The following is a 72,089-nucleotide window of genomic DNA, read 5'->3' as shown; positions in this document are numbered from 1 at the left end:
GAAACATACAATTTAAAAAAAGCATGAAGATCTACTCCTAAACCCACCCTTAAACCTAACGGGCGTAAGCAGATCATGCAAAAACAAATTCATACCAGTTCATCAAAATGTAAAATTGTTACAAATTACCATGAGAGTGTATTAAATATGTGTCTTGTAAATAATCAGTGCATATTAAAAAATATTCATATTCAGAGTAATAACTTTCACCGACTGCAGCACTGTACAGCACTTTTTCTTATTAAATATCTTATTTCACCACATCGTGCCATAACGTGGAATTAAAAAGGGTTGCAAATACCATTTTATCAGACATTAATAGAGAAACTATTAGTTCCTACTGGAGGTGTATGAAATGTGTGGTTTTTTTTTTTTTTTTTTTTATTGCAAATTTGAATATTTGAAATTAAACTAAAATTTCCAAAAATTGCACATATATTCTCACTTGAGATGGTTAATTTTCTTTTTTCGGCTATATACGTATGCGCATGAAAACATGTTCCAAATAAATTCCTATATGCGCATCATAAAAGTGATCTAAAGCCTGAAAGAGCTCCAAACACCAGCAGGAAACAGGAAACGACACGAGTATAAGCATACATATTTACCTCTAGATGCACGCATACACACGTTACTCATTGACAATTCTGTTTCCCTGCCTGTCAAGGACTGCGATACTCTACTCCATTGATCCTATTTGCAACATTTGCAACAAACTAATGTTTGTGTGTACGATATATATACGATGTACATACGTACACACACAACAACAACAAAACATACAATGCAAAGAGAACACACTACATTGCACTTAATCCTTACATCGCAAGAAGAAAGCCAGAACGCCCTCACCGTAATGAACTCAACACGTCTGTGAACTCATCACAGCCAGTGCACTAAAAATGTGCCAGAACAACAAAACGGCCAGCAAAATGTGCTGCGCAAACATGTAAAATTATTCAGTTTGAAATGCAAATGTTTGAGAGATATCTGTGAGTATGTGTAATAAATAGAACTCTATTTTGAGACAACATAAAAGAAACTGAGACCAAGCACTGTGCCGCATAAGAATTCTGTAAAATAGTAATAGAGAGGAATCCAGAGACACTTTAATGAGAGGATAGACTGAAAAATGGGAAAAGTGTAGATACTCAAGACTTGCAAAGAGGCAATAAAACTTTGGCCAAACACTTGCACATAAAAATTCAGCTCTTTAATGAAAAGAGTCGGAGTTAAGTAGAATTGATACATGTAGAAAATCCTCAGACCTCATTTACACCTCATACTAATACTCTCCTGTGTTATCCGATCACAACAGCGCTAACGGTAACACTTTACAATATGGTTCATTAGTTAAACATTAATTAGTTAATATTAAACATTAGTTAATATCCAGCAATGCCATGCATTTCAGTAGCTTTGTTCTTTATTATCTGTCATTTTTAACACACTTAAAAATATGATTTGATGTTAATTGAGGAACACATTCTTTGGAGGTGGAGAACTTGTATGAATTCATATGTCATTCATACATTTTTATACAATCTGCTTATGCCCCACTGAGGGTTTGGTTTAGGGGTGGTCCTTCGTGCTTTTTTGAGTGGTGCATCCAAACAATTACACCAACCTTGCGTCCTCGGTCCTGGTGTCTTACACTTACGTCTGAGTGCGCATCCAAAATATCACTCCCCAATTCTCTCAAACTCCTCCACCCAGACAGCCCTAACCAAAAATAAAATCACACATAATATAAATAAGGTAATAAAATGAAATACAACAAAGTAATCCAAATGAGTTTAGTAACGAAGCACCCCTATCTGAATGGAAGAGTCAGAGAGCCTTAGTTTGTGATTTACATTAGCAGCAACCCCCAGCTTCCTAGTGTCTTTCCACCCCTACTAGAGTGGAGCATCCAAACACACCGTCTTCCTCTGATGGCTTTCAGTGTCTTTCCACCCTTACAGGGTTGGAGCATCCAAACTCACCTGTAGTCATACAGATGTACAATAACACCAACCTGCATCCTCGGTCCTGGTGCGGTGCGTGTCCACTGATGCAGAGCGAGCGGAGCAGCTATGGAAGCTGAGATTCACGCTGGCGCTCACCTTCCATAGGAATTAATTGAAAAAGCTTTTTCTGCTCCGCTTGCTCCTCGCCATCGCCTCGTCTGAGTGCGCATCCAAAATATCACTCCCCAGTTCTCTCAAACTCTTCCACCCAGACAGCCCTAATCAAAAATAAAATCATAGACACCACAAGTTTGTGACAAAACTGATCTAATTTATCCCAGCATGATTTGAGAATAGTCCAAAGAATGTTCAAAGAAAACCAAGGAAATCTGTATTTTAGAGTGTGGTGTATCACAGCTAAAAAAATAAATAAATAAAAAAATAACAGAAAGACACTGAAAGGTACCAGGAACTGGGTTTTAAATTTCACTTTTAATAAGAACTGCTCATAGATTGCACACTCTGCACATATTTTAATATTTTCCTTGTGAACTGCCCAGCCAAAATAGCTTTTGCTCAGTAATTTAACAAAGTAATTCCATACACACTTGAGGCTATGAAGAGAGTGAAACAAAATTAAGTGAGGTTTATTGGAGCTTGCATATTCCTCAGTGTTTGATGGATGTCACTGTTATAGATGAGAAACTTGTTATGATAGATGGTTCAAGAGAATCCAGGCTTCGTTTGAGCTGAGGAACATAATTGAGGAGGGTAGAGAAACTCTCTCTGACAAAGTCGACAATGACAGTATTCAAACTCCGAAACCAAGCGTTACGCAATTTAAAGCCAATCTAAGTTTTCCAAATTATTCATGGAAAAAGTTTCAGATATATTTTTTGTTGAGTGTGTTCATCTATCAGGCCCCATGTCCTCAGCAAATAGCTTTCTTAAATAATAAGATGTAGAGGTTAAGTTTGAATAAACTAAAGTTACTAGGAAAAATGGGCCAGGTTGTGTAAGTGGGACAAATAATGTAGTCTTTGGGACAAATAAAAAAAAAGCTGAATTTGCAGGAGGGCCTGGGGTCAGCATGAGGTGAGGGTCAGAGTGATGACTGAGAGGTGTTGCACACACTGAAAAAGAGGTAAGGAGAGAGACAGAGAGAGACAAAATAGGGCATTTCATTGCTCCGTAATTAGAACCTGTGGTTCAGTCGGGCTGACAACCAGGGGCTAAAACGTCAGGACTTATGCACTGCATTATGGGTACGACCTGCAGGGTCTCGTTGAATAAATGTGTGTGCGTAACAGTGACTTTCCGAGTATGACAGCATGTTTTAAGACCTCATTAAACAGGAAGTGAGCCATGCACCGTTTGAAGTCTGATTTTGCATTCCATCAAAGACAAGTAATGGACCTTCCTAACCCTAAGTCACAGCCCCTTGGCTGTCAATCAAACCTAGCACTGGGGGCAGCCAGATGAACAGTTATTAATGGCCAGATTAATTATGGATCTGCTGCCTAATTATGAGAAGGACTGCGGAAACAAGGTCTTAACTTACTCTCTCGGTCTCTAATGAGAGCATTTCCATTTTAGTCAGCCACATATAAAGGAAAAAGAATATGAACATCCTCTAAGGCTTTCAACATACATGCCAAAAGTTCAATTAATAATTTAGTTTTATTTATGTCTACATTTTTTTTTTTATTTCCACCTCTCTGCATTTCTTCCTGTTTTCTCTTTATCTTCCTTTCTGCCCTGCTCTTTATTGACTTTTTCCTTGACTCAATAATATTGAGTAGGATCCAAAAGGTTTTTTTGTTTGTTTGTTTGTTTTTGTTTTTATGCTGGCATAAAAAACATCTCAGGTTTCTTATGTAATCCGGTTCCCCAAGAAGGCAACAAGATGTTCCATCATAGCGTTAACACTATGGGAATGCTTCCACGTGAGCCAGTGTCTGAAGCATGTGTCTGCAAACGCCAATCTGATTGGCCAAGCGTATGGACATTGTGACATAGCGTATAAATATTTAGAAATAGCATCTGTAATTCAATGCAAAATATGCTGCTTAGTGACCGCATTACCTCTATTGTGACAACCAAAGCATAAAAGAAGTTGAGAAGATCCACGCCACTGGCCTGAACGGTGGACATATATTCTTAGAGCACGGACCAGACATAACAGGTGGAGGCTTTCTTGCTCCAATGTCTCATTAGGTGGAGGAAAGAAAGCTTGCAAAGCAGCCACAGAAGTAACTTTTGGAATATAGTACAGTCTAGGGTGCAGTATAATGCTGACATCACCTGCCACAAAGTCTAGGCAGGAGGAGGCTACTGACAGGGTCTGAAGGTCTCCCTACTCTCTTGAGTGACGTTGATGCTAATAATAGAGGCACTTTGAGAGTCAACATATTTTTGAGAGCAACTCTAAGGGCTCATATGGGGCTTCTGTCAAGGCTACTAGGACCAATGCTAGGTTGGAACTTGCAACTGGAAGATAGGCCTCAGCCATCTGGCGCCGTGTAAGAACCGAGACACCAAGGGGTGCCTCTCAATTTAGCTCTGTCCAAAGGCATGTGTCTAGCGGAAATAGGTGGGCACATATCTTTAAGGTAGCCAGAGCCAGCCCTGCTGAGAGACATTCTTGGAGGAACTTTAGCACTGGACCAACTGGGAAGTTAACTGGGTTCATCTCATGTTGTTCACAACATGTTACAAAGAGTTGCTATTTCGGGGCATACAACTTCCTAGTAGAAGGAACTCTAGAATTGAGGATTGTCTCAATGACCTCAGCCGAAAGACCAAAATATATGAGCTAGTTCCCCTCAGGGGAACCCCCAGAGCCAAAGCTTCCAGATCTCCTGCCGGGGATGAAATACCATCCCCTGCACTTAAGAGAGAAGATCTCTCTCTGGATCGGGATCTCCCAGGTGATGCCGTCCAGGAGAGACACTAGGTCAGCAAACCAAACTCGGACTGGCCAGAACGGAGCCACTAGAAGGAGATGAACTCGGTAATGGCAAACCCTTACTAGAACTGCTGGGAGCAGAGCTATCGGAGGAAAGGCGTACAAACACAGCCTCAGCCACGCCTGTGTAAGGACCATCCACTGGCCTAAAGACAAAATCCAATGGCGTGGGTGAAGGTATTCTGCGTTTGTCTTTTCTTGCGCTTCTGTAAGTAATCACTTGGTTTATTAAAATGGTTTCTAATTTAATTCTGATGCCCTTGTCCATTTAATCTGACTCCAATCTCAAGTGATTAATAAATGTAAACTGTGATTCTGTTTAAAAGCTGATCAAAATATTAGTTGTGCTCTGATCTATATTTTTGACTGTTCTGGGTATCCCATACTTTCAGTTATTTGTTCATTAGGCACCTTATGTCGTACTAAGTCTCACTTCAGCCGGGTCGAGGATACAAATACAAAATCATTTTCATCTTAGACAGAGGGTGCATGGTTAATTAATAGCTTTAAGTAAGCAGACAAATGCTTGCTTGTAACAAAAACCTTAACCCTAACCCTTAGTCACGTTCATACAACTTGCTAAGTCAGTGAAGGACAGTAATCAAAAGGTCCCAGATGATGTGCCCCATGCTCCATTCATTCATGGGCCTTCAGTTTGATCTATACTGGACACAATATTTGCGGTAACACCAGACTCCACTTTAATCTACTAGAAATAAGAAGAATCCAGAATAAATCAAATCATAACATTTATTTGCCAGGCAAAGTCATACATGTCAATTAAAAGAACATAAGGATGAATTGAAATTGGTTATACAACTGATCAGCGTAAAACATAAAGTACAGTTTGAGAATAAAGTTTTCCAAAATAATTTAAAGAGTCAGCATACCTGGCAATAGAGAAACACACTTCGATCCTGTGGGAAGTTCTGATTACAGAATATTCCTTGAGCAGTTTGCCAATTCTCTTTAAATACTCAAATCAGGACAAAGAACCATAATTTCAAAGTAATAAAAACTTCACAGAACTTTCGCTGGGACATCTAAAGTGATCTAAAAGTCACCTCTAATCTGGGGTAGGAGTAACAACATCTATCAAAGACCTTATCAGGGGTGCAACCCACATAAACAGAATTCTTCTAAATTTTAAATCTTTATTTGAGACTTTCAAAATGATACCAAAACATGAAAGAATTAAAATAATGAATTCTCAAGATATAATGAATGCAGAATATAAGCATAGTAACAAACTTCTGGCATTCAGAGTCAACTTTCATTGATCTGGGCCATCTGCCCCAGGAGGGAAGAGAGGCTTATATGGATGAGTGAAGAGGCCTCTGAGAAAATGGCTTTCTTTCTGATCTTTTCTTTTGCAAATTTTATTGCATGGTGTCTGCATGGTCTTAGAGTTCCTAAGTTTCAACCTCATGGGAAGATCAGAGTGGGCTTACACCTGTACCATCGCGAGCCAGAGGAAACAGCGTGTCGTCTCCTTGGAGGCAAACAGAACCGACTTTCGGTTTGAAGCTGCTTTTGATTTTCACAGATGACTGATTTGTGCTGATTTCGGACCAAAAGCCTGTTATTAGGCCTATTTAATTTTAGCTATATTTTTAATAATACTAATAATTTGTCATTGTATTGTTATTAGTGTTATTAATGTCATATTAAATGTTTTGTTAAACAAAATGCTTATAAACATTGAGGGGTCTGTAGTGAGTATACTGTGATTTTTCCTTTTTTCCCTCCCAGCCTCATACTCCTGTCCCAGAGCGACACCCCATAAGCACCACCACACTCACTAATGCATAGTATGCATCTGATCTAAGCTACATAATTGAGAGCATTCTGAAACAATGCTTATGTGTGTGTTATCAACATATTCAACTTATTATAAGCAACACAAGACTTTAACAGCCAATGGCATTTACAGCTGGAGAGACTGGACTGATTTTCTACTGTTTATTGTCAATCACCATCTAACTGAGCCAGTTAAGATCTACATTTAGCCTTAGATATTATATGAATATGGTCCCTGGATCATAGGTTTTATCAGCTGGCAATTTTCAATGCACATTTAAGAGTGCAAGTTGCAACTATTAATAATGGAAAGATGACGCTTATCAGTATGTTACAATATCACCCTTGAACTCTTTTGCACCATTTCCTGCCAGTCTGTCATCATAGTTATGCATTTCGATTCACAAGCTTGCAATTCGAGTCAATATCAGTTATTTTTATATACTGTATATCAGGTAGGCTACAGTACATGGCAAATTTTCCCAAGAAAAAAAATCTCTCAACTAATGCTCAACTAATTTTTGTGTGTGTCCCTTTAAATGCAAATGAGCTGCTGCTCTCTGCCCGCTTTCCAAAAGAGGGCGGAGCTTTAACAGCTTGCGCTTCGGGTGCTCAACAACAATAAAGCTGGAGACTCTCAAACACAGCTAAAATGATGATTGTGTTCAGCCTTACATTGTTCAAAATGGAGTTGGACACTGATGGAGAGACTCAGGAAGAAGTTACAACTTTTAGAATGCAACTGGATGTTTCTGAATGGTTAGTGGATGAATTTTGATGTAGTTGCTGTGGAGTTGATTCAATTCATTGACTAGCATGTGCCGCCCTGTTAATCTTTTGTGCAAAACCCATATGGAAGCACACTATACATAGCATACCTGTTTGATAAACAGAGCCATACACGCCAAGCTAACGTTTATGATTGCTATCAAATGCTCTGAATGGTCTAATATTTTTTCCAAAATATCAACACTTTTTTAGCAATCGAGTTTGCAGGGTCAACATGCAGGCTATCCAAGCTAACGAGACTCTAAATAGTGGTCTGTGCTCATCTGTGCAGCCAGCGACAGAACAGTTAGCATGCTTTGCTCGAACTTTTGCCATGGCCTTAGAACAGGTACATCGTTTTCGATTGCGATTATAACACTTAAACATGGAAAAATTCAGATTTTCATGATATGTCCCCTTTAATGACAGTATATTTATTGAACAAAAATAAATTATTTTATCAAAATAAACCGAAAATATTACTTTAAACTTTGCTAAAGTGATTGTTTTGAACAAGTATTAATGTAGACATTATTAAAAACATTATTTTAGCTAAAATATTTGTATCAATACTTTTTGTGCCTTTTACCCATGTGTGGGGTAAAAGGCCCACCTCATACATTTATACGATTTTTAAACAAACAAACCACTTTTATTTTTTTATTTTTTTTACACAAAATCTGTTGCTCCATCAATGTTTAAAAACATTTTTTTTTTCTGCAGTCATACACTATGGGAGTAAAGAGAACTTTTCTAAGGGTGTGCCTTTAGCCTCGTTGTACCCTATAACTCTCTCACGCAAATCAACTGTAGATTTTTCTGAGCGTGGGGGAGATGGAAAGGACATTGATAAAGACAGACAGCTTTTACTTTTTTGTGTCTCTTTTTTATCTCCATCTCTGTCTCTTGACAGAGACATACTATCACTTTTCCAAAGCTGAGCACACAACTCTGTTAGTGTTTCTAGAGAGCAATCTAGGGTGTCATTGCACTGTATGAGCAGTAAAAGCCAGCTGACATTATTTTCCTCTGTACAGCTGTAAACCTTGAGGTATATGTGTGTTGTACAAGAATCTCTTTCAGCATTTCTGGCCTTTACTGGGGCTTTGTGATAGGAAAGCAGCTGAACCCTAGTAAGACATGCCAGTGCACCAACACGGCACTCAAGGTTTTCTGCTAGCGTACTGTGATGCCACACGTGCAAGGGTACGTGTACATGTAGGAGACAACGAACAAGCATTTAGAAGAAAGTGACAGGCTAACACACACATGATGCTTATTTGTTTTGTCAAAATCCATTAAATTATTAAAGAAGAAAAAAAAAAAAAAAACATTACAAATGCAGTTCAAACCAGGGTTATTTATAAAAATAAAAAAAAACTACTTGAAATAAAATATGTAAATAATAATAAAAAAAAAAAAAAAAAAAAAAAAAAAAATGTTAGCTAATGGTTTGATCTCTCCAGGTATCAAATATTAACCAACTCAATCTTTATTATGACATTTATCTCATGGTGTTGTTACCCACTAATTCACATATTCAGTGTCTTGAATACACCTCTTCTAATATGAGCACGTTTTTAATTTTAGAATGAAACATTTATTTTGATATTTTGGGGGGCATAAAGTAAAAAATTTCAGTGCAATACAACTGCCCTCTTATAAAGAAGAAAAAAAAAGTCTGTTAAATAATTAGATTGGCATAATCTGCTTCACTGCTTATTAATATTGCATGTGGTGCAAAACATGCACAACAAAACAGTAAATATCATAGGTTTGTGAATATCAGAATATTTATTTCTTGATAATGGTATAAAAGAGTGCATTTCTAAGAACTTTGCGCATGTCTTAAACTATTTTTTTAGAGATGGATGGATGTATGGATTGATGGATGTATATGTGCATGATTGTGAATGCATGCTTGCTTTGCACTGAATTCCTCAAAGCCCATCTAATATCATTAGAATATCATGACCCTTGAAAGGGATTATGCATTTGTGTATTTCAAGGACAGTCAGTCAATAAGTCATACATATGATGCAAACAGGTGCTGCTGACCATTGGCTTTTTCTGTCCTACGAGAGTTCATGCATCACTTCCCCCCGGCAATGTGCAAGTATCAATAATTTATGCTTGGGCAGAGAAGTTGTGTGTGTGTTTGTCTGTCTATCTCTCCATATCTCTGTGTTATGTACATTTCACCTTTTCAAATTGCAAGATCCTTATTGCTGATTTTCTTTGAACACCGTATATTAAACCCTCCCCATCAGCTATTTTCCACTGCCGATGTTTGTTTTTCTCACAGTAAGCAAAGCAAGCTAACATCAGCATATCTGTTTGTCCTTTTTGTTCTGCTGTGTTTTTGACCTCCACCAGGGACCTTTTCTCTTTCAGTGGACAATCAGAGTGTCTCACTAGACAGACAGTACTGGGAAATGCATTACTTTATTATAAATTCCTTCTGGTTCTCGAATCTGATTGGCTGACAACTGTGCGATATTTTAGTGATAACAGCACTCTTACCGTTTCACAGTTTGTATCACTCCGCTTGAAGCCACTGTCATGGCGGACATGAATACTACACTTGTCGTACCACAAACTGTAGTTTTAAGAGTTATTTTAGGTGAGAATGTAGTTGTTTAGACCTGATATATGTGACTCATATTTAATCATAGCGCCTATTTTACAACTTGTTTAGGCATTTTCAGAGATGCGAGCTCCAGGCCATCAGCGGCCGTTCAGTGCTCGTGTACGGACCGAGAACAGCTTCATCTCAGCCAGTGCTTCGGGGATTTGCTGCTGTGTCTTATAGTGGTTAAACATGAGATATAATTAATTTTGGGTACATAAAACGGGCAATCTTTGGTCTTATTAATCTATTACTTGTTCCAGAGCAAATTTAAATTGTGCTACGTTTAATTTAATCATTTAATATTAAGGCTATTTTTAACTTACATCATCTGTAGTATAGCATATTGGCTACAACTAGACGGGAAATATCAGATGAAGACTCTTTGCCGCTCTTCAAATACATAAAACATTAGCCTTTATAGACATAGTGTTTCTTGAGCAAAGAAAATGCTGTACTTTTTTTTTTAAACATCAGATCATTATTTACCTTTGCATTGGAAACAAGCAGAGATCTCCAAACTGCGTGTGGCACTTCATTCACGATAGAGGTGGGGCGGATTTATGAGGTTTGACTGACAGTTTGAGGATCCAATGGAGTTACGAGGTTTTGTCACAAGCTATTTAAAATCATTTTCATTCCTTAAATATTTGTAAAACCCACATACGGGCGTAAAGGGTGACAAATAGCATGAGGAAAATGAGGAAATATAGAGATACAAGGTTTCCACCGGACACCTGACGATATATTCTTAACTGTGTAGCATTTATTTTATTTTATTTATTTTTTGGCATTTGGTAATTATCCACGGCACGCTTGACAACCTGTCATGGGCACAGTGGTTGGGAAACACTGCTGTAGAGCACTGCTTTTGTACATTTGGCTGAATTGTACAATTGTGTTTATTTCCTATTGTCATTTATAATGGCTAGTGTTGTTCATTTAAATATTCTAATTCAATAAATATTATTTTATATAAATATGTTGTATTTGGTATTGAGAAAGGGTCCATTAGTGCGTAATATGGATTGAGTGAAAGTGCATTAATACGCAATTAGATGGCGACAAAACTTTACGAGTGAATGAGACTAATTCAATGAGTCAGTCGCAAGAGACTTTTAAATTGAAAGGGACCTTTGCAAAGAAACAAGGACATTGTTTTAGCACTGTTATGGAAAATTCGGGAGTGTTTTAAAGACAAAAGAGGGTTTTAAAGACATTCCGTTGTTATTTCTTATTCATTTACACACTTTTACACACAAACTGTTGTATAAACGCAATATCACACTCGTAGCCGTGCAATATGGCTGTATATCAGCACGCTGTGATTACCTAAGGACGAATCACAGCTGTGCTGATATACAGCCATATCGCACGGCTACGAGTGTGATATTGCTCATATATAACATAAAATATATTCATATTCTGGAATGCAAGAGATTAGAGGTTGCTCATCAATGCACTGAAACAAAATGGGCATAATATGAATAGCAATTAATTTATTAACAGTCAGTTTTGGATTGCATCCTCTTTTACCAAGGGATGTGAATTTGGAGCAGTTCTCCATTTTGGCAATAAGTGGGTGAGTGTAGGAATCACTTCAGTCAGGGTGTGTGTGTGCTCGTGTGTGTGTGCGCGTGCGCGTGCGCGTGTGTTTGTGAGCAGCCTGTGAGCCTGAGCTTTGAACAGAAGCAGATTTCAAAGGGATCTTATCTGCCAGTTTGTCTGTGTGAAGCTACATGCCAAACTTTTTCTGAATGTGCGATTGCATTTTCCTGCAGTGCTATCATCAGGCAAGTTTTCCAGGTAAATGTCAGCTAATAAGCATTCGCTTTGTCATGGTCTGGATGTGGACCAAATGTGAAGGTCATTTGGAGAAACGTCAGATTTATTGATGCTCTGTGATGCACAGCAAGACGTGTTTTTCTTTATTTATTTTGGAGGGAATGTTTAGAGGTTTCCTGAAAGTGTGATAATCCCAGTTGTAACAGTCACATACTGTATTTGAACAACCAACTTTCCCTCAGATATGCTGCTGTTAACTAAGCAGGCTTGAACTGTGATGGCAGAATGGAGATGGACACTACCCATAACTTATCCCTAAAATCAGAGGGAAATGATAGGTGAATAACACTGATGTAGAAGCACCTAACCCTGGTTGTAAGCCTAAACTTGATATTAACTGTAAACCCATCCCCCAAATCTGATTGCTGATTGGAATTGGAAATTGGAATGTTGTTCCAGGATCAACAAGGATGTTTATCCAGTAACATGTTTTACTTGGTGAAATCACGTTCACCCTAAACCAAGCAACAACTACTGAAATGAATGCCAATGGTTTGCTATCTCCAGGTATAGCAAATTAGAATATTATAAATTATCTCTCTCTCTTTCTCTCTCCCTATATATATATATATATATATATATATATATATATATATATATATATATATATATATATATGTGTAAGCAATAAGGTACTCGAGGCTGTGCTGTATCGTGAATAAGTCACGGCTAAAGGGGTTACAACGCATACAGCTCGAGTACCTTATTGCTTTTATAAAACAGTTACCACACAATACAAATATTAAAGCCTAAAATATGTATCAATGTAACTTTCATGAAGTAAACTTTTATTAAAAGCCTTCTTTCCACCATAGAAAATAGTCCCTGACCGTGAACAGCAACAGAAGTTACATTATTACACCATTAGATAGTGGCAAAGACTGTCTTTATGAGTATGTCAGTCAGTAGCGAAGACTTTTACATTGAAAAGACTGAAGTGTTGTGAACACGGAACAAGGCGCAGCTGACAAATGCTTTGACTAGCGCTGTCAGTCACGGGAAAACCCCTTAACTGTTAAAAGGACAAGATAATACATCGGACATTTAAACAGATTTTTTATTATGAACATAGGACTGACCTGAAGGAAAATGCTAAATCTGAATGCAGGTAATAAACTCGCTCAATCGATCTCTTTCTCACAATACTCTTCTACATAATACAGTAAGCTTCAATGAACAATATCAACTGAGGACAAACAGTTTACGTTGCTAAGAGTGGTTGCTAAGGGTGTTGTGTAGTGATACACAGAACCATTGGGTAAAGCGGTCATAGCTGTGTTTTATCATGAATAAAACACAGCTATTGACCAATCAGAATAAAGGACAGGAACTAACCGTTTATATATCATGATCAATATATTTAAAAAAAAAAAAAAAAAAAAGAGAAAGAATGGTTCACAAGCTTTAAGACATGTTAGAAAGTGTTGCAGTTAACCTTAAAATTTGAAGGGATGTATTCTATTTGAATATATTAGGATCCTTCGATATTAACTCAATTTTTACTATGACATTTGTCTCATGGTGTTGTTGTTATCCATGATGTAACACATACTGTAATTAATTAGTGTAAAAAATAAAATAGTTGTTTTTGAGTAATAATCTTTAACAGGGTAAGTTCAAATTATATGTTCCCAGCAGTGACATAATGCATGATGTCCACACCAAGTTAAATATTGACATAATTACATCACATCCCGAAATTGCACATGGTGGACCTCTATTATTGTGTTTAAAAACCATAGCCCGATCACAGTAGCATCTGCCAGTTAATGCAGAATAGTATGTACTGTATTTTTTATTTATTACATTTATTGCATATTACAGCTGATACATCCAATATTAAAAACTAATTCCATGAAATAACTTGTTGAAATAGATTTGATGTATAATATTCCTTAAAACTTTCTCTAGCATATTATGCATTCCAGAAATCATATTCTTATATTACATTATTCTCATTGCATTGTTTTATTACATTATTTTAAAGGGCCTATTTTATACATGACTGTAGGCATAATAAGCATAAAAACACATAAAGGTCAAGTTTAAAATCATTTAAGGACATAAAAATAAGAACATTTTAATTTAAAATAGATTTAAATGAAGAATAAGGAATTAAATAAAATAAATTATATTATAATGTAATATGTTAGTAAACTGACATTGTTTTTAGAATATTAAAATATTCTTTCATTTAAACCATTCTTATTCAATATACAAGTATAATAAATCAAAATACGGTGGAAAAAAAACAACATGTTCCATAAAACACTTTACAAAGGCATTAGCCAGTTTCAGATTTCTTGCTTTGAGTCAGAGTGACGTGTATCAGCCCTCTTACTCATCTGTAAAAAGTTAAATGCCTAATTCAATTCTGCTCAGCATGCAGGCTATTAGAACTGTGATGGGAATAATTTAACATGCTCTCTTCTATCCCAACATTACTCCTTTTAGCTCTTGTCAAGCACACACAGCACACACTCAAAGAGAAAGACACTTGATCTGTTTTCTCTAGTCTAATGTCTACTTCTGGTTCTAACCCTTTAGCTCTGTCATGACATAATTTATCAGTCAGTACATTATGTTTGGACATGGTAAATAGCTATGATGTGTTCTCAGGCTTTTAATGTTGTATATTACATTCAGAGAAGGTAATTTCAGGCCAAAGAGGTGTTGATTGGAGGCAGACCAATATGACTTTACACGTTGGACACAAAAGTAAAGTTGTAGATGTGTGTTTTACTTTAAGATGTTATACAGATGTTAAGATGTTATATATTTTACTTTAAAGACCCCCTGTGGTGAAAATCATGTTTTTAATGTTGTTTATATTTCTATGTGGTGTTTTTAATATTCTTTAAGACAAACCATGTGCAAATTCCAAAAATCCAACACCATTGCTGAGTATTTTCTCCTTAAAACTGCAGTGAAAAAAAAATTGTGACGTCACAAACTGTAACCAAACATGTCAATGTGGCCAGGTTATCCCAGTATATTTTTCTGTTGATATGAAAAATCATGTAGATTTAGCAATATGGCAGGTGTATGATGTATATTACGATGTTATGATGAACTATATGCCTTTCTCCACTGATGTTCTGAGTTGTTCAAAGCATTTGTAAGGATACTGATTGTTAGAAGGCAGCTGTCTGACTCTGACATGGCGAACGGGAACATGGTTTGTGTAACATTAGCAACAAGTGGGCGACCGCACAGGGCATCGCGCCAAAAAGTGACAGCTGACTTGATGAAGTAAAGCCAATAGTTAAAGTTTTTGTCCTTCGAAATACTATAATACTATAAAACATAGCTAAAACTGAGACTATGTGTATCGTGATGCTGTATTATTCTGCTTGTTAAAACTGTATTATGCAATATATGAAGCAAAACTTTTTTTTCTTAAATCCAAAACACAAACAACAAACTGTTCATCACTACAGCAACAGTAGACCTCTGTTACTATAGCGACATCAGATCTCTGAGCAGGCTTTAGCGAGTGGAGGCGGGGCTAATTTGCATATTCATTGATCTGCGTATATTAAATGAGGCAAAAGTGTAGAGTTACATTCAAGCTATTTTAAGGCATGAAGAAAAATTTTTCACAGGAAAAAAAATGTTTAAATATGTCATTTTGGTGATCAAAGATGAGTTTTAAGGGATAAAATAATTGACTACAGGGGGATGTTATACAGTATATAGTCATGAAGGAAGAAGTTTCTGTAATGCTGAGCAGACTCAGAAACAGGGAAGAGCTGGATCCAAATGCAGTTAAAGGAGTTTATTAATAAAATGACAAAAATGCACACAGCTGAGCACAAAAACCAAAACAGAATAAATCCAGAGGAAACAAAGAGTAAATCCACAGGGAACAGAACAGAGCAAATCCACAAGAAAACAGAACTCAGTCATAACCAACATACAGCCATATAAGACAAGACCTGACAAAGAACACAGGAAAACACTTGGGTTTAAATACACAAGATAACGAGGGGCTGGCAAAGGACAGGTGAAGGTGATGTGTAGTCATGGAAACTAATAAGGGTTGCTGTGGCAATAGACAAGGTAGGAAATACAACAATGTAAACAGGAACTGAACACAGGAATAGAATACAGAAACAATGGGAACAGAAAAACACTTTATACAACACAAAAAACACAACCCTATGGGGAAAACAGACTGGAATCATGACAGAGTTCCCCCCCCAATTCCAGAAGCTCCTCAAACAAACATACACACTAACTCCATGAGTGAGGTAGAGTGGAGACAGATCAGGGGGAGGGATGGAGAGCCAGACCAGTATGGTATAATTGGAGACTGAGGAGGATCAGAGAGACCACGGTGGAGCAGAAGACCACCACAGCGGAGCAGGAAGAACTGAAGACCTCCACTGCTGTGCAGGTGGAGCAGAAGACCACCATGGCAAAGCAGGTGGAACTGGAGACCACCATGGTGGAGCACAAGACCACCACAGCGGAGCTGGTAGAACTGGAGACCTCAACTGCTGAGCAGGTGGAGCAGAAGACTACCACGGTGGAGCAGGTGGAACTGGAGACCACCACGGTGGAACAGGCGGAACTGGAGACCACCACGGCTGAGCAGGCAGAGCTAGAGACCACCCGGCTGAGCAGGCAAAGCTGGAAACCACCAAAGTTGAGCAGGCAAAGCTGGAGATCACCACGGCAGATTAGACAGAACAGCCTCCGTGGCCATAACAGGAAGCACAGAGGATTCAGGGAATGCATCCTTAACGGTACAGAATTTGCATATAGTTCAGGGACGACCTCCATGGTCGTGTCAGGGCAGACAGAAAGTTCAGGGGCGACCTCTGTGGTCATGTCAGGGATAGATAGAGAGTTCACATTCAGCCTCCTTGGCCATGACAGGGCAGACAGAAAGTTCATAGATGACCTCCTTGGCTGTGACAGAGCAGACTGAGCATTCAGGGATAGCCTCCTTGGCTGAGATAGGGCAGGCAGAGAGTTCAGAGATGGATGACACCACCTAGGGAGGAGCTGTAGACGTGTGTGTGCAGCCCAAACACATAAGATGGTGACCACTGGACTCGAGACCACTCTCCTGGAAAGAGGGGCCATAGATGTACCCCTTGGGATAGAAATATTTTATGTCAACATGAAATGTACAGAAAATGCAGACTAAGGATGCTTAGATCAAAAACCATGTAGACTTACCCAAAAAGTGCTTAACACACTAAAAGTCATATGATTAGCTTAGATCATTACAAACCAATAACCAGAACAAATCACAGTGAAGAAGACATTGATTTTTACTCAACTGTAAGACTTAAATGTGCATGTATCTTTCTATTCACTGAAACTCACTCGTTTGTTGTGACCAGTGACCTCCCGGCTGTAAATAAAACTTCATTCCTGCAAAGAGCAACTTGGAAGTCATGTCAGGTATATGCTGCGCAGCTGAGGAATAGAAGTACTAAAGATTCTACTCTCAAAAGACCACAGCAGAGACAGTGATAGTGCTGGAAGACTATAGAGTCGCCTTCGGGATGATGCTGTAATACTCTGAGTTAGTATTAATGATCCTGTGTTGGACCAGTGTACACCTGAGAAGGACATGAGAGTGTATAGATGCTAAAGACCTGTGTGTTCATGTGTGATTGAGGTAATAATAGTAGCTTCTTGATGGGACGCCGTCACCTTACTTCGGGAGGGGAATTACCTTGAAGTATTGAAAATGTATTTGAAGTATTTGAAAAGGGAATTACCTCAGGATACTGAAGTATTATATTGTATTATATTCAGGACAGAAATTATCCCAAAGATACTATAGAACTGTATTGGTATTATATTATAGTATAGTATTGTATTGAATTATATTTGGGATGGGAATTACCCCGAAGGTACTGTAGTACTGTACTGGTACTGTAGTACTGTACTATTTTATACTGACAACTGGAGGTTGTTCAAATTGTCAGTGATGGAGTCAGATTAGTATTCAAAATTTCCAGGACACCCTCAAAGAGAGAGAGAGGCAGGCTTCTACAGCAAGTACTTTATTGTGTCCAAGAAGGATGAGGGGGCTCCATCCAATTTTTACATCTGAGGGGCCTGAAACATACTTTTCAGTAGGGTTGTGCCGATAGACGATAGTATTGTGTATTGACGATAGACATATCGTGGATGGCTGACGCCTTTGATGCCTCGGTTGTTTCCTGGTGCTGGATGACAGTCACGATCGTTGCCTCATGTGTCTGGGCGTCAAGCATGCTGAGGTTGCTTTGGATGAGTCATGTACCCAATGAGGGAAGATGACCATCACAATGTTGCGGTCAATACCTCAAACGAGGTGGAGTCCCCTTACCTCTACCCCAATCTAACTCCTCTTCGTGTAATCGGAAGAGGGCTACTTTGGTGAATAGCCATGGTGACCTGAGGATCACAGTGAGGGATAACCCGCCGAGTACATCTCCGTGGGCCCACCACTACTCGCAAACTGTGGAGCTTCCAGGTGAGCACACTGGTCCTTCCCATGGGGAACCAGTTGTTTCAATCGATCCATTGGAGGGTGAGCTTGAGTCCTCCAGGGATGAAAGCTAGGCTGCGTTTGCCCCCTTCAGGGAGAGTAGCATTGCCCGAGTCAGGACTCCACCATGTCCCGAGCCCTCAAGGCTGGACAGTTGGTTTCTCGGGTTGGCCCGTGCTGGTTCTCAGTGCTTTGCATTTGAAGGGCGGGCATATCAGTACAAACTCTTCCCCTTCAGGCTGTCCCTGTCACCTCGCGTCTTTACGAAGGTCGCGGAGGCAGCCCTTGTTACCCTGAGAGAACATGGCTCATACTCGCTCAGTCAATTGTGCGAACACAGGAACATTGTGCTCAGACATCTCAGCCAGTTGGGGCTTCGGGTCAACTGGGAAAAGAGCAAACTCTCCCCTGTGCAGAGGATCTTTTTTTTCGGTTCGGAGCTGGATTCGGTCAACCAGAGAGCACGCCTCACAGAGGAATGTGTTCACTCAATGTTGAACTGATTGAATTCACTCGAGCAGGACAGCAGCCCCACTGAATTATTTATTATTAAAATCCTGTCAATAAAGACGCTGCTTCTGACTGCACTGGCTTCCATCAAGAGAGTAGGGGACCTGCACGCATTTTTGGTCGATGAATCGTGTTTGGAATTTGGGCTGGCTAACTCTCACGTGATCCTATATTTCTCAACTGGACAAATTACCTGATCACCCTTTGGCCAGCTGTTGGTTCCGTCACTGAACCACCCCTCCACCGGGGTGGGGCTCGCGGAGAGAGATTCCCTCGGGATCTGGGGAGCGGGATAGGTTTGGAGGAAGAAGGAGAGGGAGAAAACACAGGGGAAGGGAGAGAGAGAGAGAGAGAGAGACAGATGGCAGGGATTCACCGAACCCGGAGCACGCCACCATCTTGTTCTCTGCCAGTTGGATGGCCTGTTTCAACGACGTCAGGCAGTGGCACTGGACCCACTGCGTGGTCTTCTTTGGCAGCCGCGCCACAAACTGTTCCAGTACCATCTTGTCAATGATTTCCTCGACGTCGCTTCCTTCGGCCATCAGCCATCTGTGGCAGGTATCACAGAGTTGTTGCGCCATCATGAAGGATCGGCCACTTTCTCCGAGGTCCAGCGACCTGAAGCACTGGCGGTGTTGTTCTGGTCTCAGGCCGACCCGCTGTAGGATGGCGCGTTTCAGGTCTTGGTAGACCAGGAGGTTCTGGACTGGCAGTTGTTGTGCAGCCACCTGTGCCTCTCCGGACAGCAGGGGGATGACCCGCACTGGCCACTCTGCTTGGGGCCACCCACATGCCTATGTGGACCCCTCAAACAGGTCTATGAACACCTCTGGTTTGTAGTGAGGACCCATCTTGTTGAGAGGCATGTGAGTGGGCTGGGGCAGATGGAGTTCCCGTAGCCCGAACCTCCCGGTCGATCCAGCTCTGGAACAGCTCGTAGTCTTCCAGCTGGCCTTGGATGAGGGCTTGGAAACGTCGTTTCTGGTCGTCCCTCATGCCCAGCAGTGCCTGATGATGTTCCTGGTGAAGACCCGTGAGCGATTGGATGACCTCCGCAAACGGTGAACCTGGCGGGGACTGCATGACGGCGGTGCCGTCCTTCTTCCTTCCCGGGTTTCGGCACCAGTGTGGTAAGGTTCAAAGTGTGGAAGGAAAAAGACAGGGTCGGCGTGACTGGGAGTCGTAATTTATTCACACTTTTCTTAGATACAAACAAGAGGTTGTGCTGACTGCGCTTCCAACAACTCAGCATATAACTCAGAATATCACTCAGCATATAACTTCAGTTCCAGCGATCAGTCTCCCAGCTTGGTAAGAGCTCCCAGTCAGTCTTTCCCTGCAGTTCCCTTTTTTCTGATGGCTTTTATCCAGTCTCTCCACACCAATTACTGAAACGAGACACAGGTGTTTGTCATTTGCACTTGACCTACTTACACACCGCTTGTCTCCTGCCTCTCTCTCCCTTTGCAGACCTCGCTGAACCATGCCCCCTTCGCCACACATTTGTAAATGAGACATTCTCACTCAGAGACTGTGTGGGAGAGATTGAAACTGAAAACAAAATATTTGTAATAATCTCTTTTTTTTTCTTTAATTACAATCCAAATGACAATGTACTCAAAATTATGCATGAAAAACTGACTTCGGTCAGCAGATCTCATGTGCGCTTAAAGTCTGCCATTTGGGGTGTGGCATTTATTCTTGATTGCAAACAATATGTCGTAAATGTAATACTTATTAACCAATTTAATATTAACCCGCCGAAAGTATTGTTTTAGTGATCATTTTAAAAGTTTCCCTGTGTTTTCAGTTTCAAATTCCATTCTGTTAGTCTTTTGTAATATACCAACAATTAACTAACAAAAGCTAGGTCATACAAAAATATTCTCAAAATATATATGTAATTATAATATCCACAAACAGTAGAGTATGGCTCTAGCAAAGGCAAAGTCATGGGTAAAGCTGTGTATAGGGAAAGCAAGAACTGATAAAATGTGTGCCCTGAATGCAGTATAAGTTTCTTTGGATAAAAGCCTCTGCCAAATGCATAAATATAATGTCACATGAGAAGAAGACTGTACTCATAATAATTGTCTATAAATCCCTCAGTGTATTTCACTATGTTAAAAGGATGTGACCCATTGTGTTTCACTAAACGTTGGAGAGAATCCTCACGCTCATTCGCCACCGCCTCTGTAGACACGCTAGTAGCGCACTGTTTGGTGATGTGAAAATTTGAGCAAAAATAAGATAAAAAGACAATGGAAAACACTTATTATGATTTCAATGACAACGGGTGTATCAGATAACAGCCAAGAAGAAGAAAAGAAACAGCCAAAGAAAACAGAAAGAAAAGATATGCATAAACATCAATACGGCATACACAAGGTGGAAAGATTTGATGACGTAGAAAATCCTGAGCAGTGATGCCCAAGTTGCTTCTTTTTTGTTGGACAGGTAAGGGAATTAACTATTGCACAGACTGCTCTCTAAAACCTACTAGTATCATTGTAATTTTAATTTACATAAAACTCATGCTGATCAATAGGTGATAGTGCAGCGTCTAACACCATTGTAGTAACAGTACTTTAAGTGCACAAAGAACAGCAATGCTAAAGCTTCAAAAAACAACTATTAAATGCACCTTTAATAACATGATTTACATCAATTTTGCACAAACATCAACAAGTATCAGCAATCAATTTGATGAATTCTGATATTTTGTGGTATTAGTTATTTTAACTTTAACTCTTTATTTCCATCCTGAACTGTACTGTACAGTTAATTTTCTTGTTATTGTGAAAATAATAATAATAGTAAGTTAAATATATACCTTATAATAAGGAACCTTGTAATAGATATCATTTAAGTGCCTGAGCTTAGCCAGAGCACTTTTCTCAAAGTCTGCTATACCCTTCTTATAGATAGATTGATTTACAACACAAGCATTCCTTTTGTCCAAGTTAGAGCTCTAAATGAACTGCCCAATAGAAATTACTCCTATATCTATGGAAGCTTGTTTCTGCCACTGAATAAAAATAAAAAAAGGTAATTGCCACTTTTTATTTCACAATTCTGACCTTTTTTCTCGCAATTGCGAGTTTACATCTTGCAATTCTGACTTTTTTCTCAGAATTGCGTGATATAAACTTGCAATTTCGAGTTATAAAGTCAGAATTGTGAGATATAATCTCACAATTGCGAATTATAAAATCAGAATTGTGTGATATAAAGTCACAATTGCATGGTTTAAAGTCAAAATTGTGAGATATATATAGTCACAATTGCAAGTTATAGTAAGAACTGTGAGTTATAAAGTCAGAGAATTATGTGATATAAACTCGTGTGTTATAAAGTCTTTATAGAGGAAAAAAGACTTCTCAGAATTGTACTTTAGAACTCGCAATTGCGAGTTTATATCTCACGATTCTGAGAAAAGTCAGATATAAACTCGCAATTGCAAGTAAAAGTCAGAATTGCGAGAAAAAAGTTTTATATCTAGAGTTTATATCTCGCAAGTCTGACTTTATTCCTTGCAATTGTGAGTTTATAATGTGCAATTGTAAGTTTATTACTTGCAATTCTGACATTATAACACAATGACTATGTCTCACAATTGTGAGTTCATATCTTGCAATTCTGACATTATAACTCGGAATTGTGAGTTTATGTCTCGCAATTCTGAGAAAATAAGTTTTTTTATTTATTGGCAGAGACAAGCTTCGATATATATCTCTCAACGGTAACACTTTAGTATAGGGAACACACAAACTATTTACTACGACTTTTCCCTCAATAATCTCCTAATTTACTGCTTATAACTAGTTAGTAAGGTAGTTGTTAAGTTTAGGTATTGGGTAGGATTAAGAATGTAGAATAAGGTCATGCAGAATAAGGCATTAATATGTGCTTAATAAGTACTAATAAACAACCAATAAACTAGTAATATGCATGCTAATAAGCAACTAGTTAAAAGACCCTAAAATAAAGTATTACCCTCTCAACATGTAAATTTAGTAATGCAAATGTACATGTAAAGTGGTACCCTAACACAGCAAGCCTGAATATGCTAAAACTTGACAGGAAAAAGGCATGCAATTCTCTTTTTCCTTAATCAAAGCCTCTTAGGGTGACTTACATTCCATATGCCAAGTTCTGCATGTCAAAGTCAGGGGTAAATTTGTCAGCACCCCAGGGCAGTTAGCAGTTTAATAGCAGCCTGTAGTGAAGAGATGGGGAAAGGAGTGTATGGCAAGCCGTTTTGACTTTTATTCATTCTCAGGATATGAATTCTTGATATCAAGAATTGAATCGTTGATATCAGGAATTACATTTCCACTAGTAACAATGTTAATTCTTGATACACATCTGTAATTGTATTTTCACTAGTGAAATGTCACCATAGGCTGCCATTAAAATTCAATTGTTGATATCATGAATTGATTTCTTACTAGTTGAAATTCCAGTTTCACATATCAGAAATCCAATTTTTACTAATAAAAATTTAATTTTTGATATCATTAATTACTTTGTTACTAGTGCAAATATCTATTCTTGATATCAACAATTGAATTAGTAACAATGTTAATTTTTGATATCAATAATTTGATTGTCACTAGTGACAATGTTAGTTTCCGATATCATGAATGTGAATGTTACTAGTAAGAAAGCCATTTTAGATATCTGAAATTATATTGATATCAGAAATACATTTTCAGATATCAAAAATAAACATTTTTACTAGTAGCAATTCAATTGTTGATACCAAGAAGTGACATTTCAACTAGTGCCAAATTAATTCTTCACATTTTTACTAGTAACAGTGTAATTATTGATATCAAAAATTATTATTTTTACTAGTAAGAATTGTATTTCTGATATTTGAAATTGGAATTTCAACTAGTAAGAAACCAATTCTTGATATCAACAATTGAATTTGAATGGCAGCCTATGGTGACATTTCACTAGTGAAAATACAATTACAGATATCAAGAATTCTAGTTTTTACTAGTGGAAATGTAATACCTGATATCAAGAACTGAATTGTTGATATCAAGAATTAATATTGTTACTAGTGGAAATGTAATACCTGATGTCAAGAACTGAATTGTTGATATCAAGAATTAATATTGTTACTAGTGGAAATGTAATACCTGATATCAAGAAATGAATTGTTGATATCAAAAATTCATATCCTGAGAATGAATAAAAGTCAAAACGGCTTGCCATAGGAGTGTGAATGGCAGATACTCTGTGTCCGTGTGTTCTGGCCTGAGGGGTTAGAGGATCAGCCTCAGGGTTTCGCTGTGGGGTACCATCACTACATACAGCATTAAGTGCTCAAATATTATCTGCAGAGACACGTACAGTACCACCCAAAGTCACAAGGTGTAGGGGAAACATTCTTAGAGTGTCTGTGCGCATTCAGACATTACCAGAGGTGAAGGTCCTGCTTATTTCCAAAGTTAAGGTATGCCTTTGAACAAGACAGACATTTACAAATAGTTGACTAAGACCTGGTTCTTCCAGGACCCTGGAACATAAAAGATAATTGTTGTAAATAGTTTAATATTTAAATATTTAACTACATTCTTTAACATGAACTAAAAAGAACAATGCTTCTACAGCATTTATTAATCATAAGTTCTTTTCAGACTGGACTAGTTTTCTAAATGACCTTTGAGTTACATTAGGATATGGTTTCATTTTCCTCTGCGGGGCTTGATAACAGAGCTCTTTGGAATGTAGTACAAATGTGTCAGTCGTTGCCTTGGTAACACAAGAGTTTACAGATAATATAAGATATAAATTGTAACCTCATTATGGAGGATAATCAGATATTTATCTTAATTTTATTTGAACTTGCGTTAACTTTGCTCAAATAGCACGCTTGGCCTGGTACAGAGAAACTGGCAGCAAGGCAACAGACAAGTGATGAATCCTGAGAGGTGACCTCACTACACGCATTCTACCACGCGGTTCAGCGCGGTTAGCTAACCATGCTAAGAATTCCGGCAAGAGAAGCATATCTTGCAAAAAGAAAAGAGAGGCGATGAAACTTGATTAGTAGTTATTGTACAATGTTCCATTCCAGTTGCTATGCATTTAATGTTTTAAACATTTTGATTAATGCATTTTAATTTAAAATTCTCAACTGACTTAAGCTGATGATTCTTTTTTTTTTATCAATATAAAATATGAAGTTGTTATTCAATCACAATCGATTACAGTGTATCTAACCAGTCTATTGCACTGTAGCCTATTCCAGATACTATGTTCCAATTGTAATGTCATGTGATTTATTCTGTTTTAGATCAATTTACTACTTTTAATTCAATAGACTGTTGACTAAAACGCTTGTATTTTGTATTTTATTTTTTATATGTAACTGAAATTTTAAAAAAAATCCAGTATTCAGCATATTGTGAATATTTATTGTATTGAATGCATTTGCAGAAATGCATTTTCTGTCTTTTAAAAGTAAAATTAGATGCTACTAAATATCTAAATACTAGAATGCAAAAATTATAAATTAATATGAATAAAATACACAACCACAAAATAATAATGTGTTAGGCACTGCAGACGCTCTAAGGGTTACTTTGATAAGATTTCACTTATAAATAAAATAAGGAGTATATTTACAATTGTTTGGCTGTACAACCTTAAATTTTTTTGTAAAAAAATATTGAAACTTGTTTAAACACATTGAGTCCAGACTCAAAAATATGTATTACATCCATTTTGAAAAGATTTTTAAAAATACCTTTGTCATTGACAGGTTTTACATTTTGCACATGAATGTCATGGTGTATTAAGCCAGATTTAAAAACAAGTTTTAATATTCTCTTCCCATCTTTCCTCACCACATGGAAAATGCTGTATCTGAGTTTGTCCTCGCATCCTCAGTAAGCCGAAACTGGTGAGGTGATGTGTAGATGGAGCTCACGCTGGTTATGGAAATCCCTAATTAAATGTTATTAGCTACGAGCTGTGAATGCAGGAGCACATGTATTTAATATCTGTCATCGCAACCATGATGAGATTTCTCTAGAGATCTTCGCAAGACGAGATGACTGCTCACATTCAGAACACACAAGGAGAAAAATGCAGTGCACTGAAACTCTGCTGCAATAGTGTGAGAAATAAATCTCATAGAAAACCACTTTAACATATTTATCAGTTTTGCTAAACTCTTACTTACAAAAGGCCATTTAAGGCTTCACAACAACAAAGACCAATGTTATTGATCTTTAGCTATAAATAATTACCAAGTGACTGGGCACAATAGTCTCTTTCTGCTTACTCAAGGCCTCATTAAAATCAGCAGCTGGCTAAGGTGAGACAAGAACACTTGCACACACATCAGGATAAAATTGCTAATGTGAGCAAATAAAAAAAAAGAAACTCAAAAGAAATACATGCACAAAAGAAAGACATGGTATTGTACAGAAGAAGTTGCTGGAACTGAACTGTAAGTGTGCTAGCATAACAAATAATTTATCTGAAAGTACCCTTGAGTTTCATTACAAAATTATTTAAGTTATGATCACTAGATAGCACATATACAGACCTATAATGCTGCCGTTCAATTACCCATGTGCATTTAAATTATGTGCAACAAAGCTAAATGAGTGGACAAAATAATAATTCAAACATTATCGATAATCATTAGTCTTCAAGCAGAGAAAAGGGAATATGTGCACTATTATAATACTGGTCTAATGTCTTTTTGTGCTATGATACATGATAATCTTGTAAAATGGGGTCCTATTTCCTTATTATTATTATCTCTATTATATTAATTATTGCCATTGTAATAGCGTAACACATCATTGGATGGTTATTCAAAGTGTACTAGTCATACTTCACTGTTTCAAATTGCAAGGAATCAGATCCTTCACATCAGCTGTTTTTAGAAGGCACTGTTGCTGTCTGTCTATTATCAGTTGTATAAAGGGCACCACAATGAAAGATAAATCTTAGCTAGATATAAGATACAACATGTGACTAAAATTGACCAAAATGATGATGTTAGTTCTGTTTTGAAAATAACTCCTGTGTTCTATCACAGGAGGAGGCATCTTTTTACTCATTCTTGATCTACATATCATGAAAAATCTCAGTGGAAGACAACTTGCAGTGTAATTTAGTCCAAACCATCTTTTTTTTTTCCAGGAAACCATCTTACTTTTTCTTGGAAGACATTGAAAGACCAACTTTTGTAGTAGATAATGTTTTTTTTGTAACTGATGGGTTATTACTCTTGCCTCCCTGCAGACTATAAGGGCTTCTGTTCTCCCCTCATTTCAGCGCTTGCTGAAGAGAAATATCAACCCCACTGAGAGATTTATACTTCCTTTTGCCTTGTCATATCAGTATACTTTCAGTTATGATAGATTTAATTCCTACAAGAAATAAGGAAACATAGCAAGAGCAAAAATAAATAAATAAATAAATAAACATCCAAAAACAATTTTTGCAGCTGACCTTAATGAATATGCATACGTAGGAGTTTTCCTTTCAGACACAAAATTTATGGCAAGAAAGCATTTAAATGAATCATGCAAGGTGATTTACTAAGGCTTGTGCTAGTCAATTTATTTTTATTTGAGCCATTATTTACAGCCCCAAAAAAGCATGTCTTAAACAATTTGCTAATTTGTGCTGCTCTTGGTAGATTGCGTTGGTCATTATGGAAATGATCATGCTGCGTCTGTGTTCTTTAATTTGCGTGTCGTCGGTATATCACGCACAGAACTTTCCATTCACATCTGTGCTTTTTTTGGAGATGCACTCTAATTGCATTCTAATTTGCCCTGTTTAGTAAATCTGGCCTTTAATCTTTAATGTTTAAAGCACTTTTGCATGATTAGATGAAGACAACTAATCCAACCACACTAACCTTTTTTTTGCAAAGATCTATTTTATATACTGTACATATTGTCAATGTTTTCATATATAGCCTCTATTTTAATAATTTTATATTTAATTAATAATATTTAATTACTGCAATAGTCATTTATTGCTAGAAATGATATTAGAAGTGGAAAACGGTGGTCAAAAACATTCATTTACACACACAAACTGACCACCACCACAACTTTCAGACACCATCTTTATTTTTTAGCTCAACTGTCACAGAATGGAAAGCACAGGATTGTGGGACATCAAAGGCAGCGAAGGATACATCTATGCTGCCTTCAAAAACGAATCAGATGAAGGTAACTCAGAGACAGGAAGTAAAGCTAACATTGGATTCGGACATGCATTGATGCCTTCCTACCTTGGAATGCATCCTCCGAAGTTATCCTATTCCCCTAGGATAGGACAATGTAAGGGTGGACCTCCTACAGGGGTTCAGGCTGTAGGGTTGCCGAGCGACTAAAGAAACGTTATCAGCAAGATGGTAGAAAACCGTACATTTCTTTTCAATTACCACCCACTGCAACTTATACCAACGACAGAAATAAGCGCAGTTACAATAGCAAAATATGTGGGAGAGCGTTGCTATAGTGTGACAATATTGTATTGCAATATGGAGCACATTAATGTTAATGCTAAATCAAAACTAGTTAGCGCATCATTTGTAAATGAAAGAGTTTAATGACAATATCTGGTTATGATTACACTTAACATAGTTACAAAATAGATGTATGAGATGATAAAATCATATACCATTAATCGTACCCAGCATGTATGTCAAAAGTTACCTGAGAGATAGAGAGAGAGAGAGAGTGAAAGAGAAAGAGAGAGCGAGAGAGAGAGAGAGGGCCAGAGAGAGTGCCCAAGAAAAGCCAAGAATCAAAGAGACAGAATAAAAGAGCCCAGAGCAACAGTTACAATATTCTTTTATCCCTTCCTTGACCATGTGACCGAAACCCAAATGTGAGACATTCAAACTGACCAATCAGAAGATCCCCCACTGTACTAAAGGTGTGACCATTTGTAGACCCCCGATGTACACACATCTTGGCCTACAGGGCTTGATCACTGTCAACACCTTTGAGCCTTCCAAATGGCCCTTGTAGCAAGAGAGAGGGGGTTGAGACAGTAAAGCAAATGTCTTTGTTCATTTTAAAATATCTTTAGATATTTTCAATTCTTACAACAACATCGTTTATGTCGATATACTTTGATGTTGCGAACACATCTGATGGACACAGAAGCTGCATTCAAAATCGCCCCCTATACCCTCATTGACTTCCAAAAAACTATGTGTCTTATTATTCTAATTCAATTTATTGAATAAAATGCTCTTAAAAATGCCCCTGGATATAAATTTAAGGGGGAAAATATCACCCCTTAATGAAAGTTCATTTCTGTCACTGCTGTCAACTAACCTCTGCACAAAATATGAAGAATATGAAAAGATTTGGAAGTCAGCTGTCCACACACAACTTGCCTAAACCAGTCATGGTACCAGCACAAAAACACAGTCAGCAAAATATTGTCTGAATATCATTATCTACAAAATTCCAGAAAACATTGACATTGACAAATATTGACTATTGCAAACACCTAAGCAAAGTGGAAGCTTCCAATAGGAGTGCAGTAGGAATGCCAACATTTCTACTTTCATCACAACAATTTTGTTTTGTAAAGTTATATTTCTGGTCTTTTTGGATTTACTATTGAATGGACAGTCAAAGCAACTACAGAAAGTGATTAGAGAGGAGAGAGGTTAGAAGGATCATGAAAGAAAAGGAAAGGCGGGACTCAAACTCGGGTTGCTTGACTCGCGTTTTATGGCTGAGACAAGGCTGTATACAAAGCTATGGCTGCGACATCACATCCATTTCTAAGCAACAAAAAAAGAGAAGAAACTATGTTGGATATTTTGAAGGTCAGCCAATCACAATATGCTGTATACAATCAGGGTTAATCCACCATCATCTCTGTCACCATGTCCCCCAGGCCTTTACCCAATCAGAGGTCATTGATACTGAGTGACAGGAACAAATGACTCATGGAATACAGTTTGAGGAATGTTAAATGCTGTTCTTTTAAACTTTCTATTCAAAGAATCATGGAAAATGATCACGATGTCCACAAAAAAAAAAAAAAAAAAGCAAAAGCTTTTTAAACACTGATAGTAAGAAATGTTTCTTAAGCACCATATCAGCATATTAGAATGATTTCTGTAGGATCATGTGACACTGAAGAATGGAGTAATGGCTTCATCAAGGGAATAAATTACATTTTAAAATATATTAAAATACAGAAAACGGCTATTTTAAATTGTAATAATATTTCAGATTTGTATTTTTGATCAAATAAATGCAGCCTTGGTGGGCATAAGGCCACATTTACACTGCAGGTCTTGATGCCCAATTCCGATTTGATGACTATATCCATTTTTTTTTTTTGACAACCAGCTTATCTTTTAAAAGTGACCCATATCCATATCTGCATTTACACTATACACTTGGCAAAACAAACCAAGGTAGATGCACTGATTACTGACCCGGAAAAGCTTAGGCTGAAAAGGAAGTAATAATGCCGTGATTTGCAATGGACACAGACAAAATGATCATTCTTTCTGCACCATCTTGAAAGGTCACTGTCTCTTCGCCCCAAAGGCTCAAAGACATAAAACTTCAGCATGACCCCACTGGGTTGAGACTTCGTCCTCCATTGCGCCATTGAAAAGAGTAATATGATCGTGGTTGGTGTCCACCTGAGCTGATGTCATTCTCCAACGTCCCTTTTTCAATGACGTACAACTTGCATTGACTGGTATGTACACATCCAGTTCGTATCAGATTTATTTCCACATATGAATGAGGCCTGAAACCGTGCTGGGAATATTAGAAACCATGTGCTTTTTGTTTGCTTACACATTCGTGGATCATATCCGATATGCCACATGGGACTAAAAAAAAAAAAAAATTGTAATTGGGTCATTTGAACCATGTAATGTAAATGCGGCCGAGACTTACCGACCTCTAGACTAAAAGTTGTACCTCTCTATTATCTCTCCTGCTCTCACAGATTCCCATCACTGGTGGGACTGAGAACACTAATTTCCAGTTGTTTATCTTTAATAAGCAAAATGCTAAAAATGTATCTTCCAGACATTTTTAGCCTGTTTTAATAAACATTCCACAGATTAAATGAAATGTTTTCTCTTCAAGTGGAATGTGTTCCATTTTCTTACTGTCACATTTAATCTTTTAAAAGGTAGAGACAGTATGTGTATTTGTACAAATACACACGCATTTACATAAACAGTCAAATCATGTGTTCTACAAGCAGTTTGACAGTAGAACTAGCTTATCTAATGAGAATGCATTAAATTTAATCATTTACATTATAAAAGGGTTCACTTCCCTGCATCCAGTTCATTACTTAGAGTAAGTAAACAAGTAATCATGTTATCATACAAGCAACATAGAGAACCAAGCAACACCCACAAAAAACCCTGATTTTAATGTTCTCCATAATAAGTGAACCTAGCAATGCCTTCCAGTGTAACCCCACCAGAAGGCAACTGTACCATAAGGGAGAAGAAACTGATTAAATTTTTCTCCATTCTCATAGGGTACAAGTCCCATCCAATTGTTCATGTTAATTCTCAATCTCATTGTTCAAAAGTGACAGAAAATATGATTTGGAAGATATGCATATGATTTAGAGAGATGTAGCTATCAAAATGGGGGTTGGGGGCAGGAAGCACCTTTGAATACAAATCTCAAAGACATGTACACACACAGCAATGAAGCAGATGGATCTCCTGTCACCTGAGATCTCTTTGTCTAACGATGTAAGAAAGAAGTGAGGAGCACTGACACTACAAGGTGAGCTCCATCAGCTGAGGATCACTCTTCAAATAAAGCAAAGCTGTGGCAGATGCACAATAAAGCTAAGGATTCAGAACAGGTGTTTCACTTACTCACAGTCTGATTTTCTTAACCCATTGTATGGGGTAGCATGATTTTTCTTTTCTTTTTTAGGTCACATTTTACCTACAACTTAATTGTCAGAGATGCAGAAAAATCCTAATATACAAAAAAACAGAAACATCCTCTCATTTTCAATTGCCTTTTTTCCAGCAAATGTCTGAACGTGTAAATATTTGTATGGACATAAAAAGATTCAATGACTGAGACATAAATTGAACAAATTTCACAGATTTTTGACAAGCAAAAATGGAATGAGTCCCTGAAAAAAATGGTGGGGGTGGGGTGTCCAATTTCAAAAGTAGCAGTCAGTATCTGGTGTGTACACCAGCTGCTTAAAGTACTACAGTGCATCTCATCCTCATGGACTGCACAAGACTTGCCAGTTCTTGCAGTGAGAAGTTATTCCACTCATCAACCAAGGCACTTGCAAGTTCTCTAACACGTCTGGGAGGATCTGGATACACATGGTTTGGCATTGCAAGGACGGTCAGCTATCCTTCCTGTCTCCCTGTAGCACTGTCTTAGGTGTCTTACATTACAAACATTGCAGGTTATTGCTCTGGCACATTTGCAGTCTTCATGCCTCCCTGCAGCAGGACTATGGCATTTTCACGCAGGTGATCAGGGACCCATGACATCTTTCTTCTGGTGTTTTTCAGTGTCAGTAGAATACTTAATAGATTCAACAAGGTGCTAAAAACAGGCCTCTAAGATTTTATTCTATATTGACATGATAGCATCACGCAGTTGCTGTAGATGTGTCAGTTGCACATCTATTATGTGAATCTCCCATTCCACCACATTCCAAAGGTGCTCCATTGGATTGAGCTCTGGTGACTGTGGAGGCCATTTGAGTATAGTGAACTTATTGTTGTGAAGAAGAAAAACGAAAAAAAAAAAAAAAAAAAACAGTTTTAGATGAATTAAACTTTGTGACATGGTGTGTTATCCTGCTGGAAGTAGCCATCAGAAGATGGGTACACTGTGGTCATAAAGGGATGGACATGGTCAGCAACAATACTTAGCATTTAAATGATGCTCAATTGGTACTAAGGGGCCCAAAGTGTGCCAAGAAAATATATCCCCCCCCCACGCCATTACACCACCAGCATTAGCTTGCACCATTTATACAAGGCAGGATGGATCCATGCTTTCACGTTGTTTACGCCAAATTCTGACCCCTACCATCTGAATGTTGCATCAGAAATCGAGACTCATCAGACCAGGCAACGTTTTTCCAATCTTCGATTATCCAATTTTGGTGAGCCCCTGCAAATTGTAGCCTCAGTTTCCTGTTCTTAGCTGACAGGAGTGGTACTGGTGTGGTCTTCTGCTACTGTAGCCCATCTGCTTCAAGGTTTGATGTGTTGTGCGTTCAGAAATGCTCTTCTGCAGACCTCGGTTGTAACTTGGTTGTAAGTGGTTATTTGAGTCACTGTTGCATTTACATCAGCTCAAACCAGTCTGGCCATTCTCCTCTGGCATCCACAAGGCATTTTCACCCAAGGAACTGACACTTACTGAATAGTTAATCTTTTTCGGACCATTCTCTGTAAACCCAAGAGATGGTAGTGCATGAAAATCCCAGTAGATCAGCAGTTTCTGAGATACTCAGACCAGCCCTTACTTTTTACTTCCAAGTTCAAGTTAAAGGGTTAGTTCACCCAAAAATGAAAATAATGTCATTTATTACTCACCCTCATGCTGTTCCACACCCGTAAGACCTTCGTTAATCTTCGGAACGCAAATTAAGATATTTTTGTTGAAATCCGTTGGCTCAGTGAGGCCTGCATAGCCAGCAATGACATTTCCTCTCTCAAGATCCATTAATGTACTAAAAACATATTTAAATCAGTTCATGTGAGTACAGTGGTTCAATATTAATATTATAAAGCAAAGAGAATATTGTTGGTGCTCCAAAAAAACAAAACAACGACTTATATAGTGATGGCCGATTTCAAAACACTGCTTCATGAAGCTTCGGAGCGTTATGAATCAGAGTGTCGAATCAGCGGTTCAGCAGTTTGGCGGTTTGACACGCGATCCGAATCATGATTCGACACGCTGATTCATAACGCTCCATCTCCTCAGTTCCTTACTGAAATAAACTCCCACTCCTGGGTTCAAAGAGATATTTAGTATTGGTGTGTTGTTACAATATGGGTACGGAACCAATCTGAACAACTTGATGTATGTATTTAAATGCACATCAGGACCTGTCTCTCTTCTGTATTAGTGGTGGAAGAAAATCACAGGGAAAGAGGTACTTATATTTACACATTTTGACACAGGTCAGTCTCTTTCCAGAGTTGCACTCACCCATATATGGTCTAAAGAAACGGGTTTGCTAGATATTGCTAGGAAAAACAACAAACAAAAACAAGCCCAAAATATTCCATAAAGTTTAAATACTGTATTTTGGAAATAAGACCAAAATATCCTGACCCACAACTGGCCACTTTTTTTTTAATCCCATAAAGTGGCCCGTTTTATTAGTAAAACCCAAAAAAGCACAAAGATGCTTATAAGTAGATATGGCTACACTGCAAGAGTGAGCTCTGTGAAGCCTTCTGACCATAAATAAAACACGGCACACTCTGTCAATGGTACTTTAGTTAAAACTGTAGGATGTAAAAAGTCTTTGGTTGCTAATATTACTTTGGTTAAAAAAACTCATACCAAATGGCCACGATGTCTAAATGTTGCTATGGTTACTACTGTGTCAATCATCGCAACTTCAGGAGTGCAACTTCAGTACAGACACGGAACGATAATGCAGATTGTGGGATCGTAGTAGGCCCTGCTGTCACCCTAACCCTAATCCCAACCCATAACCCTACCTACATTGAATCCTGAACAGCAGAAACTTTGCTAACACCCAGTAAAATTAAGATCTATGAGTATTTGCATGTTTAAAACACAGATCTAGATGAGATGAGTAAACATGTTTATCTGTAGGACTTCAATAAACCTGTCTCTATATGTGAACTCATAAGTAAAGCATGAAAACAATACAGCACAATAACAACAACTCTCAGTAGGCATCAACAAATCTATAACACTACAGTAGCTAAAGAATAATGACTACCCAAGACATACAGCAGGACATAGTAGGCCATTCTCATATCATTCTCTCTTCTTCATTTCTTTCTCTCTAATTTTCCTCTCCTCTGCCTCATTCACTCTGCTCTAGCTCGCTGTGGACATAGCCGTGTGATGTTGGGCTTCACTCGTCACTGCTGCTCTCATAAAAACTTCAATAGGATCAGCTGCTTTCCAGACAGACTTGGCATACTCTAAATTGGGTTCTTAATTAGCTATGTTGTTATAAATATTTACACATACACTTCCTGTCTTTCAAAGTCACAGATCTGTTTGCTTTGCTTTGACTTATGCGAAGCCGTATACCCAAAGTGTGTTTTTCATCAATAAATAGATGATGTTAATAGGGGAAAAGGTCAGAATGGATTTAGTGCTGGATTGACAGTATCAGTTTTATCCAAGCTTAATTTTGAATCCCAAGATCAATCTTTTAGTCTATGCCGTTTTCAGTTGAGACATAATTTGTAGCGTACCTGCCATCCAATAATTCCTTTTGATAAGATATGTAACAAAAACTCACCTTTTATATATTTTTATATAATAAATTTTTACACTCTTTAATGTGACATGACAGATCACTGTAGCCACCTCAGTTCAAGCAGCAGCGCTGAGCGCATGTGAACCACAGGGTTTTGTATTCCTGAGGGAAAAAAGTACTACAAATTGAAAATGACAGCATTTTAAGTTTGAAGAAAATTATCTGAAAATGTGTGACTCGGTTGAGCTGACCAAACTTTGACAAAATCACTGAAAAAGACAAATGGCTTTACCACTCAGTGAAAATTAGATAGAAAAACAGATGCTTATGCTTATCATTCCTTAGAAACTAGCTATTTGCTTTAACAGAAAAATACACTAAGCAGAGCAATTTATTACACAACATTTTGTCAGCAGCTTGTCATATACATATTTATCAAACTCAAGTCAAGATGCAACATGCAGAGCATGTCAAAATGAACAAATAAACCATAATTGAATCCATCTATTTTACTACAGCCGTATGATCACTCAGTTCATGTAATTCAGGTAAAAAAAGTAAAGAGAAATGATAAGCCAAGAGAAATCAAATATAAGAGAACAATGATGAAAGATAAGATCAAAGAAATAAAATGGAAGAGCAAAAATAATAGAACTATTCAAAGAATAGATCAAGGACTAAGATACAAACAGCTAAAGCATAACAAAATAAAAAATTAATATTAATATTAATACACTGTAAATACACTGCCATAAATTTTTAAGTACAATCAACTTGGCTGTATAAGTCATTTTAACTTAAATTACATTAAACTGACTTACAAAAACGAGTTGAATCGTGTATAACCTATTAAAAGTTGAAAATTGCTTCACTTTTTTTAATGAGTTAAAGTAATGTAAAAACATAATGTTGTCAAGACTTATTGATCATATCATTTTTACAGTGTAATAATAATAATAAAAATCACAGTTCAATCTGCAAGGAAGCAAGTTTTGTTACATTATGAGGTTGCTAATATGAACACTTCTGAGGAGGAACAGGTCACAAACTTTTTGCCATAGTTTCAAATTCATAGCATTGAATCTTTGAAGAAATGTTTGAAGTGGATTACCGAGACAATTGTAATGAGTAAGTTTTATTGATTTTTGTAGCACATCAGCATCTATGCTGAGACCTAACAAAGTGTACAGCCCTGGACTGTGCAAGAACTCTCAAAAACTCACTGGGCGGCAGTTATGCTGAGGCCAGCACTCTGATCATGTACTTCATTCCATACTAACCCATTATTTTTGCACGAACTTTGTGCTGCTAAGGTAACTGCTGCCTTTTGAACTGACTTTTAAAACCATGAAAACAGGAACAACCTTGAACAAACTGAGAGAGTGTATTTCGTAGTAGCGTTTGGATTTTCTCTCTTTCTCTGTCTTGTTACATTATTTCATTTGGCTGACATTTTTAATCTGTGAAAATCCATTTTAGGTGGTGTTAGCAAATTTTTAGAAATGCACGGGAGGGAGTAAGAACACACTTTCACCATTCCCGATGCATAATCAATTGGAAAGCTGTAAGGCGCATGAGGTCTGAAGTAGTACAGCAAAAATTAACACATGCACAAATAAAACATAAAATAAAACCATAGTGCCCTGGAGCAACACATGTAAGAAAAGTTCACTGTAAAATGAAGATTCTCCATCATGAAAAAAGAGGAAAAGTTGGCTCTTTTCCATGCATTTAAATAATAAACTTGTATTTTCATGTGGTTCTGTGCACAACACGGTTATGACCTCAAAACACTTTTAGTGCATGATATGTAAACTAATACATTTTGACATTTGAATGACATAAACTCCATATGTATGGCTTTTCTGATTTTTTTCTGATTTTTTTATGTATGTAGCTCATCTGATACAGCATTGCAGTTGCGATGCTGAACTCTCGGGTATGAGTCCTGTGAAATGTGAGTCACCATGAAAGACCTCAAGACTCATTGAAGCAAGCTAAACTGGCATATTTGCTGTCAGAAAAAGCATTTTTACCTCATGTTTGTTTTTGTTAAGGGCAGGGTTTAGTTAATATTCAAATGCAATAGGGCATTAACATTTTATAGCGACTCACCGGAACATTTCATTTTCAAACTGTTAATTACAGTTGTGGTCAGAATTATTGGCACGTTTGGTAAACATGATCAAAGATGACTGTAAAAATAAATCTGCATTGTTAATCCTTTTGATCATTAATTCATAAAATTCTAACCTTTAACCATAAGCAAAAATCTAACCTTTCATTGAAGGAAAATAACTGAAAGTGGGGGGGAAATCACATTATGAAATAAATGTTTTTCTCCAAAACACGTTGGCCACAATTATTGGCACCTTTTTATTCAATACTTTTTGCAACGTCCTTTTGCCAAGATAACAGCTCTGAGTCTTCATCTATAATGCCTGATGAGTTTGGAGAACACCTGACAAGATATCAGAGACCATTCCTTCATACTTCCTCCATGTTGGTGCTTCTTCTCTTCAATTTTCAGCTTCTTCTCTTTCATTTTCTTTAGGGTTCAGGTCAGGGGACTGGGACGACCATGGCAGAAGCTTCATTTTGTGCTCAGTGACACATTTTTGTGTTTGTTTTGGATCATTGTCCTGATGGAAGATCCAACCACAGCCTGTTATTGGATTTCTAGCAGAACCGGTCAGATTTAGATTTTTTATCTGTTGGTATTTGATAGAATCCATGATACCATGTATCTGAACAAGATGTCCAGGACCTCCAGCAGAAAAATAGGCCCACAACATTAAAGATCCAGCAGTATATTTAACTGTGGGCATGGGGTACTTTTTATCCATGTGTGCACCAAACCCATCTGGTGGGTTTGCTGCCAAAAAGCTCTTTTTTTAGTTTCATCTGACCATAGAAGCCGGTCCCGTTTGAAGTTCCAGTCTTGTCTGACAACTGAATATGCTGGAGATTGTTTCTGGATGAGAGCAGAGGATTTTCTTGAAGACTCAACTAATCTCTGCAATTCTCCAGCTGTGATCCTTGGGGAGTCTTTGGCCACTCAAACGTTCCTCCTCACCGCGCATTAGTACGATTTAGACGCACGTCCTCTTCCAGGCAGTAAATGGGAACTTCTTAATTATTGCCCTGATGGTGGAAATGGGGATTTTCAATGCTTTAGCTATTTTATTACAGCCACTTTCTATTTTGTGAAGCACAACAATCTTTTGCTGCACATCAGAACTATATTCTTTGGTTTTTCTCATCGTGATGAATGTTTAAGGAAATTTGGCCTTTGTGTTTCCTTATGTTTATACTCCTTTGTGTTTCCTCATGTTCATGATCACCCTGGTGTGCTTAAAAAAATGTAAATATGAATGGGAATATACTTCAGAGAAATATAACACACACACACACACACACTTTCAGTTCTTTTCCTTCAATGAAAGGTTAGATTTTTGCAAAAGGTAGATTTTTTTTTTATGAATTAAAGATCAATGCAGATTTATTTTTACAGTCATCTTTGATCATATTTAGCAAGGGTGCCAATAATTCTGACCACAACTGTATATACCAGCTATTTATCTTGTGTGTTCCTTCCAGATAGGAAAAGTTTTTGTCATAGCAAAATTCACAGAGGACTAAGAATAAGATACCATTTCAAAAATGTTCCAGGACTTTTAATTATGTTTCCAAAATGTTTCCAAATTTCCAAAATTTTCTCTTAACAGTCTGTCATCATAATAATTTGACTCAAATGAAAACAAGGTTAATTCAATAGATTGTTCTGTCTTAAGAGCCATTTTCACAACCCATGTTTTTTTGTGTAGTGGAATTTTTTTTAGAAAGGCATATTTTCAGTGTTTCGTCAGTTGACAGTGTACAACAAGTTACACAACAGTACAACTGATTGAATGCTCTGTGCTTCTTTCATTCACAGACAAATTAAATAAGTCATCTACTAAGGTCCAATGTGTTTGCATGGACTTGATGCTCACAGATTGTAGAATGATTTTTAACTAGTAGATTTGACTCATTTGCTAAAATTCAGGACCAAAATGTTCGTTTTGGTGGTGCTGTTTGCTAAATGTCCCAGTGTGAGTTCAAAATCATAACAGAATTACCTTCCTAAGCTAGTTAGCAGAGTCTGTCAGTTTATATCTAAAGCGGTATGACTGGCTAAGCTTTCTTCATTCTGTTCTATTATAACATTTGAGATCAAAACAATGTCAAATCAATACAAAACAAATAGATGCACTCACTGTAAACATGTTGTCACGACTTACATACTGGAGCCTAGGTTTTGTTCCCTATTAACTGGTTGCTGTAAAAAGTACTTTTCTTATAGTAGAACTTGGATTGTTTGCCCCAAATAAACAAACTTGCTTAACTAGGGTAATTAGCATGATAGGGTATAAACAGAAAACCTTTGCACTTCATCGATTTCTTCAGCCATTATATTGTGTAATGATGTAGCTTGGTTTGTTAATTGTAAATGAGCTCGAAAATCTAATGGAACCCTGTGGGAAAAGTTGTTTGCTTGGATACACATAGATATCCGATGTCTGATGTAGACATAGTAGTGAATTTAACATTCACTACTATTATAAAATTACTACTGCATTGACAAGTAAATACTCTATTTCTACTGACACACAACAGAGATGAGAAAGTTCAAGCTTCAAGTTCGAGCTTCTTACATGCACAAGCAGTGAGCAAGTATGAAGCAGAAGTACAAATGCAAAAGGCTAGTGTTCCTGACAGCGTTTCTGCTGCAATTTCTGGGTAATGCCTGGGGCTTTTCAATGCTTGAATGGGATAACATCATGCCTAGCCTTTAAATGACTTATTTTATTAAAACAGACTTGACATGTTTTGGTCGATTTAGGAAATTATACATTACTGTGTGTACAATTTGCATCAAGCCCAACAGACTCTTTTGATTTGTTTTTAAATAATCAGTTAGTAATTTTCCATTATTTTATCTTGCTTCATAAAAGTATATTTTGCACAAAGCTGATTGCTACAGTATATGGCCAGTGTGAAGACTGAACGTAACTTAAGATGGACACCAAAATAAATAATACACAGGTTTGCATGAACTTGAGCTCTTTCTTTCTAACAGAGAGTCTCTTTTTACTCTTTGTTTCTGTCTGTCTGTTTCTGTTTTTCTTTTCTTTTCTTTTTTGGTAGATGGCTGAACTAATCAGCACCCCAGAAGTGTGATTGTGAGGGTGAAAGTATGTTTGTGTGAGTCAGAAAGGATGTCATGGTGGTACTCCCTTTGAAGAACCTTTCAGGACCCCCCTGAAACTCATCCTTTTTACACACTCTCACATTCAGTATACACAGTCACGTATATACATTCATACACCTCATTACGTCAAAAAATCAGGCCTAAATTCTCCATTATGAGCTCTTTCAGACTACACTATTGTAATCCCTCTAATACGCCTACACATGAACATACAAAAAGATGATTGTAGTGATTTACCACTCTGAAATCCCTTTCAGAACACTTTCTATAGTATAATCATCTTCAGTATTAACAAAACTACAATTTCGGACATGTCTAACTATAGTTCAGTCTTCTAATGGACTACTTGCACTGAGCCTCGTGACGCACATCCGGTTTGATACATTACGGCTACATTACGGCTACATTACATTACATTATCTATTTTCAATGCACCGTTATCACATAGCTAACTAAACCCCTCGGGATGATTTTAAATTCCAGACATATTCAGAGACAGGAGAAGAGATATTCTGATGATTACCGTGCACAGACCTTTCCAAACTCAACGGAACTTTAAGTTTTAATCCAACATATGCCGTGATTCTTTCACCACAGGGTGTCAGCGCTCTACTAGTGATCGCGACGCTGCAGTGTGAGACGTGCTGAAAAAGATCAGAATAAACATAATATTTTAGTCACTATTCTGTGCCATTTTTTACTGACAATCACTTGTATGTAATTCACACATTTGTGCCAAAAATCCACTATTTCAAACACTGGAATAAAAGAGCACCAACGCAAGCAATACTGCTTGTACGAAAATTAACCAGTTACTACACTCTTACTATAGTAAAACCATGGTTCGCCTTCATAAGTATTTGATTAATTATAACTATTATATGAAAGGTAAGTTATACTGCTGTTTAATCGTCAGCTTGGTTTGTTTGTGCATGTCTTGTATGCTCTTCTGCTCGTTTACAGTCAGAAAGCAGCTAGCGCGCGATGCTAACGGTGCTAACGGACTTTTGTCTTTCACAGATTGTCAGGAGGGAATCAGCGATGCTTGACAGTTTTAACTTGTTTTTGTTTGCAGTGCAACTGTAACGTAAAATAGTCTAGCCATCGTGATAATGCGTTGTCACCCATAGTTACTACACTTACCATAGTAAAACCATGCGCTTTCTTAAGGGTGTTTATCAGTCAAATTCATTTAAATGTAAATTTAACAGGTATCAAATATGATGACTAAAAGAAAAACACTGCTAATGAGAAGACAAGCACTTGACTATGGTAGGTTAGTGGGGAAATATATTTATTTATTATTCAGAATGCACATTTGGAAGGGAAATATATTAATAAACATTTCAGCAGATTGAAGATAATTAATGTTAATGCAGAGAATATGATTAATTGTTTAAAAAACATTTGGCAGCCCTAAACATAGTAATAATTTGCGTTTTCATGAGAAGCTCTGTATAAAGCGCTGAACGCTGACCGGAAACGCTCGAGCCGTAACAAGTAGAACGCGGAAGTAGTTGTGCAAGTAGTCCATTAGTGTAATTTTGTAACTTTCCAGGTATGCACATTAAATAAACTAAAAAATAAATCTAAAAGAAAATATATAAATTAAAAAATAATAAAATAAAATTGGCAAAAAAAGGAAACAGCATTCCAAATTTCATTCAGTAGGGTCCAAATGAGGATTCATAGTTATTGATGTTAGTTATTCCGAAGTTATTCATAATTATTGTTAACTTTTCCATAAAAATTCAAGTAATTGTTCAATTGTTTGTCTACAATAACTAAGTTACAGTGTTGAAAGGTTGAACTTGAATAATATTTGTACATATTGCACAAAATGGAATGAGGTTGAATGAGATCCAATGTTAAACATTTTTGTAATGGGGGGAAATCATGCAAAAACACTTAAAATGTGGAACACATCCAAAATATATGAAAAGAGTTTGTTTACTATAATGAATTAAGTATGAATTAAACACATACATTTGATGTATTTAAAATGCTTTTTTTTTTTTTTTTCATGCTGAGTTACTTTGTTGTTGTCTAAGACAGGGGTTCCCAAACACATTCCTGGAGCCTCCCCAACACTGCATGTTTTTCATGTCTCCTTAATCAAACACACCTGATTCAGAACATCAGCTCATTAGTCGAGACTCCAAGACAGGGGTGGGCAAACTCAGTCCTGGAGGGCCACTGTCCTGCAGAGTTTAGCTGCAACCCTGATAAAACTCAACTGCATGTAATCCTGAATACCTTGATTAGCTGGTCCAGGTGTGTTTGATTAGGGTTGGAGCAAAACTCTGCAGGGACAGCGGCCCTCCAGGACTGAGTTTGCAGTGCTGGGGAGGCTCCAGGAATGTGTTTCGGAACCCCTGATCTAAGATATCTAATAAACCTGGATATCTAAAAAGAATTTCTTAATACTACGAAATCGAGAGTGTACGTGTACTGTAATGTTGGACAGTGCCATATAAATATCTATGTACAGTAGAAGTGAGTTTTGTGTATATGAGAGGGAGAGATGAAAAACACGAGAATCCCGCTCTGACAGCAGTTCTGTTGAAATGTTGTTGAGTGTCCCTCTCAGTGAATGTCAGCATTTGACATGTTACATTTAATTTTCTCAGGGCTACTTAGAAATACTGTGATTAAATTTTAATTAATTTAACAGAATTGTTTTGAAAATACTCTGCCTTGGGGGGGTGGTGGGGTGGTAGTAAGGAAATATGAAAAGCTACGAGTGTGTTAACTAGGATAAAATTGGTGGCATGACCCACATTTCTGCCAATTTAGGTGTAAGATTACCACAGCGCACACTTCAAAAGGAAGACCGTCACGCCAGTATCTGAAGCCCTGAGCTAGCCAGCTAATACACGTGTGCTTAACACAATGCACTGCACACACACAAACACACACATTTACCTGGACACACTGTCTACTGCACATGTTCTATCATCTATCTATCTATCTATCTGTCTATCTATCTATCTATCTATCATGCAAGTTATTTTATACCTTCTTTATTGAATTTTCAAAGCATTGTCATGCTGATATTCTGATCAATGGTCTGATCATTTAGGCTAATCCGACAATGAATCCAAACTTACTGTCTGTCTGTATGTATGTATGTATGTATGCCAGAGGAGTACTTAAGCAGGTTCCAGTAAATAAAGATAAAGATTTTGATATCTTGAACCTATAAAAGAGAAATATCCTTACAAATAAAAAAGTTTCTTTGTAAGGGAAAAAAAAAAAAAAAAAAAAAACATTTTATATGTTGTAAATATGTGAGAAAAACATAAATAATAGATTTTTAATAATACATTTTATTCAAATTTAACTAGATTTTAGGCAGGTGGTATGTCCAACTCAAGCAATCACTTAAGTGATATTCAGAGATTTTATTAAGGTAGCATAGCTATTTATTACTGTTAAAATTTACAAAGCCACTGTATTATTTTTAGAGTGCAGACAAAGATAGTCTGTTTACAATGTTGGTACCAGAGATATTGCATCTTGATAAAAATGTGAGTTCTTGCTGTGTCAAATTTGGAGTTTGCCAGAGGGTCCAGTGCATATGCTTTGCATGTGCATTCATGTGTCTGGTGCCTTTAATTGTGGCGATTGTGTCTCTGTTCATAAAGAGGAACAACACCACCCCTCTGTGCTCAGAAGACATCACTGCATCCCTTTTATATTCAATGTTACTGTCAATCACCAATTACAACTCTCACAAATATTGTTCTTAACAATGTTATTACTCCTTAGCTGTCGTGTCACAAATCACAACAATTAATTTGGATTGGAGCAGTTTTTCATTAGCAATCTAAGCATAACAACTGTCAATCACATTACAGGTGCTATAATAACTGCATGATTTTGTTGCCCCAGGTATGGCTAAAAATTACTGCTTAAATCTATATTCCTCCACAGGAGACTCTTATTTTTAGCCTTGTTTTAATTTCTACTCTAAAATTGAAGAAGTGGGTGGTCACATCAGTGTTGTAACCGCACAGTGGCAATGGCTTTGCTGTCAAAATAAAGCAATAGTTAATGAGAAGATTGTAGAGGAGAACACAAAAGCCAGAGGAGGGAGGGAAAGTTTGAATTAACTGCAGCCGAGAGGGACACTGTGTTGTATCTGCTCACAACTACCAGACAAACACATCTGAGCAAAAACAGAAAGCGAAAGGCAGACGCTAAATGAGGAGATGAATAATAAGAAAGAAAGGAAGAAGAAATGGAGCCCTGGGCTTTTTAACAAATACAGCTCGAGCTGACCACTACGGCTCACGGCTACTATTTGTACTAATGACAGCCTACCAAAACACATAGTTACTTTTTTTTTTTTTTGTCTTGTCAGAAGATATGTCTTGTCAGAAGATAAGGGTTCTTCCATTAAAGAAAGTTAGTGGGCAGGGTGTCGAATGGCTCCAAAAATGTGTGCTCACTGCTCAGGGGTCTTGTGGGACCCTGTTGGTTGGGTAAAAAAAGAAAGTACACAGATGAGAAGAAAAAAAAAGAGAGAGAGAGGAGAAGAATGAGGACAGAGAGAGACTAGATTGGATAATATCTGAAGAGGGAAGAAAGTCATTAGAGTTTGACTTCTGTGATAATTAAACTTGGCCGAAAATAGCACAGAATGCGTGTGCTGTGCATCGCAGTCCACGGTTTTTTGACAGCCCTTGTGCCCTGTGAAGAGATAATAAGAGGATTGTTTGATGCAAAACATTTGATTATTATAATTAATTGATACAATTCAATTCCGTAAATGTTGGGGCGTTTTTTTTTTGTTTTTTTTGTTTTTTTAATTTGAATAAAATGAAAGCTAAAAGACTTTCAAATCACATGAGCCAATATTTTATTCACAATAGAACATAGATAACATAACAAATGTTTAAACAGAGAAATTTTACACTTTTATCTACTAAATGAGCTCATTTCAAATTTAATGCCTGGTACAGGTCTCAAAAAAGTCGGCACGGGGGCAACAAATGGCTGAAAAAGCAAGAAATTTTAAAAAGATTCAGCTGGGAGAACATCTAGCAACTAATTAAGTTAATTAATATCAGGTCTGTAACATGATTAGCTATAAAAGGGATGTCTTAGAAAGGCAGAGTCTCTCAGAAGTAAAGATGGGCAGAGGCTCTCCAACCTGTGAAAGAGTGCGTAAAGATTGTGGAATACTTTAAAAACAATGTTCCTCAACGTCAAATTGCAAAGGCTTTGCAAATCTCATCATCTACAGTGCATAACATCATCAAAAGATTCAGAGAAACTAGAGGAATCTCTGTGCTTATGGGACAAGGCCGAAGACCTTTATTGGATGCCCGTGGTCTTCGGGCCCTCACACGACACTGCATCACTCATCGGCATGATTGTGTCAATGACATTACTAAACGGGTCCAGGAATACTTCCAGAAACCACTGTCGGTAAACACAATCCGCCGTGCCATCTGCAGATGCCAACTAAAGCTCTATGATGCAAAAAGGAAGCGATATGTGAACATGGTCCAGAAGCGCCGTCGTGTCATGTGGGCCAAGGCTCATTTAAAATGGACTGTTTCAAAGTGGAAAAGTGTTCAATGGTCAGTCCAAATTTGACATTCTTGTTGGAAATCATGGACGCCGTGTCCTCTGGGCTAAAGAGGAGGGAGACCTTCCAGCGTGTTATCAGTGTTCAGTTCAAAAGCCAGCATCTCTGATGGTATGGGGGTGCATAAGTGCATTAATAAGCGCATACGGTATGGGGATAATTAATCATTAATTGAAGACATCGCCGAGTGACATTAATTCCCAGACTCTTGTCTCTCCTTAATGACTCTGATCAAACCATTGATCTTTTTCAACACAGGTCATTACTGTCTGCATCATTTATTCTGAAGTTGTCCCATAATTGCAGACTTTTTCATACCGACTTTTCTGACCTATAGAATAAGGTGTGAGCATTCATGTACATGTGAAATCAAACATTCTTCATTCTTATGGTGTATGTGCCATATGGTGCATGTTTGACACTCTGGCAAAATGCTAAACCAGCCAAATTTTACATGGGACCTCAAAGCAGAAAATGAAAAAGACACTAAAGATGCTTTAATAGCATTTAATAGTATTTATAATAATTAGTTACTTGTTTCTCAAATTATTATTACATCTTTAGTTATTAATTTGTGCAAAATTACAAGTAGACAGAGAAGACATTAAAAATTATTTGCCAACATTTAATCCCACGTTAACCAGAGTTAATTTAAGCATGGATTTAGTATATAATCTTATTTTAGAATTTTGCTCATTGTCGTTGTTTTTGCTGAACTTTTTAAATTATACAATACATATTAAAGTTTCTTTTTAAAAGTCCTTAATCATTTTGTAGTACTTTCAGTTACAGAACAGTTTCACTGCTGAAAACCAATACATGTATGTCAGTGTTATTGTGTTTGTTAATACTCTTCTGACAATAATTCGCACAAGATGGCAAAATCTTATACCAGAATTGTTTAGAACAATAATAGGTAGGTTTAGGTGTTGGGCTTTATGGTTACATTTAGGTTTGAATCATACGCTGTAGAATTTTGCCATTTCATATGAATTCTCATGATACTGGGTTAGCTATGTGCGTGTTAGCGTTTTCTGCGCTCCAATGTGATCCAGATGCCCTGCTCTGGTCGCAGTACCAGTTCGCCCAGTGGCCGGAGTTCCTCCCTCTTCTGACATGCCACTATGTTAAAGTAGCGCAGAATAAAAGCCAGAATAACCTTCTCCTCCATTATAGCAAACCGCTGACCTGAATACACACAAACATAAAACTGTGTGTTATTTTTGTTTATGTATATATGTATGTATGTATGTATATATATATATATATATATATATATATATATATATATATATACAGTCAAACCAAAATTTATTCAGAAACCTTGAACATTTTATTCATTAATACAGTTTATTCACTACAGTTTAAAAAAAAATGGTAATAAAATATGACAAGATCTCAGAGTTAAACTGTGTCAGAAAAAAAATTAATCTTAATTATGTCAGATAACACTTAAGCAAAACATGGTCAGGTCAAAGTGTCAGAATAATTTTTGGTTCCAAATTTTTAGCAGTTTTACTGGTAGTCCACTGTATGAAGAATCTTTGGGTATAATATGTCACAGTTTACTTTGCTATCCTCACTATTTGCTATTTTGCTATCCTCACTTACATAAATGAATATAGTGTCCTGCACCCACTAGTAAAAATATATCAAAAATGTCTGAATAATTTTTGGTTTGACTATATATATATATATATATATATATATATATATTTAAATAAAACTATGGAAAGCTAGAATAAGACATCACTAAAAAGTATGATGTTTGTGTGTAGGTCTCACCAATGCAGTTGCGAAGACCGGCAGAGAAAGGAAGGAAGGCATAAGGATGTCGACCGACACAATTGTCTGGCAGAAAGCGCTCAGGACGGAACTCTTCAGGGTCAGGGAAGAAGCGTGGGTCACGGTGAAGGGCATAAGTTATGACGATGGCATTTGCTCCTTTAGGGACTTTATAGCCATCTACAGAAGATACACACACACACATATCATGTCAGATGTCCATCCTTATAGTTTCTTAAAGGAAAAGCTCACCAAGATATTGTTTTTTAGAAAATAAATAAATAATGACAATATAATTATAATAACATTAACGTTGCTTCAAACGTGTATGCTGTTATTTTCTTCAGTGGAAAGCAAAATATTATGCCCTCATAATCTTCAGTCAAAATAACTTCCCCTCCCTTGTGCAATGACATCTCTTTTCTGACAAGTTTACTGGTGCGAGCATAGGACAACCCTTCACTCACACGAGATCACAGCAATAGCGAACCACAACCATCCAGTCAATTACAGATGGACAAAATCAAGTCCTGTACTACATTTTGTCTTGTTCGAGAAGCCGTTTCACTCTGATATACATAACAATAGAGATGAAAAGACCTCAGTTTCAATGGAAAAAAAACTTCAGTTTCATGCTGAATTTATTTTATTGACTAATGGATAGACAGAGCAAAATGAACATACTAAATACTAAACAGTGTAAATTAATGAAATACTCAATGCATGCATGACTTAAAGAATGAATGAATATGTGAGAAGACTAATAGAAGGAACTCACTGATCTGTGTATCCTCGCAGATGGTTCGGGCAAAAAATGGAACAGAGGGGAAGAGACGCAGAGACTCCTTTATCACACACTCCAGATAACGCAGTTTCTTCAGATCCTCTGTGTTAACAGGCCTCTCAGACTCGCCTGACACACACACATAGCAAAATTGTTCAAAGGGGTTCCAAGCTGTTTCAGGCTCACAACAAAGTTTAAAATATTCTAGATGTTTAACTGCATAATATGAAGCACAATTGGGCTTAACACACCAAAAACCTCAAATAGTTCTTGTTGTGCCTTTCTTTGGACTTCAGGATGGGAACCTAACAAGTGTACGGCCCAGTTCATGGCAGCCGCTGTAGTGTCATGACCCTGCAAAATGTTGCAAAAATGCTAATTGGAATCATGCCATCAGGATATAACAGCACTCTAACATGAAGATATTGTAACATTTCCTGCCTCAAACATAAAGGTGTCCACTTCCTCCTGGATATCTTTGTGAGTTAACTTTTTCCCATCTTCATCTGTTGTTTTCAACAGCATGTCCAAGAAAGCCCGTCTTTTCTTCATCCCCTGATCTGATTCACTGTCGGACTCAATGTAAGTGATGTACTCCGCCCTCTCATAAATCACCTGTGTGACAAGAAAAAAAACACAGGCGATCAGAATGCAGCCTTGACCAGAATTAATGTGGACAGATATCACATTGACACTCACACTCTCTGTGAAGGAGTGGAGGATCTTCAGACTACGGTTGTGTTCTCTGCCTTCGCCAAAATAGTTATACACAAAGTCAGGCCAGTACCAAGGCATCCTCTGGCGCCTGGTGATGATGTCACTCATTCTGCACCAATGAGAAAAAAAAGAGACTTGCAAGTAATGGACCCTTTTCTCAGACTGTGGCTGAATCCCAAATGGCACCCTAAACCCTCACGGTCTTCCTCTGAGTCCACACTTTCGTGACGTAATGCCGCTTTGACTGCCGGGTAGAGTCCTCTGCATAGCTCGCAAACTTGCGGGCTCAGCTGAAGTGCGCATCGAGGGCACATAGCGGGCTCGCGAGCACCCTTCTGAAACCTAAAATGATGAATGGGACACCCTACGGTCTCGTGGACTTAACGGACACGCGCACGCGGCAGCCATTGAAAGTCCACAAGACCGAAAGTGCATAGAAGTGTGCCATTTGGGATTTAGCCAATGATGACATGTTTCCACAATTATCAACATTGCAAATCTAGTACGTTTTTTCATATTTTCATTTTATTTTTGAATTAATATACATATATAGCTGTAAAGTTTGTCTTATATTACCTTGGCAGTAAATTACAAAAAATAAATTAACACTACTGCGAGGGTGTTACTAATATAACAGCTAAGGGGGTGATGGCAAATTTCACATCATTCTCTCTTCTGACCAACATAATAAATCTCTCAATATTTTTACCTCTTTTGGAAGGTCGTGGAAACACTATCATGGATTTTTCTTTTGATATTGGAGCAATTGTGAATACAAAAATTAGATTTGCTGTCATCTCACGTTCACCACTATAGAAGTTTATCCAACTATGACAACTTCTGAAATGTGAAAAGGGTCCATGGACTGATTAGAATAGCACTGTGATAGCCATGAGAGCAGAGGGCGATGGCACGAGTGTTAATAAGCGCTCCGCACCAGCCTCAAGTTACTCACAGAGGAGCTTGGAAGGATAAAAGGAGGAGCGATGACAGCGAAGGAAGAGAAGGATCAGGCCTGGACTTTACATTGTGTTTTGTTTATGGTTGTGCAGCAAACATCCGTGAGGTACTGCCGCTTTACTTTCGTTTTGTGTTTGTTTATTTTATTATTAAAGTGCGTAAAACGTTCGCCAGTTCCCGCCTCCTTCTTCCCTTATCAAATAACCCCGCCACAAGCACGCTACCTTGGATTAAAGTAGTTGAATTTAAAAAATGGAAAATAATAATTTTATATTCATTATATATACAAAAAAAATTGTTTATATATATCGTCCCCTTGGAATTATAAGGTTCTATTTGACATTTTTGTCAAAATTGAATTATTCACATAACTTATTTACATTATGTGATGTTTTTTGGGACTTTTTATTTAGAAAACAAAAAGGTTCTATCTACACAGTCGAATGTAATGCAAAAACTTTGAAGCTCTCTCAAAACTACTTGGAATACAGATAGAACCTTATAATTCCAATATATATATATATATATATATATATATATATATATATATATATTATTTAATAATTTAAGCTAGAATTATTTGAAGTGTTTTGAAACTTTTAGAACACTGACTGCAGACTATTTGATAAAAACACAGTAATCTGTTGCATGGCCTTTACTCTATTCAAACAGATAAATACACACAGTCATTTGCACAGTTACAAACCAGTATTGATTTGTACTCAGATGCACGGCCCTATATCTCTCTAGTATCCACCCTATATACCCCTGTCATATTAACATTAATAAATGTAAAAAAAAAAAAAACTACAACAAAAAAACACTTACTTGTACACACTGCGCACATACTCAGAGTCAAAGTTGCTCTGTGCATAGATCTTCTTTCCCATGGCAGTCTCTGAAATGCAACAAGATGTGCTGTGAAATTTGACCCTTGCTCCACATCCTCGAACAAATTATTTCGCATTGTCATCAGCACTAAAAACTAAAACCACCATAAACACACAAAAAAGGTGTCAATTAGTTGTGTCTAACATCAGTACAAAATGTATTTGTAAATGATCTACCCTGAATCATACATATCAGACTGTCAGTACCCATAGCCTGTTAACTGTCAGTGTCCTGGTAGCATGACACTTTGGGCACTTTTTTATTGACTTTTTTGTCTATCACCTATTTGAGTAATCATCATAATTTAGGTATCATTTGAAACCTTACTTGAAATTCATCCTGTGAAAATAGTTTTGAAATTGGACATTGCATTACCATGGAAACTGTACTTTAAAAACTTTTAGCAGGCTCAATTTTTGTGCTATCAACTATCAATTTGGATCACAGCTTGGTTAGACATGGCTTTGATTTTCTAGCAATTTTAGACTCCAAATTATTTTGTAAAATATATATTTTGTATAAAAAAAAAATTTGTTTGTACATTTGTTTTACAGTAAACTTGAAGTGCTTTCACTTCTGCATTGATCTGCTGAGTGTTTTCTTTATATGTTTAAAAAAAAGGGATGACAGTTTACAGGTTAAGGTTAAAGTGTAAACTGCCAGAGGATAAATTGCACTCAGAAAATCACACAAACCACAGATGATGTCAAGGGCGCAGAGAGTGATGTGGTTAAAGCAGTTGAAAGGCCCTTTTCCAGCTTGCTTCTCTAGTTTCTCTATGAGCACCTCCGCCTGCTCATTCATTACCTCAAGGAACTCCGTTAGTATAGAGAAATGAAATGTTGGAGTCAGCATCTTACGTCTGCGTCTCCACTTATCCCCAGTACTAATAGAAGGAAAAATAGAAGGGGATTTTAAACCTTTGACTGATATCCTTTATTTGAAATTAATGTATATATTTCATCATGAATTTATTCACTAATCTTCTTTATGGATAATTTGATAATTATTTGCAAAGGGACAATAATAAGATGTCTACTCTTTTATTAAGAGTTAGTAAACAGTTTACCTGGTGAGTAGTCCTGTTCCCAGCCATGGGTGCAGAAATTTGTATGCGTAGGCCTTGTCCATGTGAACAGGGTTGTTCAGCACTGTCTGTATAAGTGGTAGAATTTGCCAAAAACAACATATAAAACAAGTGAGGACTTGTAAAACTTTGTAATTAAATTTGTATTAGTGTTACCACAGGGTTAGAAGATATATTGAGTATTCATGAGGTGTCTGCAATGTAAGCATTTTGTTAGCAATATAAAATTAAGCAACATTTTGAATTTTGCATTAGGTTCCCTAAAGACTGTCATTTGACTAGTTTCACAAGCGTGAGACTATTTTAACAGCAAACATAAAGTATCCTGTGATTATTTTAAACTAGATTTGTACTGTATTTTGTTCCTTGCATTTTGAATCTACTTTGCAATAATGGCTGCTGAAATGAACTGAAATAATGGTTCCTCTGATCCAGAACCCAAAACTAGTCTATAATCTGTTTATACATTTTTCTTATCCTGTTGCTGATATGTGTGTCTTTGGTACACAGTGAATCTGTTTACACTTTACCACTTTAATATTTTACTGGAAATTCTCTGAATATTCTCTTCTGAACTTTAACACCTTATGTATTTCTTTGTACATAGATAGATAACATACAAATATTATCTTTTCCTGATATTTTATGCACACCTATCAAATTTGTTGTGCCGTCAGATAAGTTCACTCACCAAGGTTATCTTCATCGCACATATTGTGAAATATACTGATTCTAGGCCAGACTCTGACCATAACAGGTGGGTGGGTGTGTGTGTGTGTGTGTGTGTGTGTCTGTGTGTCTGTGTGTGTGTGTGTGTGTGTGTCTTTCCGTCTACATGCAAGTGGACAATACCTCAATAGTCTCAGCATGAAATAAGATGAGAAATGGGACAGGTCCAATCCATAATTTAAGCAGAGGAGAATTCCGGAATTCATTTGTGTAGCCAACCAACTGACAAAAGAAATCTGAAAGACAGTTTTCAACTTTTTTACACAAAAAAGTTTAAATGCATTTGAAGGGTTACTTTAAGTCAAGTGCAACTGACATTGTTGACAGTAACATGGACATAAACTTTTTATGTTACAATTTATAGAGACTGGGAGCAGTTCTCATATAGGAATGTTGTCACAATTATTACTAGATATTTCAACTATAAGGTTTGTGTAAGTCCAATTATCGCACAAGCTTATGCAAAATATTTACTATATAGTAAAAATGTGACACCTAGTCACAGGCTTACTTTTAAAATATGGTGGGGGAAACTGTAAATTTTAGATGTTTTGACTGGTTATCATTTCTTTTATTTTTTCCCCAGTTTTTACAGTGCATTAGTACAGCTTCATTACTTGACATGTCATATCAATTACTCATTTGGTTGCTCTCATCCTCTTATAATTTATTTTTAAATGCAATGTATAAATTATGTTTGTATTTTTATTGGCCTGGTTATAGCAGATTAAAGTAAATGACCTAAAGATGCAGGGAGTAAAGGAAAATGGACCGATATAAATCTCCTCTTACCTCCCGCATTCGATTTAAACTGCAGAGCGTTCCCAATGAATGGGTATGTGTTTCCAATGCCCGGGATGGGCTTCAACTCTTTCCAGTTGTGCAGGTAGTTTTTCAGCAGCTGGTAGGTGATATATGTCAAGAGAACAACGCATACTGCCGCGGCCACAAACCCAAAAGTATACACACCGAAAAACATGACCATCTTGAGAGCGAGATGCACGGTGAGTCGCCCGTGTCTCTATCACTATCAGCTCTCCAGTTCATAGTGAATCTACTGGACTTTGGATCATCCTGACAATAATTCTGCAAGCGCTGTTACAACCCACTGAAATTGCTAAAGAAGTGCAGAACCGTTCAAAATCAAAATGTCCTCTGAAATTATGAAATTAAGAAATTTCCAAAGAACTTTTGGAAGGACTACAACTGACATGTACTGTAGTAGCATAGTGTTTGGAATTAATGACAATAGACAAGTGTCATGAAATAATAATTTGTAGAGATCTGCCAGAAGAAGCAGCCATGATGAATAACTGATTTGTACAGAGGCATCTGATGACCAAACTAAATTGCAATGTGCGAATTTAAAAATCAAGTGTTCACATCACAATGCAGGTTTTTAGTGAACCATACTCAGACCACCTCCCGAGATGCTCTCTCTTCAGTTCGCTGATCGTTTGCTGTGATCATAGGAGCCAAAAATACAGCGAACCGTGCTCAGACCCCTGAAAAGAACTAAGTGTAAAAACACGTTTAAGGGTGTGTTCACACTTGTTGATAGCACACGTAGGCCTAAATCACGGAGACGTCCAAATGATCTCTGCATTTACATCTGCAAGATGTATTTTTTAGAGTCTTCGCTTATCTGTAATGTCTCTAAGGTGTTTCCTGTCAGATGTTAAATAGACATTTAGAAAATGTCTTTAAAATGTTTATGATTTAGAATGTGTGTAAAACTGCTTTTTCTAAGATGTTTATCAGATGTTTATGCACAACAGATGTTTTCCAGATTAAGTGCTCTTTAGCAGACATCTTAGAGACATGTCGGCGTGTTCTTTTCGGGTTCTTTGGGTTTAGACCAAAACAGAAAATTATACATTCCTGGTTCGCTTAGCATTCATACTCTCATTTTTAACAAGATACAAACAAACAAAAAAGGCTTTTATGATGTATGTTTTCAATGTCTTCACTGTTACTTTTCCTGTGTAGCCTACATGTAAGCAGCTTTCTCTACAGTAAATGAGATTATAACATTATTCTCCGATGCTGATGTACAGTTCAAACATTAAATCTGAGATAGACATAACTTTCCTTAACTTTATATCACGGCTGTGCTGCAGTACTGGGGTTTCCCTCAATACGTCATACTCCAGGATTCCACTGTCGTCAGGACATATAGAACGCTTAACTTATCTTTATAGACTATAAATACATAAAGTCCACCAAACACGCACATCATTGAGGATGTAGGCTATAGGCTACAGGCAAGCAGGTTGACTCAGAATATGGACGCAACGTGAAATACTGGCATAAAGTTGGCATGACATTGGACAGTCAATATTAGGGATCATCTCTAAAGTTGCACATGAGATTTCTAACTTCAATAGCATTTGAAGAGAATTACTTACAGTCATAAAACCAACTGTAAAGTGTTCATGTAGATTTCAGGTATGATGCACACCTTGATATTGAATAAAATAAACTGTCAAGTCATATGCACAAATCATTATATATTTCACTTAGCCTACTGTATGCTCATACACAAAATATACCATAATTTAAAGCTCTAGTATTTGAAGAGAATGAATTACAGTCTGTAAAGTGTTCATGTAGGTGTGATGCACAACTTTTAGACTGTTGATAATAAATATGAACTCATGCTGTAGTAAAAAAAAAAAAAAAAAAGTAATATTTACACGATATGAGTTTATTTTATTAAATATCAAAAATCTACCCTATACCATAATTTTAGATTGTTGATATTAAAATAAATAGAAGCTCATGCAGTAGTAAAACATTAGCAATTATTTTATTTATTTTATTAAATATAAAAAATCTGCATCATGCCTGACCCCTACACGAGCACATTACAGTTTATGACTGTAAGTCATTATCTTCAAATGATATTGAAGTTAGAAATGTGTACACCAATGTCGTATGTAACTTTAGAGACGGTCCCTAAGTTTGCGAATATGAACCATCCAATGTCAAACCAACTTTATGCCAGTATTTCACTAGGAAACAGTGTCAAACTTTGCACATTACATCCATATTCTGAGACAACCTGCTTGCCTGTAGCCTATATAGTATAGTAGGGTATAAGTGTGCGTTTGGTGGTCTTTTATATCTTTTTTTATATCTTATCTTTTTAGACCGTATTTAGTCTAAAAAGATAAGTTGAGCGTTCGATATGTCCCGAAGACAGGGGAATCCTGGAGTATGACCTATTGAGGGAAACCCCAGTACTGCAGCACAGCTGCGATATAAAGTTAAGGAAAGTTATAGGTCTATCTCAGATTTAACGTTTGAACTGTACATCAGCATCGGGGAATAACGTTATAATCTCGTTCACTGTAGAGAAAGCTGCTTACATGTAGGCTACACAGGGAAAGTAAATGTAAACAACTTTTGTGTCTTTATCAGCTGTTCTGCATATATACTGTCCCTGATAATCATCACACATGCACTTACTGCTTGCTCCATTAATGTAAATCCGTTTTAATGAATGAAATGAATGACTCTGCTCTGCTCGTCAACACGCGTTTGCACCACCTGCTGGTGAGGTCGACTAACAGCAGATGGAGATTGTGCTCGGTACTCTACTGCTTTTTCTTGCAGTTCCCGGATGTGAAATGTTTGAACAATGGAATTTGTGGACGCGAAATAAAATGCATATGTAGTGCAATTCAAGATGCTTTTTGTTTCAAAAACATAGCCTATGGCATTATTTTCCTTCCATACAAATATAGAAACATATTTGGATTCTTGCCAAATGAGATCTCATTTATATATCTAGTTTTTAAGCATACCTTTTTAAAAAAATAATTAAAGCGAAATGAACAGCCACAATAATGATTAGGTAATCACAAAACTGCGCACATGCTTTTTTTTATGGTAAAAAGATAGGCCTAAATACCCGAGGCCTTCTGTTTGCTCTCTTATTTCAAAGGCATATTAGAAGAGAGCAGCAGACGCAAAAACACTGAGAACATAGCCTGCGTCAACGTATATGGCAGCAGTTTTACAATTAATCATTTTTACTTCTTTTTCGTGTTGAGACGATTGTGAAATTTTAAAACTCGATAAAGTTGTGGCTGTAATTTAGTAACTTTGAGAGGGTGTCTGGATTTAATAGCTAACGTGTGAATACGGTATTAAAATATTGATATAGTTTATCTATCTACGTGCATGTAAAGCATAACGTGAAGTTTGGGTATGTAATGCTATCATATAACTTTCCTCCATCATTAAAACATGACAAAAGAAAGTTCTAGGTTGCCAGGATACGGCCACCGTAGTTGCAGTTATTCAGCTCTGCACAAGAGGGAGGCATTGTCCTCGTGAAAGTCCTGTTGGGTCGCCAGGAACAGACAAGCGCATTCCATAGCATGTTTTGGTTTGTTTTATCATTCGTACATGTTTATCATAAATGATAAAATATTTATTTTTAAATGTACCATTTTAAATAATGTCAGCATTAACTAAACTAGCTAAATTATTATATTATAGGCCTACTTTATTTTATATTATATCCTGTAACAGTAATAATCGTATTGTTTGTACTTACCTCTTCTGTTAGACTTAAAGTTGAGCGCATTGCCTAGGAACGGGTAAGTTGGACTAATCCCGGGTACAGGTTTTAGTTCTCTCCATTTATGCAAATAATCTTTAAACAACTGATATGTTGTGAAAATCAACACAAGTAAAAGTGAGACAAATATTACCAATCCGTTCAACAGTTCACGAACTTCCACATTCATTTTGATGTTTTGTTATATGTGTAGTGTAGTGGGTTTTCAGAGCTCCTCGCCTGAAAATGTGGTAGGCTACACCCCCCTTAAGACATGGGACGTGCTTAGGGTTTCAAATACACAAAACGTATTTGTTTGTTGTTTATTCTGCAAAATGATTTGACCACAATTTTTATTTATTTAATCTTTCATGAAAAAAAAAAAAAAACACTCATTATTTATATATATATATATATATATATATATATATATATATATATATATATAAACTGTATATGAATAAAATGTTAAGTAGCATTTTTGAATTTCAAAGCATGTGCCTAGAGAAACAGACAAAAATAAAAATCTACCAAGTAAACAATCTACTGAGTAAAGAAATGACCACTAGGTGGCTGCATTGTACAAAAAAAAAAAAAAAAAACAATTAGTTGGCATTCTACTCATACATAAGCTTCTTTCTTAGCGAAAACATTGACATTTTGACAGTGTTTAGCATTAACACTGATTTTAAATACAAACAAAGTGCAACATTTATCATCAGTTTTTTTTTTTTTTTTTACTAATTACCCCTTCTCAGGCTGAAACAATGAAACAATAAAATAATTAGTACCTGCCAACATGCCAAAAATACTCAACTTACAAAAACGTATCCCCCTCTGCTGTAATTTGGTGGATTTAAAACTATTAATAAACTCATGAGGGAAAATTAATTAATGATAAAAATTAATATATTTTTAGTTCCTTGATCCTTGAAAGTGATTGCTAAATACATAGGTCCTATTTTACCTTTTATTGTGGCTCTGATGGCAGTGGCCAGCAAATGGCCAGATTAAATTGCATCGTTATGGTTACAAATGCTAGTTTGTGTAAAAGGATCTCTTTGGGCATAAGGAAATAGCACCTAAGACAGATTGGGCCTTATTGCATCTGCCCAAGTGTCTAGTTTGGAGTTGTAAATGGATTATGGTATTATAGTTACTAAAGACGATAAAAAAAAAAAAAAAAAAAAAAAAGGTAATGAAACTTCTCATGTGAGCACAGTAAATTTATCTGTTTAAAATAATTTGTCAGGTCACATTTGGTAGCTTCCTTGCAAAGCCATTGGATGCAACTTCTGGTAGGTGACATGGTCTGCAGGATTTGAAAGGAACCAGTGCTCCACCTTATCTGACCTGAAAATTCTTTTAAACTGTACATGTGTTAAGAAATGTTAAAGTGATGGAACAGAGAATCCAAGTAAGGACTGTAGTACAAATATTGAGGACCTGGCACAAAATAAACATTATGGAAAAATAATTTCTAATTAACCTTGTTGGAAGAGGCTAATGCTGAGCGGAGTTTCTGATGAAAAGCTGGGATACGTTCCCTGTGTAAAGGCCAGTAGAGAACACAGCGAGGTTTCAACATGCCACGACGAAGATACAGAGAGCGGTTCAAATTGTAATCAGTTACATCTTGCAAGAAAATCAGAATCAGGGAGTCACGATTGTTCTCCATTACCTGGTGAAGTGCATGATGTGCTTTGAATCTGCAGAGAAAGAAGGAGAAAGTGTAAATACTTCTGAACTGTTGAATTGGCTAAAATACCTGTGCATTTCAGTAACTTGCTAAAAAAAAAAGGAAGCTTGTGTTTGGTGAATATGTGAGGTGTTTCTTTCAGGATCCGAATCTATACCTTAAAGAACTTAAACTGGTCAGTGGTTTGCATTTAACTAATGGTGACTAAATATTATTGTAGGTATGCCTTTTGAATAATTTAGAGATAGAAAGAGTAATTTTACTTACTGCCTACACCATGGATCCTTTAAAAGCATTTCTGTGATAACAAAAATGATCTTCCTGGATTGTCCCATGTTTTCAATAATGGTGTTAAGTTGAGAAAAGCCAGGTATTGCATCTCTGTCTTCAAGGAAAAAATTAAAATTTTCATCCTCTAGGGGGAGCAAGCTTCGTTCCACCCATGGTCTGTCCTTAGCAGTGTGAATGATATAAGCATCATACACATATCTACCTTCAGTAACGCTTTCATCCTTCGGCGACCCCAGCATACGGTTTACTATTATGTTCCAGAAGAACTGGATTCTCCATCCCTGGAAGTGCACCAGAAAAGCTGTAAATAACAACATTAAAACTGCTGTGCTAGTCATGATGTACAGTGCCTTAAAAGGTGTCATATCCTTGCAGGACAATGGGTCAAAGTACATGACGGAGCGGTTAAAGTAGGCATTTGGGGTATTGCAGATGTAACTTTGCGGAAATCCAGGAACGCTTGCATTGGTTGAGTTAAGCCACTCGGAAAACCACAGGATGCTCTCGCAGGTGCAGTCAAAGGGGTTGCGGTCCATGTAAAGTTCTGTCAGGTTGGACAACGGCACACCAAACGTGGCACGTTGGACGGACGTTATAAGGTTCTTTTGAAGATGCAAATACTTTAAAGACTGTAGGTCATCAAAAACAGAGGCATGCAGTTGATCCAAGAGATTACCACGGAGACTTAGCTCATGTAACTCAGAGAAGCCACGCAAAGCATCAAGTGGAATCTCATCTAGGCCATTGTAATCCAGATCCAGAACAGACAGTTTTGTGGCATCCTTGAGGAAAAACACTGGACCACCAGGGTTGGCCGTCTTCCACAACCTAGCCAAGTTGTTGTGCTGCATTTTCAGCACTTTCAGATGATACAGCCCTCTCAGCATGCCATCATTTATGTTTGCAATATTGTTATTACTGAGATCTAGAACTGTGATGTTGACTAGTGGCCTGAATGGAGATGGTTCAATATCTAGGGTCCCTTTTAGGGCACGACCTAGCTTTAGAGTCCTCAACGTAGGGACATGGATGAATGACGTATTTGTAAGGGAAATACTTTGCTGGTTTATAGACATGTCAATCTCTTTAATGCTAGTTAGGCCCTCAAACTCATCCCCTCTCAACTGCTGATTAATGAAGTTTCGGCCAAGTAGGAGTGTAGTGAGGTTGCCCAAACTTGAGAAGGCACCAGGCCCCAACTTGTTTATACCCATGGCTGTAAGATTAAGAGTCTCAAGGAGTGGTGATTCTTGCAGAGAAGCAAAGGTTTTGTTTGTGACTGTTTTCAACCCTGTGCTGCTCCAACTTAAATCCAGTGTCTTCAGGTGCAGAAGTCCAGAGAAGGTGTGCTCTGTTATCTCTCGGAATGCAGTATTTGCCATACACAGATGCTCCAATTGGACTAAATGGTGAAATGAGAAGTCTTCAATAATTGGCAAGGATGATGTATGACTCTTAATCAGTGCTTTCTGCAGGTTAAGCTGCCTCAGGTTTCCCAGTCCACTGAAGGTGTCCTTAGTTAGGTGTCTAAGGGAGTTATGCTCCAGGGATAAAAATTCCAGTCGGGGAAACCACTGAAAGGCACCATCAGCAATCTTAGACATTGTGTTGTAGCTGAGGTCAAGCACTGTGATGTTAGTCTTGTCTAGACCTTTAAAAGTCGTGTCTGAGAGTGTCACCTGGAAAGTGTTCTTAAGGGAAAGGTTTCGCAAGGCTGTGCCAGCAAGTTCTTCACAAAGATTAGTGGTAAACTGAGTGCTGAGCCTGCTCCAATCCAGAACCAAGTCAGATAGTCTAGAAATAGCCTGGAAACAGCCATTCTCGACCTGAGTTAACAAAAAAAATGAAAAAGAATGGTGAGAATGGTAGAGCTAAACCAGGTTCAAGAAACTACACTTTTTTAGCAAGACATTAAGTTTGTTTACATGCACAGTTATAATCCAAGCTACAGAGGGTTTTTGCATAGTGAAGCAACAGTCTCACCTCTCTGTCCAAGTATTCATGGCAGCGCATAATCTAATATTTGTAGGATTAACCATGCACGCATGTCATCTTTCGTGGCAACTTTAGTCTGATTAGTGTGTATACATGTTTTACAAAGTCAAGCTACAATCACATTATCTAGGTCTATTATTACAATTGCCTGCCTTTTATTTTAAGTTTAGTTCAAATTGCATCTGTTTTTTTAATAGTCTCATGTTACACAAGCACTTGGTAATATACACTTCATAAGTTAGCAGTAATCAGTCTCAAAATTAGTTATTCAATATTATTTCATCATGAAAACATCACAGCAAAGTCCAATTCTCTGAGCACTAAAGATAGAAACATCGTCCCAACAGCTTTCCAAGAAAGATAAGGGTAAATGTGAGTAAACACACTGTGGTAAACATGTATGGTAGAGTCTGAAATTCTGAAAGAGTTTTTATACATAGATTCTGATGTGCAGTCAGTGAAAGTAACCTGACATGTGTCAGATTCTGTTCCTCTTACCTTCTTAAGAGACAGAGACGAGAGTATCAGAACCCGAAATGCAGAGGAATTACTTAGGAATGAGAAGTCATTCTTTTGCAGTGCAGAAATTTCATTTCCAGAAAGAATAAGGGTCACCAGGTTTGGCAGCTGAGGTTGTGTGCCCAGTTTAGCAGATTTCAGTTTGTTTCGAGATACATCCAACCATGTCAAATTCTACATAGGGAGGAAATGTTAATGAAATGTATTATCTATACGACCATAACAGACTGGAAAATGTTATTTCTGGTTAAAGGCCATAGCAAGAAATCAGTAATTGGTTTATCCAGGTTAGTCAGAATTTTAATACTGGTGCATCCTTATACCAATAAAAACAGGCAAGAGAGGTAGGGGTAGAGTGTCTTAATTGTGGACAAACCATTGAGATTGCAGACAGTATTTTCAGTTATTAAATTATTATCATTCAGAGGTGACAGTACTGACCATATCTTTTCAAACGCTCATAACGTAACCCATCCCTCTATGCAAATATTAGTGGTAGATAACAGTTTTCTAGCTGATTATGCTTTAAACATAACTCATAAATAATTAAATAAAAAAAAAAAAAGTAAATAAAAAGACACATCAAACTTTTGATTGCATTTCATATTTTTTCCCTGTGTGGGAAAATGTGTCTTCATAAACATACCTTTAGAACAGAGAAAGGCTCCCCTTGTAGCTTCAGCCTATTGCCAGACAGGTCAAGTCGCATCAAATGAAAACAGTTTTTCAGGACTTTCTCATTCATCAAATACACTTCATTGTGTTGCACATTAAGAATTTGCAGGTGTGGCAGAGAAAGACATAGATCCTTTTCTATGGCAGTTAAAGAGTTGTAGCTGGCATCTACATTCACCAGATTCGAGTACAAAAGCAAGGAAGACAGATTTTTTAGTCTATTGTGAGACACATCCAATGTGGTGATATTTTTGGGTAAATTCGTTGGAACTACATCCAGATTCATATGACTACAGTCTGCTTTGGCATTTTCAATCGTACATGTTGACCTGTGTGGATATGCAGAGCCTGCACAGTGGGCATGGAAGCAAGTGTAGAACAGGGGCAACAGTATGAGTTTCATCAGTTCCATATATTTTCCTTTCTTCCAAGCTTTTTCCCCCAAGTTAAACTGTAATAAACATAACAATATTGTTGACAACAATATTTAATTCACAAAATATTAGCTTACCTATAGACAATACAACTTGGTACCTTAGAAAAGATCTAAAGAAGACCAGGGAAGTTAAAACCTCAGGATAAGTGTATTCTTATGTCTGGTTGGGTCAGGTTGTCACATTGGTAATTTTATACAACACAAAATAATCAACTACTTACTTCAATTAATGTTATATTTTATGGTGCCTGTTCCATTTTTGCTGTTTCATTAGTTATGTTTTGCTTTATAGCTGTTTGCTGATAAAAGTCTTTAAATTGCATACTGTAATGCTGTTTAAATGCATGCATTATACTTATGAAATACTATGTATTTAAAGTATTTATATTTCAGAAAATGTATGAAAGATTTTCAAAGCAAATACTTACAACTAGCCCTCCACTCTTTACCATTAAAGAATTCTACATCTCAGGAAAGTTATAACAACAAAATAACTGTTTAGACTCTTTCCAAAACTGGTAACATGATGCTGCACATGAACGCATTAATTTGAGAAAAAGTACTGCAGTTGACGTACTTAGCATGCGTTCATTGATCATGGACTTACTTGAACTCTGACGATCTAATTTCCCACGTTCAGCTCAAATATCCGCATGGTTAAGTGATTACAAAGTGAAGCAACTCAAGTCAGTCTTCTTGTATAGCCATATAGTCTTTGCATGGGGGAAAATAATCTTCAGCAGGGAACAATTCCTCTTTCTTAAGAAGTGAAACAAACTAACAGAGAGGCGGATCCTCTACGCAGACGTGTCCTAGATATCAAATTTCGTAAGATTCTCAGATTCGACAGCGAGGTCAAGTGTTTAATCATACATATAAAATATATGCCAGATATTAAATTTTCCCCTCATGATTTAAATGCATTTTTGATCATGTTGCAAAACCCTTCATGACAATTGCAATCTAATCTTCTATTTCATCTGTCAGCGACTAAGATATACCAAAACAGCTTCCTCGTGTTGTCATACGAACGTGCGATTAATTTCATATCACTTCTGCTTTTTTCTAATATAGTTTTCCCCCTCAATATGTTTTATTGGCCTCCCAAAAGAAAAATAGGAAGTGAGAAAACTGAAGGGATTTTCCCTTTTTTTTCCCCTCAGAACATTCGCTGCAGACTCTCGAACTTTTGTGAAAACGTAATTGCAATAATTATTTTTTAGTTTAATTACAATATTTATTAATTAAAAAAAAAAAAAAAAAAACTAAAACCGATTGTTTGTTTAAAATCATTCATATATTATTTAAATGCAACATCGCTTCAGCAGTCATTCATTACAAATGTCCGGCTGGGGGCGCCAGAGATTTCAAAATGAGATGACGTTGGTCAAGATTCAAGAAAACATTTCGTAATAACGTTTAATAAATCAGCATTCCATATATATTTGAATATGAATATAAAAATAAATATGAATCTGCTATTTCTAACTATTTGAATGTACATATACAAGTATAGGCTAGTTAAACAAATGTCTTAGGCTATATGTGTTCACAATCTCTATAATAATTTTAATTAAAATTTAAATTAGAAAAATTATTAGAACTGGTCTTTGGTTTCATAATACTGCAAAGAACACCTTGGTGTCAGAGTTCAGCAGGTGTCTTGAGGAATAGCCTACGTGTGCATGCGGTTCCTAAGATTTGGATTCAGATGTGTGTTGTTACCTAGCAACTGCAGCAGGAAGTGGAACAGCACCTGGAGTCTGATGACTCATTGACAAACAGCAGGTTACCACCCTGCATCAGTATGTGTGTGAATAGCTTTTGGCCTTAAGACAGGAGACCTTTCAGGGTGTTTATTCAATTAGCATTTGTCAAATACTGATAAAGTGATAAAACAGATGTCATGAGTACCAAAATTTGTATTGATAAATGACACTTATTAGACTGACTATATGTTTAATGCTACTTTTTTTAATTTTAGCCACATCAATATAGCCCTTTCTTTCTCTTTTTCACTCCATATGTGACCCTGGACCACAAAACCAGTCATAAGGGTCAATTTTTTTAAATTGAGATTTATACATCATCTGAAAGCTGAATAAATAAGTTTCCATTGATGTATGGTTTGTTAGGACAATATTTGGCCGAGATACAACAATTTGAAAATCTGGAATCTGAGGGTGCAAAAAAAAAACAAAAAAAAAAACATCAAAATATTGAGAAAATCGCCTTTAAAGTTGTCCAAATGAAGTCCTTAGCAACGCATATCCACTAACAAAAATATTTTTTGATATATTTACTGTAGGAAATTTACAAAATATCTTCATGGAACATGATCTTTACTTAATATCCTAATAATTTTTGGCATAAAAGAAAAATCACTAATTTTGACCCATACAATGTATTATTGGCTATTGTTACAAATATACCAGTGCGACTTATGACTGGTTTTGTGGTCCAGGGTCACATAAATCTCTCCATGCTATAGTGACTGAACAGTGCTGGACAGGTACAAAGTGTGTGTATTTGTGTCTTTTCATGGTCAGCAATTATTCACTCCACACAAGTGATCAATATTCTGTGTGTGTGATGCTGGTCAACCTGTGCATGTTTCGCTGACACTGTTAATAGTAACATGCAGCTATTCTCACAGATAGTTACTGCAGGCAATCCATCAGTCCAGGCACCCACACAGACTCTAAAGTACGCTCTATGATTCTGAAAGAATCAGCGGTAGGTAATGTCTGAACCATTAGAAATTTTGCATAATTTATGGAGTGTATAAATTTGCATATAAATGGGGAAAACCAGTGTCTGTGCAGATCAGAGCTTATATAATTTTGTTTGCACATATAAGAGCATCAAGTGCAGGAATGAAGATGTGGACTTTGTGTTACAAGATGTATGCGACAAAGCCCTTTTCGTATATATACAGATTTTATTGCATCTATCAAATCCTTTTGGATCATTCTCAAAACATGATCCATCAGGTTTTGCATAGACTTTGCATAGAGTTCAAAGTGAATCTGTCAAAGGAAATACTGAGGCATTCTTAAAAAAATAGATAATGCTCTGCTGATAATACATTTTGCAATGAAAAAAGAGAAATATATTAAAGCTGCAGTCTGTAAGTTTTGCCTCTTTGTCGCCATCTCTGTTTAACTCTTGCAATTGCAGTTATTTGCGGAATTATCATCTTTACATGGGTTAGCGCTGATGAATCTAATGTTTGCTGTCAGTCACCACATCGGTGTGGATTTTGTACATCGGAATCACAGATTCTGCATCTTGGATGTATGACCAAAATAAGAATTTTCCCCGGAAAATGTCATCTGAACAAGTAAGTGACAAATCTGCCACTTTTGTTCTGACCAGCTGAGAAAAGCATTACAATCACGCTACCAATGATGACTGAATCTAACAATCGCTTCAAGTCGGATCACGTCAAACCGTGCAAATTATTATTATTGTTATACTTTGTTCTCAAATTGCTAATGATCCGCCATCCTCACATGATATAACCTACTAACTGGGACTCGTTCTTTATGTAAACAGACGTGACGTAATAACGCAAAGACGAATGGCTGCATGCTCGAATTTCCCACGGAAACCCACCAGTACCACCCGAATTATAAAACATTATTACAAGCTTACTGTTGTGAATCGGGCTAAGGTAAGGAGATAGTTTTGAACACTGGCTGGTTATGTACTTGCTCAAAAATTGATTTTGGATCATTTTTAACCAAAAAAAGTTACGGACTGCAGCTTTAAATAAATAAAAACCTTTCACTTCTGGTCTCAGGCTTTTGGATCCTTTTGAAATATATTTTATTTTAGCATTAATTATAACATATATCCATTGTAATTTTATTTTACATTTATACAATTTTAAGTATATATTTTGTAATTGCAAAAGTCTTTTCTCCATATGGCCTAAATAAAAACCTGCCTCTATACCTGTTCAACTCATGCATAATTGAACTGATAACATAATACGCTTTCTTTCTCTTCATCTCTCTAGACTCTTTTGTCTGCTTCTTTTATCTCTCCTCTCAACAACTTCTTTCAGTTTGTTATTCCCAAGCATTCTTTCAGAGATCAGAACAGAAAGATATGACCTTTGATTGACCTCGAAGTGATGCCAGTTCTGTATACCTGCAGTCTACATGCTCTATGTTTGCTGCTTACTCTGTATATTCTACATTAATATATTACATATCCATAATGTGTATAATATATTGATACATTATATATTCATTATATAGTACATACTGGCCACTCAACCTGTATTCTACTGTAAATGGGTCTGTATAATGCATATTTAGTATGCATACACATCAGTCTTTATAATAAGTCTGCATATTGTATAGGCCAACTCAATGTATACTCTACACTAGTCTCTATCTGGAAAGTAAAGTCAAAATGGAACTACATGCCACATTTATACACTACCGGTTAAAAGATAAAATTAAGATTCTTTAATTGCTTTTGAAAGATGCCTCTTATGCCTGTCAAAGCTACATTTTATTTATTTTCATTTCATTTCATTTATTAATAATTATTACAATTTAATTTTAGTAAGCTGAGCTTAATAGGATTGAGTTGAGTTCAGTAGATTTTTGTTATTTTTTTGTGTTTTTGCAAAAAATTTACATAGGGAGACATAAGTTAGTGTTTAATGTTGTGTTATGTTAGGATTTACAGGGAGTTCTGTTATGTCAGTTTTGTAGGGTTAGCATTGTGGTGAAGGGTAGAGCCTGTGGTTAGGTTGAGGATGGGCTGCAGAACTTTTAATACCATATATGTTGTTTGATTATATACAAATATATAATGACAGTCTCTTTGATAGTTATAATAGCATGTGTTATTTGCTATCTAACATTTAACCAAGATCTGAATGTGATGTTTATGTATATGAACTGTATGTAATTAACATTATGATGAGTGGGGCGAGGCTGAGAACTGTGGGAGCAAAGGGATGCTTGTGACGTGATTGTTGATGAGAGACACATGTGCACCACACTGGCCTTGCTCCGCTTCCACGGCTCTCAGCCCCGCCCCACTTGTCACAAAAAATTTAAGTTCTACTAACTTAAAAAAAATAGAATGAGTTCTGAACATTTTGAGTTTTACAGTGCAGAAATTCAGATCTTTAAATAAAATTTAAAAAAAATATTCCAAACTTTTGACCGGTATGTAATTTCAAGGCATTGTAAAGTACCAATGTAAACCACCCTGGCAGCATCCCTCCATCTCTATTGTTTCACGCTGCCTAGAAAAAAAAGGGGGAAAAAAAAGGAAAACTAGCAGAAAATCAAAAAAGATAATGTTGAGCCGAAAGAAGGTCTTTATGCTGTCAGCAGATTTGATTTGTTGGCATTTATCAGTACAGAGATCTGCACTGTGGCCTTTTACTGGTGGAAGGATACAGGTAAAAAAAAATATTCCTACGGTGAGAGAGGAAAAAAAGGGAGGTTTAGAGAAAATTGATGGACAATTAAGTGAGAGAGAAAGGAAACTGAGAGAGCGAGAGCAAACCTTGCAGAAATCAGCCGTGCATTAGAGTCAGCAATGGAGAGGGAGACAGAGAGAGCTGTTGTAGGAAAGATTACTGTCACATTCACCGGCTGGAATCTACTTATGAAGAAACACATACTTGGATACAGTAGGACATTTCTGGTCTGAGTGCACGTGTCAAAAGTCCACTCATGTAGATGGAATAACCACAGGGGTTGCTGCTGAATCAGAGCATGTTTCAGAAAGACACAGAGAGAGAGAGAGCTAGTGAATGCATAACAGCGTGTTTAAAGTAAACCCTCAATCTGAGCTTAATACACTCTCATACAATATAAACGCTTTTTGGATTTGGGTCGTACTGAAACTCTAGACAAGGTAAGAGCTCTGTGAGTTTGTGTGTATATTGCTGTGGGCATATACAGCAGACCTATCTATCTATTTATCTATCCATCTATCTATCTATCTATATCTCTTAAAATGAAATGGAGAGAAGTGTGTGTGTGTTTACACTTTTCCTAGAATATTACACTGCGGTAGCAATTCTACATTCTCATTTGCTGACAAATAGTGCTTAGAGGTCACTGTATGTGTTTGTGGGTGTGTATAGAGTGTTATGTGAATGTCATGCTGAAAAAAAAATGCTGTGGGTTACTATTGGTGGGCAATTTCAAGTCCTATTGGTTAAGCAATCGTACTGAAATAGATACAGGGCATGTAGACAAGGCAGATCTACTGTCAATATCTAATAACTGAAAACATCTCAGCACAGCATCAATCACCTGATAAAACCTGATAAAAGATTTCACTTTCAGTGAAAGGTCAGCAAGACGTTTCAGTATAGGCCATAAAAATGTTATAGCTTTATATGTGGATAATTGGTGGAGTCAGTGCTTTGTGATGACGTGTGTGTATGTGTGTGAAAACAATAGCTCATGGCGCTTTTTTCACATCAGGGGCTGCAGTGCAAACCAATCGCTGACTCAGCCACACAAACACACACACTCACACACACACACACATAATGTGCCCCCTGGGGCAGCAGAGCATCAATACTACACCCAGATCAGCAGCATAGCTCAGCATAGAACAGAGCAGAGCAGGAATACAGCCTCTAATACAACACAAAACAGCAAGAGTAACATTAAACTATATAGGAAACACCAGTCGGATTTCATTGAAGGCTTTTCCTGACATGCTCTGATCTACAGAAAGGTCCTGGATCATCCTTGCATCTCATTTTACATCTCCTTTTATGTTAATATTTACTTTACCTACTTTGTGTTTAGGGTCCCAGAGTCCTCATGATTTTTCAAATTAACTAATAATAATAATAATTATTATTATATTTATAAATAATAATAATTATTATTATATTATTATTATTAATTAATTATAACAAGTTTAAATGTTTAATTAGTTCTTTTAAAATTATTAACAAAATTATTAATAATAATAAAAATAATAATATGTAATGTTGTATTTAATAACTATAAATTATTATAATTATTTTAATTTTTAATTGATTATAACAAGTTTAAATGTTTAATCAGTTCTCATAAAATTATTGACAAATGATATTATTATTATTAATAATAATGATATTAATGTTATATTTAATAATTATAAATTATTATTTTAATTTTAATAGATTATAACAAGTTTACTTCATTTTACTTACTTAAGAATCAGTTGTCATAAAATTAAAAATGAGTATTATTATTATTATCATCATCATTATCATCATTATTAATGTTGTTGTATTTAATAATTATAAATTATAATTTTTATTTTTAATAAATTATAACAAGTTTACATGTTTAATCTGTTACCATAAAATTTTCAGTGGGTATTATTATTATTATTATTGTATTTAATAATTCTAAATTAGAAATATTTAAACTTTTAATAGATTATACAAGTTTACATTGTTTAATCAGTTCTCAAAATTATGAAAAGCCATGATTTTTTACTCAATATGCCAAATTTAGGATTTTTTATTATTATTATTTATATATTTTTTTTAACTATGAAGTAAGCCTTGAAGTTTCTCAAACTCCAAACAGAACATGTTCAGACAATAGTTGTATCCTTTCTTACACAGTCTGATTTACAAGTACAGAGAATAAGCATGTCAAAACGTTTTTTTGTTGTTGTTGTTGTTGTTGTTGTTTTACTTTTTCTTTTAAGTATTATTTCCTCCTCTCATTTTGAGAAGGTCAGGCACAACAGATGCTATGAAACATGCTCTTTTATTCTGATTAGGTAAAGGAAGTAGTCTAGTTGGCCCTCCCAGGAAATTCCACTTTGTTCACTGTGGAATGTGTGGGAATGCATTCTTCAATCCATTCATTGCATTTTTGTCCTGCCTGACTTCTGCGTCTATGAAAAACATATCCGTCCTCAATCCCTTTTTGGCTATGATGACAATAGTGTGAATATGATAGGATCATTCTTTTAGTCATGTGACAGATGATATATAGAGTTACCAAAGAAGGAAAAGAAAAGAAACCAGATTCCATTTAGTACAGCTGCTCAGAAAACCCCTAATCCTGTTCATCAGTGTTATGTGAAGAAAATCTTTAATGGGTTAGTTCACCCAAAAATTAAAATAATGTCATTTATTACTCACCCTCATGCCGTTCCACACCCGTAAGACCTTCATTCATCTTTGGAACACAAATTAAGATATTTTTGTTGAAATCAGATGGCTCAGTGAGGCCTGCATAGCCAGCAATGACATTTCCTCTCTCAAGATCCTTTAACCCTTAAATGCATGACTGTTTCACCAATCATTCTTACATATTCGGGTCTTTAGCGACCCGGATCTATATCTAACACGGATGGATCTCTACCTGTCGCAATAATATAAAACTCCTCTGATATTAGTGTAAGAATTACAGAAGAATAAATGAAAGCATATTTTGTTACCTTTTGGAGCTTGGAAGGGCTCATTTTGAGCAGATGTTTTATTATCACTGTCCTTGTCAGAGCTCATTTCCCAGTAGCCTACATTCAGCAAATTATAGCTTTGAGAACATGTTTGAGATCGCGACTATGAGCCCATTCTCAAAAAATGAGCGATCTCAAAAAACTACATCATTTTCAACATCTTCAAAATCAGT

The 72,089-nt window shown here is 36.7% G+C and overlaps 2 protein-coding genes across 4 annotated transcripts; both read right to left on the bottom strand.

Annotated features, from left to right (window-relative positions):
* Nucleotides 1–46,802: 46,802 nt before the first annotated feature.
* Nucleotides 46,803–58,057, bottom strand: LOC127512551 (cytochrome P450 4V2). 2 transcript variants are annotated; one of them, XM_051893561.1, is made up of 11 exons: nucleotides 57,830–58,057; nucleotides 53,386–53,498; nucleotides 52,516–52,601; nucleotides 52,142–52,332; nucleotides 51,384–51,453; nucleotides 49,578–49,704; nucleotides 49,320–49,493; nucleotides 49,130–49,232; nucleotides 48,873–49,007; nucleotides 48,095–48,274; nucleotides 46,803–47,497 (listed from the first exon to the last, which is right to left on the bottom strand). In XM_051893561.1, exons 1-11 carry the CDS (start codon nucleotides 58,020–58,022, stop codon nucleotides 47,334–47,336), a joined length of 1,536 nt encoding a protein of 511 aa, XP_051749521.1. In that variant the 5' UTR covers nucleotides 58,023–58,057; the 3' UTR covers nucleotides 46,803–47,333. The 2 variants fall into 2 exon arrangements, with proteins under 2 accessions (XP_051749521.1, XP_051749511.1); XM_051893551.1 differs by lacking the exon at nucleotides 57,830–58,057 and adding an exon at nucleotides 54,055–54,317.
* Nucleotides 58,058–58,988: 931 nt separating this feature from the next.
* On the bottom strand, nucleotides 58,989–64,274 carry tlr3 (toll-like receptor 3). 2 transcript variants are annotated; one of them, XM_051893538.1, is made up of 4 exons: nucleotides 64,055–64,263; nucleotides 62,316–62,510; nucleotides 59,799–61,648; nucleotides 58,989–59,541 (listed from the first exon to the last, which is right to left on the bottom strand). In XM_051893538.1, the coding sequence occupies exons 3-4, from the start codon at nucleotides 61,424–61,426 to the stop codon at nucleotides 59,313–59,315; spliced, it is 1,857 nt and encodes a 618-aa protein (XP_051749498.1). In that variant the 5' UTR covers nucleotides 61,427–61,648; nucleotides 62,316–62,510; nucleotides 64,055–64,263; the 3' UTR covers nucleotides 58,989–59,312. The 2 variants fall into 2 exon arrangements, with proteins under 2 accessions (XP_051749498.1, XP_051749488.1); XM_051893528.1 differs by lacking the exon at nucleotides 58,989–59,541 and adding an exon at nucleotides 62,983–63,462 and having other exon boundaries at nucleotides 59,795–61,648; nucleotides 64,055–64,274.
* Between the last annotated feature and the right edge of the window lie 7,815 nt (nucleotides 64,275–72,089).

The sequence above is a fragment of the Ctenopharyngodon idella genome, chromosome 1 (assembly GCF_019924925.1).
Source record: "Ctenopharyngodon idella isolate HZGC_01 chromosome 1, HZGC01, whole genome shotgun sequence".
In the NCBI taxonomy this organism is placed as follows: Eukaryota; Metazoa; Chordata; class Actinopteri; order Cypriniformes; family Xenocyprididae; genus Ctenopharyngodon; species Ctenopharyngodon idella.
This window is presented reverse-complemented; position numbering and strand designations above follow the sequence as displayed.

Bases quoted from the DNA above. Each gene is read 5' to 3' on its own strand.
- tlr3 (XM_051893528.1), bottom strand. From the start codon at position 63,423: ATGGAACTGATGAAACTCATACTGTTGCCCCTGTTCTACACTTGCTTC. The intron at 62,511-62,982 runs GTATGTTTATGA...CTCCCTATGTAG, and splicing joins AGCCTTTCTCTGTTCTAAAG to AATTTGACATGGTTGGATGT. The intron at 61,649-62,315 runs GTAAGAGGAACA...TTGTTAACTCAG, and splicing joins CGTCTCTGTCTCTTAAGAAG to GTCGAGAATGGCTGTTTCCA.
- LOC127512551 (XM_051893561.1), bottom strand. From the start codon at position 58,022: ATGAATGTGGAAGTTCGTGAACTGTTGAACGGATTGGTAATATTTGTC. The intron at 51,454-52,141 runs GTTTGTGTGATT...GTTGCATTTCAG, and splicing joins CGCCCTTGACATCATCTGTG to AGACTGCCATGGGAAAGAAG. The intron at 49,233-49,319 runs GCAGGAAATGTT...AACATTTTGCAG, and splicing joins TGGACACCTTTATGTTTGAG to GGTCATGACACTACAGCGGC.